This window comes from Glycine soja, chromosome 1 (genome assembly GCF_004193775.1).
Source record: "Glycine soja cultivar W05 chromosome 1, ASM419377v2, whole genome shotgun sequence".
NCBI lineage: Eukaryota > Viridiplantae > Streptophyta > Magnoliopsida > Fabales > Fabaceae > Glycine > Glycine soja.
The window spans coordinates 55,942,475-55,996,791 of record NC_041002.1 but is presented as its reverse complement, the minus strand read 5'-3'; the positions used below and the strand labels follow the sequence as shown (position 1 = coordinate 55,996,791).

The window sequence follows — 54,317 nt, the reverse complement described above, 5'->3', positions numbered from 1 at the left end:
ACCAACATGCATGAACTGTTTCATATTCCCCCTCTCTTCCAGCTTTAAAGAATTTTGGACTTCTCAGTTTATGAATGTGCGCTCAACGAGCATGGTCTCGCTGAGCGAGAGTTAGTGACTAGGCGCTGAGTGAGCTGGATGCATTGAGCGTAAGAAGTGACAAAAGTCGCGTTGGGCGAGCTGGCTGCACGCTGAGCGCAATGCTCTCTGATTTTGTGCTCTTCTAGGGTTTTTCTTCGCGCTGAGCGGATTTTCCTCGCTTAGCGAGCTTTGCGCGCTGAGCGTGACCCTTCAGAATGCACTTCCTAAACTTCCTTGCTTAAACTCTGAAAAATTCCCATGAAAATACTATCAATCATCATGATGAAATTTTCACTATGTAAAACTCATATTAAGTTAGTTATTTAACAATTCTCACAAAAAGAAATCATAAAAATGGAGACACAATACTAAATTTCATCTACTTTTTGATGCATTTTGTGCTCTTAAATACCAATTATTAGTAATAAGATCACAATATTGAATAGTCTTATGAAATTCCTTCATGCCATGAGTTGAGCCCAATGAATGCCTAAACCTCTTGAATATGATAAAAGAGATCCTTCAGGTCATCCAACAAAATATTACAAATGTGGGTGTGAAAACTATCATAAACAACAGTCAAAACTCAATGTTATTGGTTCTTCCAACACACTCCAAGGTGCACAAATTAATTGAGTGAGATAAAATATTATCCTTCCATAAATCAGGCTTCTAGAGGCATCAATTACTTATTAAAATCCAAGCAATTCACTAATTTATCACAGGAGAAAGATTTTGTTTGGGGATACTATAATGAGCACTCCTGAATCATTAATGGCGTAAATATTGACCCTAATTCATTAGTATTTACTGTGTTGCCAACTCCCATTTCAGTTTCATCATGCTCATCATTATCTTGACGAATGTCCATAACTTTTTGTAGATTTATTTTCGAAATAACTACCTTATTCTTCCTATGGTTATATTTTTTTCACAAGCATCCAAGATCAATCCATAATTAATGAGACCTAAATTGGTTACCTTTTGCGTCAAAGATTTTGTGACATACTCCCCTGATTTGCATGGTTGCAATTATTATTTTTTGTTGACGTTAGTCCTCATGTGTGATACATCATTCACTTGATTGTCACCATGCATCGACGTAGTAGTCATCTCCAAATTTTCCTTTATCACCATGAGATGGAATAACCTTTTAAAGTAATATTCCTTTACATGGCCATATCGACCACGTTCAAAGCATACTAGATGAAGCCATTCATACTCTAGGTGTAATACCAGACCTCTAATTTTGATGGTTGTCGCCAACTTCTCCAGCAAAGATTGAGTCTTAACCAATTAGCTGCTTTGAAATAGGTCATTTTGCACAACCCCTATTCTTCAAAGTGCGACCGATGACATGTATGGATTATGAGGAACTATCAATCTTTACATCAATGAGACACTGTTTTTAATTTGATGATAGGAAAAAAATCAAAATAAAACATATTTCTAAATCATGAAAATTTTAAAAAGACAAAAAGAACGAAAATACAAGAAATTTTCAAACCCCAAGTCACCTAGAACTTGAGAAGTACAAAAATGTAAAAGAAAAAGAGAAAGATGAATCACATTTTATACATGAAAATCGTATAGGCGAAAAACATGTTTAAATACACATTATTGATGTAGCTCTGCACATTTAGTTTGAAGCTAACAAAAGTGATTTTTTCATATTTCAGTAAACTGACGTAATTTCTCATGTTTGTTCCAAATACATTAAGAGTATGCCTTATGTTTTTTTCTTCCAGTATATCCTAATTACCTAACACTTTTCATACTGCTTATTGTGTGTTTGGATTTGCATTTTTTACATGTGTATTATCATTTTTTCACGTCATATTCACTATAGATGTAGAAGCAACTGAGAATTACTTCTGATTTGATGTTGATTTTCATGTTCGATAATTTAAACCAAGCACACACATAATAAGTTGAAATAAGTCATCTTAGAATAAAAATAAAATTTTCATTGGATATTGCTAGATGTTAGTTAAATCACTAGCTGGTACGGGATATGTTGAGAGGTTTAAGTAACCTATAGGCCTTCATATATTCAAACATAATTGAACAAAAAATGATTATATATATATATATATATATGGGGGGGGGACAAGAATAAGTACATTACTTAAAAATATACAAAGCTTTTGATATTTTTTCACGATTAAATTAATCTGTAAATTTCTGAATTATTTAAGAATTTTTAAATCTCAAAATCCTAACAGAAATGTAGTCAAATATTCAATTAAAAATGATTGATAAGTTCATTAACTTAATTATAAACTTTTAAAGTATAGGAATTTATTTTAAAATTCTTAAAGTAGTTCAGAATATTACATATTAATCTAACTTTTCGTAAAGTTCCCAATGTCTCATAAAATGACAAACATGAGCACTATCTTTCTCTTTTCCCAATCTTGTTCTCTTGGCAGTTCCAGTGAACCGTTGCCATCTGATCAGATAATGCAGGAATTGTCGAAAGTGATGCTCGTGGTTGGGGGCTATGGGATTTGCTACCTGGGGGAATGAGAATAACTCAATTCTGAAACCAAGCAAAATAGAAGAAAAAAAAAACTTAGAAACATTCATGAAGGGCTTTTAATACTGTTTTCTAATTATAGTTAAAGTTCCATATGCATAATTTATGCAATACTTAAAAACTTGCACTAAAAATCAACTTAGATTAGCTCTTACACAACAGATACAATGGAATGGTGAACACAACCAGAAATAAGTGTTTCACACTCACTCCCTCACAGCTTTCCATCTTCCCATTTCTCTCTTGACAGAATTTGACAGCGAAATAAGGAAATAGAAGTATCTCTTCATTACTAGTCATTACCACATTGGTAAAACTCTGTCATACAATTAGAAACAAAGAAAAGAAAAGAAAAACTTAAAAAAAGAGACTCTATCCATTACTACATGACTAATTTTCTTCTTTATCTTACTTCCTTGGTCTCCAAGCTGTTATGGAAAACAAGGATCGCTCCTGCCAGCATATCATCACCCGACCACATTCCTCCCTCATCTTGTACCCCTCACAACCATAGGTCTGCAAGAACCTCCTTCCCTGCAGCATCCCATAATAGCTTATAGGCACGTTTGCAAATCCAGATAAGTCAAGTCTCTGGATCCACCTATCCATCTTTTCGTGCCTTTCTTTTCTTTCACATCCTTCACAAGCTATGATGTTCTTTATCTCCTCGCCAAAAAGCATCTTCTCAAGTTTTAATCTGTCCATGGATGCTCTTGAGACCGTGGACTCCAAGCAATCAAAATATGCAGCATAAGAAAATAGAGCTTCTGCCAGTCTCTCCATCATGGTCAAACAGTTGTGGTTAAAGTCTTGTTCAGTTACAACCATGACTTTTGGGGATAACCCCCACAAGGCATTAAGAAAGCTCTCTGAATTCATCAAAGCAGATGAAGACGCTGCTGGTGAGGATGAGGCCGAATCAGGACTCGGGCTATAGCCGTCAAGCAAATCTCCCAGTGTGTTATGGTTCATGAGGAGGCCTTTCTGCAGGTGAATTGCATTTGAGTTTTTTGACAAAAAAGGCGATTTTCTCCGCGAGGCATCTTCATCCAAGGCCAAAAGGGAGTGCAACTGCAGAATAGAACTTATTGCCAGTGCCTCCCCAGTTTTAACGCGAAGTTTGTCGAAATCAAGATTTTCCAACTTGCTTAGCACAGGGTTGAATTGGAATGGGATATCCAACTTTTCCGCCTCTTCAGTGAGTTTATGAGCCATCTGATCCAGAACCTCTTTCTTGTGATGGACCCCGGTGATTCTCAAATGGGGAGGACCTTCAGGACGTGCACTCAAAACTTGGAGGAGAGAAATCCACTGTGCCGGTCCGGCCCCATAGAGATCAACTATATGCACCATTTTCTCCCCTTCCATGGCTTCAACAATAGCCTGATTAGTGAGGATATATGAGAACTTGAGGAAGGGTAAAAGCTCAAAGAAGAGCTTTTGAACAAGAATTTCATCAGAAACCATAGTTATTCTGCTGGAATTGAGGGCCCTGTGGATGCCAGGCCATGTTTTAAGTATCCGATCAGCGAGTGCTTCAGAAAAATAAGAAGCAATTCGCTGCATAGTATCCCCATCAAGAGAGGCATGCTGGGAAATCTGCTCAAGTGTGAGGTTTGCATTTTGTAAATCACCGGTGGCTACAAAATTAGCACCAGCGAGCAACAAATGGATTAATACCAAACCCCTTTGCTCGCATTTCATTTGGTAGGGAGATCCTAAGCTAGGTGAAACTGAAAGAGACATCATGGAAAAGAACTGAAGAGGTGAAGAAGTTACAGAAGATAACCCTTCTTCTTGAAACATAGATTCGATGTAACACCAGCACCAACAAACTTATAGATGTTGAGGTAAACCAAAACGGTGGCAAAAGGTAATAGACACGCAAGTTCGATGAAAGCTTTCAGGCTCTAAGATATCAACACTACACACTTGTACAATGCATAAGATAAGATTGATGATATCAGAAGCATAAGGGTAAGAGGCCTTTTTTCCACTAAATCCAGCACAAATTTACGGAGAAAAGTGGGGAAGCGGTGGAAAGGAAGGAGGGAACCCTACCATACGAAAACCACATTCAAGAATCCATGGAAAAAAGCAAAACCTGTGGTGGGTTTTGCAATTCAAGCAGAACTGAAATGAAGTCCCCTGAAAATTCCAAAGCTTGCGGTTGCGGGTGTGAACACTCTGAAAAAAGTAAAAGCGTTGAGAAAAAGTATTCGGTGTGGGAGTGGAATTCAATGCTTGGATTGAAGGAAGGAGTTGTTCATGGCAGCGTTGTAGACAATGCGTGAAGGGGTTCTCTTGTCTTTATTGTTTTGTTGTCCTTCACTGGTTAGTGGAGTGTGGAATTGGGGAGAGTGTGTTGTGAGAGAGAGTCTAGTCTGGGTTCGGTTGTTTCTGTCTTTATCTTTCTAAAACTAAAACTAAAACTAAAAAACTGTCATTTCTCTCTCTAGAAGTTGTGTTTGTTTGCTCCGTAAGAGGCTTGTGTGTTTAGACGCCTTCTTTTTGTCTTTACCCTGGGTGGATAGGGAATCGGGGCTGGCCAAAGGGCTTTTAATATTCCCTAAGGTTGCAAGAATCCAAACATGCCTTAGCAAAGACAAACATTGGCCTCAGATTTGTCTCCTAGCTAGCGGGGTGAGTGAGTGAGAAGGGCAAGAAAGCTAGCTCCCGAAATGCTTCCAAGAGATGGGTTTTTGTTTCTATCCAAGACAAACAGACAAGGATGTTGTGTTAAGGAAGACTCCAAAAGTAGATTGTACATTTATCTCTATTTGTGGATTCTTAGGTGGCACTTACCAACACTACCAGCTACGCTCCGTTTTTTCTTAGGAAATTACCAAACTCCAATAACACGCCAGCTTACTTGCTGCTTAGGTGCCGCGTTATCAAATCAGATACTCACTAATTGTGTTGCTTTCTAATTACCACAAACTTCTACTACTACACCTATGGTATCCACGCACTGGGAATGATTTTATTTTATTTTTTCCTTCATAAAAGTAATTTTTTATGTAAGGAAGTTTTTGTTGGAGAGTAACTTTTAAGAATAAAATTTCTAAAAAGAATTACTATAAGACGTGTTTAATTATTGTTATTTTTTTAAAATAATATATTTTTCACGAATTATCATGGAAAATTTTAATAATTAATATATATTTAATTGGAAAATCTTATTCTCATTTATTTATTAAAACCTTTTTATTTTTAGAAAATATTATTAATTTCTTTTATTTTAGAGTAATCGTAAAGTTAAACATGAAAGTTCCAATTACATATTTCATCCACAAAATACCTTTGCCACTACATGAATAATCATCAAATTTTGTTGCATTCATTATCATTGAGTCACATAATATTCGCTATCACATCAAATGATATGTGTGGTTGTAATACTTATAAGTGACATGACAAACATCATATCTCAAGATTCATAATTCCTAACATATGGATAACACCTTTATCTCCATGGTCATTGGACAAATATTCTTCTTTGTAATTTTAAAAAAGTTATGTTTTTCCTCACTTTGTCAAACAACATTATTATTAGGTCACGTCACATTCACTATTACATCAAATGACAGGTATAACTATAATACCTACAAGTAATATGACAAATTTCATACCTTGATATCCATATCCTTAAACAAAGGGGCAACACTTTCATGAACACATGATAAATACTCTTACTCAATCAATTGCATGTAAATACCCATTTTTGTAATTTCAAGAAAGTACATGTTTTTCACCACTTCACCATTTTGTTCGACAATATCATCACTAAATCATGTTACATTCATCGCCACATCAAATGGCTTGTGCAATTGTAAAAATTACGGGCAATATGACAAATGTTGTGTCTTGATACTCACACATCCTACACAAAAGGACAACATCATCATGAACATAAAACAAAGATTCTTTGGTCGAACATGTATAAATATTATCCTTGGCAATCTCAATACAATACTTATTTTTTTATCTCTTTATGTTATTACTTTGTTGACTTCAAACTTAAGAGTTAAAGTCCATTTAGATATGCATTCTCACCATGGACTCAAAACAAGAAGATATTTTCTAAATCACCATGTATGACATATCATTAAAGACTCATATGAAATACTCCCATCAACCTATTTTCCCTGTTCACTTTAAAATTTAAAAAAATGCATTGCAAAACTACAAATGTCTAATATATATATATATATATATATATATATATATATATATATATGATCATTATTAATGATTGAATTAATAAAATTTATTTTGTACAAAAGTTTATTGAAGAAAATAACCTTACCAATAGTTATTCCTAAAATAATTTAGAACTAGTTTGTTTAAGTTTAATTTTTAAAATAAATATTTTTTTAAAATAAAATAAGAAATTTCATGGTTTTCTGATGTGTTTATTTAAATTATTTTTACTTAAAATAAGTATGATTTGCTTCTTAAAAAAACATATATAAAAATTATATTTTTTTAAAAAAAAATTCCATTAATCTTTCTCTAAGAGATAAATTAAAAAGAAGTTGAAAGAAAAAAAAATGAATTTTTAGAATAAAACGTTACCCTTTCTTTAAAAGAAAAACTCAGCATTATACATGTTTAGTCAAAATTAGCCTTTTTTATATAAAAAATAGAGTTTAAATTGTGCTCACTTGAATCAAGACATTTAGTAAATAAGAAATAATTATAATTACATTTTTTAAAATTAATAATAATTATGGATTTAAATAAATTATATTGATACTATAAATGTTTACATTTCACCATTCAATTATAAAGTTGTTGTATATAATAAAATTATTGATTTTTATAATGATTATTGTAAAAACCACATTTTTAATAATTTATAATTAATCCATATTATAATTTTTATTAAAATTAAACTATAATCAATAATATTATAAAAAATTTCAAATGTCGTCACGCATAAGCTGGAGATGAATAATGTTTCAAAAGTTTTTTTTACTCACTTTTCACTTTTGTTATAAAAAAAAATATCGTGCAATACACGGTTGCACTGCTAGTATATAATAGTAATATTGTAGAACTTATTCGATTTGAAACTGACACCTAAATCTTGTATATGATTATCAAACATTACATCTTCATTCTGCCGTTAACGGTATGTAGGTGATTTTAACAGCACTTATTTTTAAAATATTTTAATGGTTAAATATTCATGAATGGTTTGTAGCATCCTCCATAAACTGAAAACCCAAAAAGCACACCCACGGAGGAATGAGGTTTGATCCTCTCCATTTATTTTTCTCTCCCTTTCTTCTGTTACTAAGCTTTGAGAAAATAAATATTACTTGTCGTACAGTGTGCATCATCTTCATATTTATTTTTCTAAACAGAGGAAATGAAAGAAACAGAGGGGAAAACAATGGAGAGTATCTATTTCGAGGAATGGGGCAAAGGTGGGTTGCAACCGTCACTTACTAACAGCTGCAAGTATTTTTACTTACATCACCACCTTTCTTTCTTTTCAGTCTCCTTTCTTTTTAGGAAGGCATAAAATAAACCACATTAACATTTATTACCTATTGTGTCAAATTAATTCTTATGGATTACGTGTACTTTAAATATGGATTTTCTTGACGCTGCAAACATGGGAGTAATTTTGCACATATTTAGTCAAATGAGTGGTATATATATGACTTCTATTTTCTTTCACCTTGAATGGAAAATTACAATTCTAGAATTTCAATAATGTATTTATGAAATGCTTAATACTAGGGTGGACCAAAACATATTTGGAGGGTCATTCGTTTGTATTTGTTGGATATTCATATATATATTTTTATCAACAAATGTTAATATATAACATTATTTTAGTTTTTATAATGAAAAAATTTAAATTTATAATCTTTTTTTTATCAATAGATGAATCTTATATGTGTAATGTAGTTTTATATGGTTAGTTGTTAGTATTGTTACTTTAGTATTGTTAGTTGGATATTGATGCTATTTATCTCCCTTGTCTGTTTTATTCTTTCTTTCTCTTTCGGTTACTATGGGGTTTGTGTGCTCCGTCTATGAAGTTGGATTGCTGCAAGAAACATTAATTCTTGATATAGGTTTGAATTGGTACAACACCAATACACCATCCATAATATTCCGTGTTATTTGCTTTCAAATTAATGTCAAAACTTTCCAAGTTGGGGGTACTTTGGTGAATATCCTGCAAGTAAAACAGTTTGAATGCTAAAGCAATACAGAATCTTATGCTAAAAGATTACTTTGAACCAAACAGAAATTTTCTTTCCAAGATTGCAAGTTGCGCGAATTAAGCTTCTACCTCATTTAATACTTACTACTATATAAATAAATATATACATTAGGTGTTTTAATTTTTTTTAATTTCAAAACAATTAATATTTTAGCATTTCAAAGTTTAATTAATATTATTTTTCCAAATATATTCTTATTTAATATCTCATCATTAATGATCCAGACATTAAGAATCACGGCATTAAATAAGGATATAATAGTTTAAATATAGTAGTAATATTTTACTTCCATTAAATATTTTTTAAACTATATGCATTAACCTTACGTTAATGGAGACTAACTTAATATTGACATGAGTCAAGAGTAATTTTTAAATCAAACGGGATAAGAGTGTTATTACCACTAACTTTAGGAGAGGAGATGACGTAAATAGTTGTCATTAATTGTTCTACTATAATTTCAAAGTAGGACAAATGTCAGGATACGTGGGATTCCTTTAACTTCTTAGAAGTTTTTGTCCAATAGAAAAAAGCTTTTGAAATAAGTCTGGCAATGTCAGCTAAGAAAAGGAAAATAAGGGAGGGAATAAATGAGGAAGGGAACGATCAACGGAAAAACCTTAAGCCAGGTCTTCTTTGTTCAATCTATGAGATAATCAAGTGCTAAATGAGGAAGGGAACTTACTTATTTTATGTTAAGAACTAATATATTCGTGTTAAATTTCTCAAAGACAATATAACCAAAAAAAATAATCTCAAAGAGGAGTCTAGGAATTTACTAATTTTTTATTTGGATAAAAATTTACTCATTTTTTAGTTGCACGTTATTTTGATTTTGCATAATAAATAATATACATTATCGTGTATAAGAAAAATGGGCACGGTACATATGTCAATGTAAATTAGATCTCTTCTTGAATCTGCACCACATTCCATTTTTGGTATGAATGAATAGTTGGCCCCGTAACTAGTTCCACCGATTCAGTTCCACGTCAAAATTCTGCAGCAGCAGAGTCAACGCTACAGTGGACTCCATCAGAGCAAATTGGTCCCCAACACATTTTCGTGGTCCGCCACCAAAAGGCAAGAATGCAAAATCCGATATAACCTGATAAGATAAACATTTCTTGTCAATGCCCAAGAATGAGTTAACACAAAAAGAAGAAAAAGGAGCAAGAAGCAACCTCGTTCGGATACAAGGCTCCAGGACTTCGAGATGGATCAAGACCACCCCATCCTTCAATTTCTTCATTCTTGTTTTGCACTAGAAATCTCTCTGGTTCAAAGTCATGAGGGCGGTCCCAAAAATATGGAGATCTATGGAGATTATATACCTGAATATAGGAACATTTAAGGGGCCATACAAATAAATGAAGCGAAATTGAGCAAAATAACCACAATCACAAGACAAAAATGTTGTTGTATTGAAGTTTTGATGGTAAACCAAGTTATGAGTACCCTCTTGATTTTTTTTATATAACAAAAATGGCTAGCAAGGATAGATTATTTGTTGGGAAAAAAAAAAGTAGGTTACTGCAATACTAACAAACAAAGTATTAATGGCAAGTCTTGGATCCCGAAGGTAATGGCCCACCTAAAGGATTGCCTATTTCCCCACGCAAAAGTTACAAACAAAAAACTGCCACAACTGTGTGGGGGTAAACTCCCACACGGTACCCCTCTCTTGGTTGTTAAGAAACTGTAAATTAAATGTGCCATTCTGATTTACAAAAGGGGACCCTATCATGTTCCTGTTTAACGTTGGAGGATTCTTGTCCATAAAATCCATGCATTTGTTCATAAAAGAAACAAGGAGCCACATATGTTTGTACTCACAGAAATGAAGACATCAGTCCCAGCAGGAATTGCATAACCATCTTTATCACCTTTGTGCCCACCTGGAGAAGTGACGTGACATAAGTCCACAGATACAACATCTCAAATGGAAGCAACATATAGAAATTAACTAGACAGAAAAGAAAATAGTCTCATTACTCAGTGAACACAGAAATTGTGGATCGTAAAATCTCAGCTACAAAAAACAGATTCCTAGTAAGTAAACTAATTTACAATACTGCTTGAAAATGATGCATGAGTGATAAGATGTCTAAACAAAAATAAATCTGTTTGACCTCGTTCACTAATTTACAATTTAAAGAATTTAGTTAGAATAGACTGACAGTGTAAATGTATTTAACACTATCATCCAATTATAAATTGCCATATGTATAGAAAGATTATTGATTTTTCTAATTATTACTTTAAAAGTCACATCTAAGGTAATCTCTATTTGGTTACAATGTGAAAATCTTTACACTGACAGCATGAAACCAACACTCTAATTTAAAACTATTTGACCTCAATCTAAGGAAACTCATTCTGTTTGGATTCCTTACCCATTTTAGCACCTTCTCTACCTAGCTTCTTTTTTAGGCTTTCTTGGTTCCTTTCAGTTCTCCAATCTCAGAAAGTAACCCCTTAGGTTCTTTCATTCGTGAATCCTTATTCCAGTTTCTGATTCATAATGCATCTCCTAAGAGATCAGCTTTGACAGACTTTTTCTTGGAAAGCAAAACCTTCCTCCAATGTTAATGCTAAGGTTTTGTGTGAGAAGCAATGAATAATAAGATAAACTAATGATTTCTTACAGGTGTATATGCTTCATAAAGTTCTTACTGTTGATGTTTGTTCATGCTCAACTCCACAGTAGCTCTAAAACAAATAGCAAGCCCCTTTTTGCATGGTAGTTTCTGTCAGGGGAACATTGTATCCGTCCACCTAGCTTTGAACTCTGTTTCTATCAAGCTAGATGTTTCGAGCGCAAAAGGGAAAAGGTGCTGTGCAATTGTGTTTTTGTGGCTAGCGTGCAGCACATTTGGCAAGAGTGCAATGCCAGAATCTATTATTCGGAGATCTATTCCACCTTATCATTTTTGTTGAATATGCTTGTTTTGTTCTGTCTCCTTGTCCCATAAGCACATGAAACTGATTTGATCTTTTGAACTGATGCATGTTCTTCATTGTGTTTTTCTTCCCTATTTCCATAGGATTTCTGATTGTTCTGCACTGTATTCTTTTTCACTCCGAAATTAATTCCTTTATCTCTATTTTGAGGTTGGAATTTTCTATATTATGTTCTATTGTGTAGGAGACTTCCAATCCACATTGCCCGTGTTAATTGGGCAAAGCATGACATCAATTAAGAAGTCCAAACAATATAAATGTTCAATCTTCATGATTGATCCATTCCCTATTCCCTAACGTTCCATTGTTCATTTACTTTCATATTGCGTATGGATGGTTGGGATTCTAAACACTTGAATAATTTTAGTACTCAATATTTGGATACCAAGTGATAACAACAATTATGTAATTTGTTTCCATTCCATCTTTTATTAAGTAATCAATAGAAACCAATACCTGGTAAAACATCAGATTTGAGTGAACGTCTAATCAGCAAAGGTGGTTGGGGGTATAAACGAAGAGCCTCCACAACAATCAATCTAATGTACCTGAAAGCATACAATGTATTTAACAAACTGTATTACTCTAGTAGCTGAGTTGGTACAGCACTACAGAAGAATGTGATATTCCCTGAAAATACCCTACAGTCAACTACTCAACTCCGACATTAAAACCTTGCTTTGCGAGAAAAGCTGACTGATTATAAAGTTCACATCAAGAAAAAAATAATTGAAAGTAACTACTTGTAATGTTTGTCTTTCATGTAGATGTGCCAATTTGTTATAAATTTAGTTAATCTTTCTGAATTAAAATAATGGCCATCAAATAGGTTCCAGTGAATAAAAATGGTACCCAGCACCAAATCTACCTCTGCTTGAGCCTTCTTCATTTTGTTAGAATTCTGTAATAAGGAAATTCGTAAGCATTAAGATGGTGTTGCACAAAGAGGAAAGTCAGAAAAAAGTCATGACAACCAACAACCTAAACTTATCTATCATGAACAGACACTTTCAGATATATTAGACTAACATACTTGAGCTAGGAGGAAAACTGCCCAAGTAAGAACTGCAGCTGTTGTTTCATGACCAGCAATAAGCATCGTCATTAAATCATCCCTCAACTGTAAAGAGAGAGAAAAAGTAAACAAAAGCCTACTTTGACAAGCTACCTGAAATGAAACATATTGTCTAAACAAGCAGTTTTACCACTTATCGAAAGGAACTAAATGTTAGCCAGGATAGTTATTTTGTAAGCATAATGGATTAGGTATAGATATACCTGATGATCATCAACATCAGCTCCCCGCACATCAACAAGGAAGCGCAGAAGACTTGCATCCTGTAAACTCCTATCTTAATAAACTTGGTGGCATTTACAGAACTCCTAGTTTTCAGGGAGTTCTTCTGATAGTTTAACATTAGCAATTGACATTAGATCCATTAAGATAAACACACCTTCAAATTTAAGTAATCCCTCTGCTGCAATTTCTCAACATCTGTTTCCTGCAAATAGAATGTAATCAAGACCATGTCATGTACCATCAATATAATGACAGTCTAACAATGATAATTATTCCTGCAGTCAATCATAATATTCAACCATGAAATCGAAGTAGTATCTAACCTGTCTGCTCTCTTTTGCATTTCTGATGAGTCCATCAAGACAAGTATTGATGACCTTTAGGTCATCCTGAAACTTTCTTTGCCTTGGGATTATCCACCTTGCCAATGGAATTTTCCAATATGGAATGTAGAAAGTGGATCTATGTTCAGCTTCAAAAAGAGTGCCATAGACTGCTTATAACAGACTTAAAAGCAGAGGATATATGAGCTCTCCTAACCAAAGGTAAACAGAACAAATAAAAAAGTAAGGTCTTGAAAATCATATTCCCAGCATGGCCTAAAATTTTGAGAATTAACTAAGGTGTATTATGTACTTATATTGATGATGATAAGTCCTTTTTTACCCACACAATTGTTTGTAGAAAACTAGAAATTATCTTCAACGTGTAAAATCAAGAGATTGAGCTTCTGGAGTACATATTAATAAAGAAGTACACTAAATAGGTAGCTAGACACTTTTAAGGAGGCCAAATATAAGAAAGAAAATTGCCACGTCTACTTTCATTTACAATCAATACATCAATATACACTTGAAATGCATAACCTTTAAGTCAAACCTTAATAACTGGAGATTCTTTTGTGACAGAACCAAAGTCATAGTTGAACACACCGATCCCAATAATATCAAGAGCCAAACTAGAAAACTCTGCCTCAAGATCCAATTCAATTGAGTTAGGTCCATCATAACCCTCTCCTTCAAGAAGCTTATTAAACTTCAATATTGTTCGTTCTGATTAAGTTGTGAATATTTTGACCATAGCTTCCAAGTATGAGTTATGGAAAGCCGGAGCAATGACTGCATATTTTATAAATATCAAGTAAAAGAAAAAATAATATTAGGTTACATTCATAAAACACTTGACATTATTAGCACAGGAAAGACAAGCTATTGAAACCACTGATTATTCTTTAAAAGTTATTTAGACTCATAAGTTGTAACAGAATGCTGGTATTAATTTAGTTAATTACTGCAGTCCAGAAGAATTGGAATGATGAGCTCCATACATTTAATTTGAGAATGATATTTGACAGATAGGGGAGAATGTTTAGGAATTGGAAGTTTGACTGTTTGAGGTTCTTTGTAAGCTCTAATAACACTTCAAGCTATTATCATAACAGATATTTTTCTAGGAAGCAGTAACTTAAAAATATAGGTTAGCAAATATCTTTTAACAGTTCCAAATCCGTAAGTAACTCGTCGATATACCAAATTTGGATGTGTAATCTAGTCTTGGATGTGCTTACCACGGACATACAAAATATTATCCCTAACGCATAATATAGTTTTGCTCAAGGAATCAAGGGAAGCAATTAACTTTAAACTTGAGCTTTGAAAACAAATTTTGGAAATAAAGGGTTTTCACTTAAATAGAAGTAAAACAAAGTATTTGCATTGCAATTTTAGTGAGAGACAATAGGAATAATACTTGGAAGATAAAATGAGAGAAGATGTCATACCACAGGTTTCTAAGTTTAAATATCTTGGATCAATATTACAAAATAATGGGAGAAGTTAGTGAGGATGTCACACACAAGATAACAGCAAGATGACTAAAATGGAGAAAAGACACCAGAAATTATTTGTAATCGCCAAGAACATCTCAAGCTCAAAGGAAAGTTTTACCATGTTATACTTCTGGCTATACTCTAAAGTGGTAAATGTTGTTGGGCTTTAAAGGAACAAGAGAAAAAGGCGGAAGAAGTATAAATGAGATTGTTAAGACGGATGTATGTCCACACAAGAAAAAATAGGAAATGAGTATATATTGAGAAGATATTGGTGTGAAATTGATTGAGGAAAAGATGACAAAAAATTCATTAAGGTGATTTTGACACATTCTAAGAAGGCCACTAGAAGCACCAGTGAGAAGAATAGACTGCATGGTTTTTAGGAAAGGGAGAAAGAGAGACCAAGGACATTGGAGAAATTTGTTAGAGGGATCTAATGGTGAATAATATCTCTGAAGATTTGGTCTTTACTCGAGCCAAATGGTGTCTAGTGATCCATGTAGCCAAATTCAACTAGTGGGATTAGGCTTTTGTTATTTTTATTGTCGTTTATGGTACTTTCTTTGTTATGTTATTTTTCCCTATAAAGAAAGCGTATATCAAGAGAGAGAGAAAAAATGGAGTATGAAGAATCTTCTTACTTCTATAAGCTACAATGATAATGAGAGAAAGAGAATACATCAGCTCAAATGAGCATCCCAATCTCTTCGCAAATATAACATTTGAAAAATCCAAGAGCAGAAACCCATAAAGAGGCTAGGAAAACAAGCCTATCTTGTAAAATGTGTGTCGCAATTGCTCTCAAAGGCTAATAAACCAAACTCCAGAAAAGAAGCTAGTGCTGCTGAAGCACCTTTTTAGTTTTAATACCTTCTACCTCCCAAAACTTTATGAATGGGGAAAAAGACTTGTAAATTGAACAAAGGATCAGATGCAGAGTCAAGGAGATAAAAGGGGGAGAAAGTGACAAAAATATTAAATACAGTTTCTGCACCTCTTCTCCTTTGCTTCCAAGTATCAAGGTCTGCTGGTATGAGTCCTTTGCCCATTATTGGTTCTAGGATATCAGCAAGTACTGCCTAGTTTTTTAATTAACAAGCAGATGCACAAATTAGAGAAATTTTGAAGATGATTTTAAAGTGAAATAAAATATATACACTATTCAATAAATAGGCACACAAATTTGCCAGAAAATCAACATATTCAAACTAATGAGGGATAAGCAGGGAAGGAGTTAATTTTATCATGAAGTTTCTTAGTTAGAAAGAGGGTAGACAGGAAGCTGGTTGAAGGATAGAGAGTTGTAGTTTTGTTGAAGGAAACTACAGTTGAGATTTGAGAAGCTGGACAGTGTTTTAATAGATAAAATGCAAGTTGGTAAGAGTAAAAGAATACTCATCACAAATCAAATCCAATTTCAATTAGCTATCAAGTATCACTGAAAACATTCTGGTATTTTCCAATTCATATTTTCTGGATCAAGTGAACATAAGATTAATTGAGGGTAAATTTACTAGGCACTGAACTCAACTACTCAGTTCATTTTAGTTATTGGAATAGCCAAAATAACATTTTGGTCCTTTCCAGGTTCAAACTTCATATGAATAAAGATCAACAGAGGATTAATTCGCTTAATATGGAGTTCATACTTTTCTATTCAAAAGGATGCCACAGATAAACAACCTCTCTGTCAATGGGCTGAACCAAGAGTAACAAAAATCAAGCGAAAGCTGAGATCATACCTTGTCATAAGAAAATGCATTTTCTCGCAGAATATGTCTAGCAACTATGGGATCTGATACAACGACAAATGCTTTTGGTCCAAAGGCAAGTTTATACACCGCGCCATGCTGCATCATGTTCAATAATATCCTCAGATGATAATTAAAATAGGAATGATCGAGTAAACTAAAAAATGATGGAAAGAGTAAACAAAACAATTTGTGTAATTTTATGAGGAAACTATATATTCTCATATATAACTATAAGTTAACATGCATTGAAGTAAAAGCACCAAAATACAAAAGTGATTTTTTTATAGGCAAATATTAGTTTTTGTTAGTGAGAGGGATTCGAATCCACAACCTCTCCCTCCCCTTCTCCATTCAACCACCAATCAAACCTTGAACTCCATTCAAAAATGAAAAATTAAAACAAACAAATATAAGAATGAAAACAAAAAGGATAAGTGAAAGTGGAAAAAAAATCATATATAAAACTTATGTAAAGTGGGGCACAACAAGTTCATGATTGAGAAAAATGTAAGTACCTCCAAGAACCAATCATATATAGTGAGAAAAAGAGAGGTCGGCCAAACAGATGTGAGACTGCACCTTCAGCTATGGGCATAGACCCTATACTTCCACCACTTAACAAGTCCGTAAGGAGGTTACTTGCGTTGTCCAGCAGATTTCTGTTTGATTTCCTCTTATCGGTATTAATTGATTGGCATCTACATTCAACACAAACATAGCTTAAACATAGATTAACAAATGGCATGCTCCTTCAAAGCTCTGAACATAAAATTAACATTAAACAGAAAAGCTCTTGTGTATCGAGATTTGAATAAAACAAAACATTAGGAATTTATTTAGTTGTTGGAACAGTTAAAATTTTCAAATATAACTACACTTATTAGTTTCTATCACGATTAAACAGTTGCGGTTGATTATTAGAAGTTATTTGAATAGTTACTACAGTTAGTTATTTCTTGTTTTTTATAAATAAACCAATTTTGTAATATTTTTATGAATGAAACCTCAAACTGCTTTTTATCTATCTTTCATTTCTGATACGACATCAGAAATTTTTGCTTCCATGCCTTTTGCTTCTTATTGAAGCTAATTTTGATTCTGCCTGATGGTGTGAATAGTATTGTTAGTCCTCGTTTTTTGGTGAAGAGGTCGAGGGGGGTGTGTTGCGAGTCTCACATCGGGTGATTAACGAACATTGTAAGTTTTTATATAATTGGGTAGATCACTTCCTTATGAACTGATTTTTAAAGAGACTTTTTGGATGCTTGATTGCAAACTTTGTAATACTTAATGAATCTTTGTCAAGTTCGAGGAAAAAAAGAAAACTAAATTTATAATTTTACCTTTTTTTGCTTTTGAGTATCGAATACAGTATTTGTTCAATAAAGTGTTCTTATTTTTTGTTTTTTTTTTAACTTCCGTAAAATTTTCTTTATTGGCTAATTAATAATTTACATGTACATGTACAGGTAGAGTTAGGGAATTGAGGCAAGATGAAAGGCCTTGACATAGTTATTCTCAAAATTCTTTCTCTCAACGATGGCCATTGGTGGAGTGAAGATTGATAGGACGTTTTTTTTTTACTTAAATTTTTCCCTTGGATATGAATGTATTACAGGTATTCATGTTTCTCTTCATTTTATATAATCCAAGAATACTTTCTCATTTTGCATTTTTACTATCAAATAATCATCTCTTATTAGTAATATAATTTCTTTAATTTTGTTTGATGGAACCACTGCGCATGAAGGGAGTTTGCTGCTGCTGATGAACATGATACCAGTAAGCCATCAACCATTTGCTTTGAAAATAATGCAGTGAATGAATCTTCATTAGATGCCATAAATTCTATTATTGATTGTAAATACATTGCCTCTCTAAATTTGGCATTTGAAATTGAATTTTTTTGTTGATTTCTATTTGATAAATTTTTTACTTTATGTAGTTCTACTGTTATTTTTAGGGGGCATTGCATAACTAATATGTGAGTATCATGTGTCTATTTGTTCTTTCTCTTAATGCATTCTTTTAAAATGTTAAAAGCTTCATCCATTGAACTACATTATCGGACTGATTATTTTTGCTTTGTTCTTTATGCTGTGCTGCCACCATTCATCGAAGCAATTGAACAAAGCATGAGTCTCTTTCTGGAATTTTAATGTTTCTCAAATGTACCTCACAATACATCTAATCTTCAATTTAAGAAATACAATAAAACAATATTATAATGATTGTTACGTAAATCACCCTAAAGCAAGCATGGGTCCCTTTCTGGTTTCTCTCCAACGGTTGTAGTTTCTTTGGTGCAATGCTTTTATGGTCCACGTAAGAAGAGCAACTGTTGTTGGAGGTGCTCTTAGTAGACAAAAATTATAGGTAAGTGTTTTATAAACAATATTTTTCATCATGTTAGTTGCCTCGTCATTGACAATATATCAATTAGAAAAAATACGAAATTTCGTAAGTTGGAGTTAAAATAAGTGAGAAAAAACTTTAGGGACATATTTAAAAGTTAGGGAGTAAAAAAGTATAATTAAGTTTTTTTTAAATCAATTTTACTATTACAACAAAATTAAATTATAATTTTGATTTTTTTATAATTTTAAATTTGTAATTTTGGTCTTTTTATTTTTAAATCAACACATATAGTTTTTTTATTTTTCAAAATAAAAAAATTTAATATTTTATTCAAAATCAAACATTGATTTTGATATGACATATTAGCATTAATATGATACTTATGTGATAAAGATTAAAATAAAGGGATAAATAAAATTAATCTTAATAGGAGTTAAAGTAATTATCTTTTATTCAAAGATAAGCTAATAGACCCACAAAACACTTATTTTACTTAATTAGTTTTATAAATACTATTTTATATGTATTATTAGTCAATAGTTATTATTTTTTTTCAATTATTAAAAATTATAAATTTCAAAATATATAATATATAGATATTTTTAATTTTATTTTATATCATTTTATAAATTTTAATTTTAATTTTACTAACTTATAATTAAATTTCATAGATTAATATGCATAAATTATTTTATAAATTGATTTAATATATAGATTCCTTTTATTCTAATTATATAAATCAATGTAATTACATCCATTAATATGTAAATTATACACATTAAATAAATTTATTTTAATATATAAATTATTTTATTCTAATTATATAAATGAATAAAATTTAAATATTTAATTTTTTAGAAAGCTTACATGATAATATTTTTGTTTTAATTATAAAAATTATTTAGTAAATAATTTTTTAATATCAATTATACAAGTTAAGAAAATTACATAAATCAATTTGTAAATTATTTATGTTATTTTATGTAATTTATAAAAATTATGTAAATCTATTTTTGTATATAAATTTTAATTTTAATTATAAAAAATAATAAATTTATGTAATTTTAATAAATTAGATGAAATATTTTTAAAAATAATCTATATATTAAACTTGGCGAAAACGAGGTTAATAAAGATTAAAATTTGCACGTGGTAGTAAAAATTATAGTTGAAGTGGATTTAATTAATCCAAAGGGAACCGAGAATAGAATAGATTAAAGCGGAAGTTTTGATGTTGCGGTTGAATTGGTGGGAGTGGCCGTTAAGTCCTATTTCTTCGCCTATTTCTATTTTTCCACTCGCCACGCAAATTTCTCTGTTCTGACTGTGCCGATGAAACTGAAACATGAAGAATCATCATCGTCTTCTTGTTCATCTCCCATCAAATTCCAAATGTTAAGGCATCAATGCAATACCAGCATTTTTGGCCTCTCCTTCTCCTTCATATTCTCCCTATGGTGCCTCCTCTTCTTCTACATCAAGCTTCGCCTCGTTCATGGCACTGGAGGTCTGGTCACTTTTTTTTATTTTCATACATTGCAATCATATATGCTCATGCACATGTTTTTTGAAACGATAAATAACTTATAATAATACTTATTATTCTTATCAATAACCATGTTTTCTATTGAAATATCTGGTCTTGTTTTTGTTGTTTTGCAATTATAGGAAATGATAACGACCATGCATGCCTATTATTTTGTTCCTATTAATGTCGCCGATCCTTGCTTGATGTTTTCTCAAATGCAGCTATGTTAGAGTTCAATGAATCAGGTAGCTCCAACAACAGTCTTGGTCAGAAACTTGCAAAACCCTCCTACTCAATTCCTGAAACAACTAGTTTAGAACAAATGTTTTGGCACGTTTTAGGCAATGGTAGTAATTTGGTGTGCAAACTGCAGCCTCCACAAGAGGTAAAGAAACTTAACCAGATTCCTGATGAGAAACTTCATCACAATTACGATGAATTTCGAGCGCAAGAAAAAACAAAGGGCATGAACTCTGCGCTTGTTAACATAACTCACAGGCTTGAATCTGATGGTTCTGTGTACAACTATGCCTCTGAGTCCAAAGGTGCAAAGGTGGTGGCCCATAATAAGGAGGCCAAAGGTGCAAAAAATATACTTGGGAAGGATCATGACAAGTACCTCAGAAACCCTTGTTCTGTTGAAGGAAAATTTGTTGTTATTGAGCTCTCAGAAGAGACCCTCGTTGATTCCGTGAAGATTGCAAACTTTGAGCATTATTCTTCCAACTTCAAGGAATTTGATTTGGCTGGAAGTTTGAACTATCCAACTGAAGAATGGAGCATGCTGGGAAACTTCATTGCTGCCAATGTCAAGCATGCACAGATCTTTAAGCTGCCTGAACCCAAATGGGCAAGGTATTTAAAGTTGAGCTTGATTAGTCATTATGGATCCGAGTTTTACTGCACACTGAGTGTTGTGGAAGTTTATGGGATCAATGCAATAGAGCGGATGCTTAAGGATCTAATTGTTGCTTCTGTGGCATCCATTCCTGATAAGTTGCCTGTTCATAATATCACTGACACCTCTTCATTGAAATCAGAAGATGGTCAAATTGACAGAAATGGAAAAAAAGTTGATACTAAGAATGATACTGTGGCTGCTGAGATAACAAGCAATGATACTGCTCGGGAGTTTGACGCAGAAGCGGTAAAAACAACAATGACTGCGAACTTGATTCCCGATCCTGTATTAGAACTTAGACAACAGCTAAAAGGTAGGGTAGCTGGTGACACTGTTCTGAAGATTTTGATGCAGAAAGTGAAGTCAGTGGAGGTAAACTTATCTTCCCTTGAGGATTACATCAAAGAATTGAACAGCAGACAACGGGTTAAAATACCAGATCTTGAGAAAGAGTTGTCCAGATTATCAGAAAGCCTAGGACAAAGCAAATCAGAGATCAAAGATCTCTGGCAGTGGAACACAAATATGGTAGGTTACCTTGTGCCTCAGTGCCTGTACTTTTCCTCTTTTTGTCTTTTCATCATGTGTCACTCTCAATTTCTCCTATGCATTTACAATTCTTGGTCTCTTTCATTTTCCAGGAAAAAGGAATATCTGAGGTTGAGTCTTGGAAAGATGCTGTCTCATCTCAACTTAATGAAATAGCCAGAGAAAATAGCATGCTAAGGTTAGTATAGATCATTTTGATAACATTGATTAAAAGCTATCTATCCCATTATTGGTTTTTCAAATTCATGTCTTAGAGAATCTCCAATGGGAGTTGCTCATGGGGTTCTTTATTAAGAACTAGTTCTTATATAGTTTCACTGTTGGAGTAATTGACATGGGATTTTTTTTTTTTTTTTGTTTATATAAGCAATGGTTCTTAAGTCTTAACTGTTCTTAAGAATTGCGAGACAATCTTAGAACCCATTTTAAGTTCTTATGGATTGGACCATACAAGTGAAAACTTGTTAAAATTCTTAAATCTCACGTGACATTGTAGGGCTCACCAAAAGTGAGTTAAGATGGGATTTTATATAGTTTCAAATTCATGTCTTAGAGAATCTCCAATGGGAGTTGCTCATGGGGTTCTTTATTAAGAACTAGTTCTTATATAGTTTCACTGTTGGAGTAATTGACATGGGATTTTTTTTTTTTTTTTGTTTATATAAGCAATGGTTCTTAAGTCTTAACTGTTCTTAAGAATTGCGAGACAATCTTAGAACCCATTTTAAGTTCTTATGGATTGGACCATACAAGTGAAAACTTGTTAAAATTCTTAAATCTCACGTGACATTGTAGGGCTCACCAAAAGTGAGTTAAGATGCTATTATAACAAATTTGAAATCAACTCGTGTAAGTTATTCCTATCCCTGCTTGCTCATATTGTTGACGCTAACTTGGCAAGGGTTAACAACCCGGGTTTTACAGCATTTTGTAATAGAAGATTGCTTTTTCCTTACCATTGCTTCAGTGATATTTCTCTCTTTCCTATATACCTTTTCTCCGGTCTGGTGATTGACATGCCATTCATACACTTTCATTTCAGATCAGATGTTCGAAAGGTTGCAAGTAATCAAGTAAATATGGAAACCAAAGAACTTGCTGTATTAGCAACGAGTCTTGTTTTTGTGTGCCTTGCAGTTCTCAAGATAGTTTCAGTACATATGTTGACGTTTTCTGCATCATACAATGCAGATAAGGTGCGCCAGACAATTAGAGGATGGGTTACATTATTTGTATGCTGTAGTGTAACAATATTCATTATATTGTTTTATAGATAGGCATTCTATAGTTAATATGTTTAAAGTTGTCACGTAGTAAGCCATTTTTGTTACTGTACTGCAACATACAAAAGAAGTGGTTCCAGATGCTTCACTTCCATAGGTTGCAACTATGCAGTGAGATGCTGAACTCTTTTTTCAGTGCCTATTAGGTCATTACTTGTTAGTAGTTGAAAAGATTTTATGCACAGAGAAGTTTTTGTTAGTATTAATATTTGACAACCATTATACGTTTACAACGTTATATGTATCTACACTAGTTCTCTTCAGCAGCAACATGTGCAAAAAATAAAAAATAAAAAAAGACTACCTACTTATTAGCAGAGCCATTGAGGTATCAAACACTAATGTGCAAAAAGGGGAGTAAACTAACATCAAAATATCATCTTGCCATCCTATTTACCATGTCCTCCAAGTTCATAGGATAGCACATTTTAGTGTGCCGGCCATTCCATATATTGTCGGCCAGAATGGCATTCACTGCATCAGTTGGATGAAACTGGTCCCACCAGATATGGTTGGAGGCATTACTGCATGCCATTTCTGGTGATAAGCACATGATCCAGCCCTTGTACTTTCCCAATCCACAGCAGGCATCGCTCGTGACGTTAAAGCCTAATTAGGAGACATTAAGCCGAATAAGATGTGATGTTAAATGCAACAGAAATTCCCTAATAGACAGAGAGGTATAAAAACAAAAAAATACTTGTACCATAACGTTCATGATTCTTTAAAATATCCATGGAACCTTCTAACACATCACAGAAGATGATATTGGCACCCGGGAGCTCCTCAGCAAGATTTTCAACCATGTACCTCGTGAGAAAGTTAAATTCAACGGCCATGTCATTTATCTGCTCAACACATTCTCCATTTCCACTGCCGTACTGCCACAAGTAGTGAGGGGCACAGCCAATAGGAGCAAGTCCCGTGATCACCACTTTCCTAACATTTAAATTGTACAAGTTCTGTTTCATCGAAGATAATGTATCAGTTAGGAATCAATTTCAGTTGCCGTGTGCTCTTCTGTCAAGAAAATTTCGAAAAATATGTATAAAATTACATGAAAATTTTGAATATGTCTCATGTAGAGAAAAATAAGTGTTAGGTTAATCGGGCTAAGTTAATCGTGTGCAAAAAAAACTGCAAGTTGCAATGCCATGGACACTAAAGGTGCAAAAGCCCCAAGACGATCCAATAATTTACTAGTTTAGACGCTCATCTAGAGAATGAATATAAAGCATTACTTTTTATTGACATTTTCTAAACAATTTCTTAACTGAACCTGCCCTAGTAGAAGTAGTTATGTACAATACAGGTACAAGCGACAATTGAACTAGATTTAGTATATAAAAATAATACAAACAGATGAAGAGGGCATGCTCTGATTCAGTTAAGGTGGGGTGAAAAATAAAATGAAAAAAGTTGGAGAAAATAAAATTGTTACGTAATAAACATGTCCCAACCTTTTTTTATTACTAAACATTACATTTTACATAAAAAGTTTAAATAAACTCAATTTCTAAGAGTTCCTTTTTTTTTTTTTTTTTATTTATATGGACTAGCTCCCATTGTGACCATGGACAAGTATGGACTTATGTTTATGTGTCAAAAAGGGTCTCAAGAAAAAGTGTCGTTTGACACTTGAACATGACACCAAAATAAGGCATTCGAGCTTTAATTATAAAATGGATTAATGGATGAATAACAAGATTTTTTTTATATAAAAAGAAAATATAATGAACGAGAAAATAAATCTTAGAGCATTTTACCTTTATCTCTTGCTTGAGTGAAGATGCTAAAAAGTGGTTGAAATGCCAGGGTAGGTACAAATTATCCACGTTAGAGACATTGAGCAGATAGTAATGAATGTAGTCGTTGATTCCAATAGAAATATAAAAGACAGAATTGGATATGTGATTGGTTGCAGCATCCTCGCCCATGTTCAATATAAACTGCTGAAGTGTGTCTGTAAATTGCTGAATTTGCTGAGTGAGGGAGATGTGCTGACCCTGCACCAATTTACATGAACTTACAACATGTTTTTAATCAGTGGGAAAGAAAAGGGACAAAAAGAAGTGAATGAAACAAACCAATTCAGAGCCACTAGAGAGAATAATGCCAGCGCCAGCAGAAGCGTAGTTTACCCCTTGAATCATATCCTCCACAGCCCCTGTCTGCCCAAGATAACTTGGCACAAAAGGGAGCCCAAGACGCAGAGCTTATCATAAATAACATTTACTTTAGTTCAAGAAAAACAATCAATTAAACTAACATGTACTACGAATTTGTTATAAAGATAGGATCTTTAATCACCAAGATAATCGACGGGGATCCTTCCATTGGAGAATCTTCCGGTGGGTTGGTGGGTGTCGAAATCTTTTCCGTAAGGAAGGTGATCGGCGCGTGCGAAGGTGCCAAGAAAATTGTTGGTTCCGCAATCAACGGAGGAGTCTCCGATGACGAACAACGCTGGCGCTAAAGGGACAGGAGAAGAAGAAGGTGCAGTTGAGGGAGGAGAAGGATCTTGGAATTGAAGCAATGCTCTTGATTCTACAAATGTGGAAGATACTACTAGTACAGTAGATAAAAGGTACACAATAACTCTCACACTCATCATCTTTCTCTTCTTGCCTTCACCCACAAATGTTTTGTACACTTCTTTTGGCGGGTAACAATATGTCATTCACCAAATGTCACAAATACCCTTTATGTCTCATCGGAGCCACAAGGAAGCCCGCTCCAATCTGGGCCAGAAAACTTCTTCGGCCCATGTCTAGTTGAATAAGGCGCCATGGGAAATTGGACCAAAATAAATAATAGATTTAAATATGTTTTTGTTACTTAAGTTATGGGTTTTGTTATTTTTGGTTTGGGTAAATTAATATTTTTTCATTTTTATCTCTGTAAATTTATATTTTTTTCAATTTTAATTCATATAAGATTTTTTTTTTTAGTTTCTATAAGCACAAACTTCTGGACTACAAATGAAAAATTAAAATATTAAAGAAACTAAAATTAAAAAAATATAAATTTACAAATACTAAAAGTTAACAAAAAAAACTTAGAGAAACCAAAATTAAAAAAACACCAACTTGCAAGAAATAAAATTAGAAAAATAAACTTACATTAGACCAAAAATAAAAAAATGTTAACTTACATAACAAAACATATTTAAGTCAAATCAATAAAAAGAAACCCCACATTAGTCAATTAATAACTAATAAATATTAAATAAATCTCCTGTTACATAGAAAAAGGTGAGGGTACGGTGGAAAAAATAGTATCTACTTGACACGTGAGCAACTGCCCACCGGCCGTAATGGTCATCAAAGATACCCTCTCCAAATTAGAACAAACACATTTAACACAAAGTCAGAAGTCGGAGAGGGCGGTGCTACCACCCCAAAAGAATTGTAATTATTCAGATGCCATTTTTTTTTTCTGGTGGGTACTGGCTGCATACATATAGTATAGGAAAATCCATATTTTTTTAATCATCCTTCATAATATAAATATGTTTAGGTAATGAGAGTGTGTCCATGAGGCTTCCCATAAACTTATCTTGAGAGGACATAGTGGTGGATGTGGATATATTTATAAATGAAAATAAATAAAGAATAATAAGACCATTTTATTGAGACTGTCGTTGGTTCATTTCAAAACATTGATGATTGACACATGGATCATCCGTGGTGGGACCATGGGCACATGAAGTGCAATAATACAGGAAAGTAAAATTTACCAATTTTTATTTCTGTTACTAGATTACATTATTAGTGTACCTTAAACTATATTATTACTCATAATGCATGGTACTGTATCTCATAGTCATGGGACTCCCAAGAAACATTATTCAGCTTATTTCAAATGCCAACCTTTTTACTTTACAAATTGGTAGTGTTATATTAAGTGAATGTGGTCAACTTTTTTTTTAGATAAACAATGAAATTCGTATTTAAAATTGTAATGTAATAAATTGATCCTTAAAAGATAAAAAATATAAATTTAATTTATGAAAATATAAAAAAATGTAATAAATTAATCATGCGTTAAATTTATAAGATGATTTTATCATTAAATTATAATATTCAAGAAATAATTTGATGATAAATTATATTTTTTGATAACTAATTTAATATTAAATTGTAAAATTTAGATACTAATTTATTATTAAATTATCTATAGTATAAATCTATCACGCTTTTTCCGTATTCAGAAATTAAATTATCAAAGTATTTTCACACAAATTTATTTATTTATCTTTTTTATGCACCCTCCACAAGCATACACTCAAACAATAATCAAAGGAAAATCAAAATGAATGCATTAGTAGTCTTTTTTTAATGATTTGGCCCAAAAAAGGTGCTAAGGACGCCCAGCCTCGATAGCATGACCCAACGGCATGAAAATAATTGTCACCACTTAATGATTGTTATCAGAGTAAAAGCATTTTAATAATGTAATTAAACGTTAAGGTACAACAATTTAGCTTTAGGTTTATTCTGTTAATGCACAACGTTACTCCGGACGCAAGGGGCAATTATGTAGGTGTGATGTCTTTGTCTACCGTTGTCCGTAGATTGTAACAGTCCAAACAAAACAAAACGCTCCTCGTACTCGTTTTCGTGATATTTAGCATTATTCTTGTTACTGGTGTTACAAATAGATTTGCACTATCTAAAAAATGTTCCCGTTATAGGGTCAAATTTTTTATAAAAAGCCAACGGCTACAATATCGTTCTTTCTCCGTCTCTGTTGGGAAGTAACAACAAGTTTATTGGAGCACAAAAAGATCGGCCCTCGCTGGAATTAGTTAAATTAATCCCTATCTATCTTTTGAATCTGCTTCCATTTAAGCTCTCCCCCTCCAACATTTTTCCTTGATTCTTTCCCTTGGTAAGAATCCACTCTCGATTGCTACCATTCCTAATTCAAGCTTCTTACGAGAGATTCGTTCATTGCTTTTTTCCTTTCATTTTATACGGCATACAGCACCAGAGTTTCCTTTCTGGGCATGACAATTTTTCCATAAAAATTCGTTTTTTTTTTCTCCTCTCTTTTTTTTTTTTATTTGGGTCTTTTCAATCACTTTGATTGAGAGACCTTCTTCTTCTTCTTCTTCTTCTTCTTCTTCTTCTTCTTCTTCTTCTTAGTTGTATATGGGTTCCTTCCGTTAATTATAACAACTTAAGTTAGAAGGACTTGAGTTTAGGAAAAAGAAAAAAAAAAATTGTTCAACCTTGAAAGATGTCGGTTTCTGAGGTTGCTGTGAGACCGATTTTGAAAAAATCGGTGCATTGGCAAGGGCGTTGCTCTGGCGAATCTATCCGGATATATCTAACCGTAGACGGTGCGTTGAGACCAATGCGTGTATTGGAGTCTGACTCCATAGCTTCGGTGAAAATGAGGATTCAAGCATGCAAAGGAATCGCAGGGAAGAAGCACAAGCTGGTCTATGGTGGCAGAGAGCTTGCCCGCAAGGATGCACTCATCAAGGATTACGGTGTCACTGCTGGCAATGTTCTTCACTTGGTTCTCCGTCTCTCTGACATGATCTTCATTGTTGTGAGGACTGCCTGTGGGAAGGAGTTTGAGTTTCAGATTGATAGACATAGAAATGTGGGGTATCTTAAGCAACGCATCAAGAAGAAGAAGGGAGAAGGTTTCATTGACCTTGAGGGTGATCAAGAGCTTTTCTGTGGTGGGGAAGAGCTCCATGACCAGAGGCTCTTCCGTGATATATGCAACACTGATGATGCTGATGGTGTCATTCATTTGGTGGTTCGAAATTCAGCAAAGGTTAATGCCAAACCAGTTCACAAGGATTTGGAGCTTTCGGTTGTTGCTGATGGCTCTGCTGAGGGAGAGAAAGAGAATCAGGTGACACCAAAGATACCACCACCTGGTTTAGATTTCTGGTTGGAACCAGTTTTTGTAAATCCTAAGGTCAGTTTTTTTCCTTTTCTTTGGGACTTGATTGGCTCCACATTCGATGGTTTGAAGAAAGGGAATAACCCTATCAGATCCTCCGAGGGCACAGGTGGGACTTACTTCATGCAAGATTCAGCAGGTATGGAGTATGTTTCAGTTTTCAAGCCCATGGATGAGGAGCCAAATGCGGTTAATAACCCTCAAGGCCTACCGGTTTCCTCTAATGGCGAAGGTTTAAAAATAGGGACAAAGGTTGGAGAAGGAGCTATGAGAGAAGTTGCAGCATATATATTAGATCATCCAAAAGCTGGGCCACGGTTGGTGACAGGTGAAGCACTAGGCTTTGCTGGGGTTCCCCCAACTGTTATGGTCCAGTGCTTACACCAAGCCTTTAACCACCCAGATGGGTTTGATTACTCCTCAAAGCATTCCAAGGTGGGGTCCCTGCAGATGTTTATGAGCAATGATGGTAACTGTGAGGACCTTGGACCAGGGGCTTTTTCTGCGGAGGAGGTGCATAAGATCACCGTGCTTGATCTAAGAATGGCTAATGCAGATAGGCATGCTGGAAATATATTGTTCAGGAAAGAGGCAGGTGGTCACACTTTGCTCATTCCCATTGATCATGGCTACTGTCTTCCAGAGAAAGTAAGCATTCCGTGTTCTTTTCTTTCTTTTCCTTGCAATTTCATTTCTCCTGCATTACAATGTGAGATTATTATGTTTGTAATAAGAAAACTGTGTCAAGTAATTTTTTTTATCAGCAAATGTTAATTTGCTAGTTTTTAAAAAAATATCAAATAGGGGATTTGATACTTCTCCCTCCTCCCTTCTCCAATTACTGGGCCAACTTTATATCTCCGGATGTCAAGTATTTGTTTTATATATTTTCAAAATTCTTATAAATCATTATCCAAAGAGATTATTTATTTACATATCTGATTAGCCCATAGAAAAAGTGGTCAAAGAGTATCAACATACGTTGTTGGGTATTGCATTGGTACAAGGTGTTGACACAATCGTTATTCTCTCTGCAGTTTGAGGATTGTACATTTGATTGGCTTTACTGGCCCCAAGCACGTCAGCCTTACTCCCCTGATACGGTTGATTATATCAAATCTCTGGATGCCGAGAAAGACATAGAGCTTCTGAAATATTTCGGGTGGGATGTCCCGGTTGAGTGTGCACGAACACTCCGAATCTCCACAATGTTATTGAAGAAAGGGGTTGAGAGAGGTCTCACTCCTTATGACATTGGAAGCATTATGTGTAGGGAAAATTTGAACAAAGAATCTGTCATCGAGGAGATTATTTGTGAAGCCCAAGAATCATTGCTACCTGGCATGGAGGAATCTGTGTTTCTTGAATCTGTCTCCCAGATCATGGATTCCCGCCTTGATAAGCTTTCAAAATAGACTCTCTTTGATTCATAGTTATATAATAACAATAATATATATTTGGATGTATTGAGTGAATACTATAGTCCATATTTGGATGGACTGCAGATTGTTTAAAATGGGGTAGCTAGGTGCGTTCTGGACATATATAGGGCTTGAAGCTCCTGCTCATCTCTCATTCATACACTTCCGTGAACTGTTATTCAGAATTGTATTGCCATGTTGAAGTTAAAAGGGTCTGAATAAGATGTATTCTACTAAGATTTTATGTATTTTAGGTTTGTGTGAAGGGTGGTTAACACAGGAGCTGGATGAATGCCTTGTGTGTATATAGTTGTAATATGTTTAGAAGCTTCACAAGAAGGGCATTTTACTCCTAAAAATATATTATTGATGCCTGCTATTTAGGCATTTTTACTCACGATCCAAGCATCCTGACTAATTCTTATTGTTTATCTGTTGTTGCTTCTTATATTTTCTAAATTAGAGAAACAAATAAAAAAATTGTGATTCAAAATTTGAAATCAAGGACAACACTTCTTGACGAATGGTCATTGAACATTTTGGACCATGGATGGCCTAAATAATAATAATTGTTAATTTAATCTTAACAATAATGGGCGGTTCAGATTTATAACGACAATGTGCTAAACAAGTTTGTTTGTGCGTATAATATATGAAAATTGCAGGTGTAATATTAGTTTTCAGTGTAGGCACCATCTCTCCTTAAGCAGGACCACTAACGGCTAGCCATGTGGTGTGGTGCAAGAATAACTGAACTTCAACAAGTTCAAGAGAAGGAAACCAATACACCAACGTTGGTGCAGAGAACCTACACATACACTACACTGCATTGAGAACCAAAATCAGACCACCAGTGTTGCATAGGGCGGAAGGCACGACAGGGAATTTTGTTTTTTTTTTGTTAGACACAACAAGGAAACTTTATGTAGTGGCCGATGGCAAACCGTTAAAATACCAAGTAAATATTTACCCAAAATACTACTAATAGATCATTAAGATAAAAAAAATAAAAAATAAAAAAAAATAACCTTCTCAACCTGTCAAATTCTAAATTGTGGGACCACTTGTAATAAAATCCCAAGATCAAATATATCAATCACCCTAAGACCTAAATTGGCCAGTACATATATAAATCAAATGAGCCGTCCAACAAACTAGATTGGAATCAAGTAATCAATAATAATAATCATTCACATTCATCCTCAGAAGAGGGCGAGAGTTTTTTTACCTCAATCAACAGAGACTCTCACAAAAAAAAACAAGTGATAGGATGGACCCAGACCCATAAATTATAAGGATTGAACCCAAAGGTCCGTAAAATTGAAAAATTCTCACTCTAGCTTATAAACTATAGTAATTTTTAGAGATTAATGTAAATTTTGTTAAGAAAATAAAGGGTTCAGTGTCCACTCCAAGACAAAAAATTACAGGTAAAGAGAATTGGATTGAAGGCAAAAAAACAAATAATCAAAGTTTTAGCTATGGTCCTACCCATCTCTTGAGACACTGCCAGTCCATGTGCCCGTGGGCGTGGGTTATGTTTCACTTTGCCACATCAATCCATCCATCCTCACACTCCAACACCGAGCGAGCCATGGCGAAGCCCGAGAACCGCACTAACTTAGCTTCGTGTTTCGTGGCCACCGTTTTCTTGATCTTCCTTCTCATTGTGGTCTTCATCGTTTACTTCACTGTGTTCAAGCCGCAGTACCCCAAAATCGCCGTGAGCGCCATCCAGATCCCTTCCTTCTCCGCCACTAACGGCACCGTCAACTTCACCTTCTCCCAGTACGCCTCCGTTAGGAACCCTAACCGAGGCACCTTCTCCCACTACGACAGCTCGCTCCAGCTTCTCTACTACGGCAGACAGGTCGGCTTCATGTTCGTTCCGGCCGGAAAGATCGCCGCCGGCAGGACTCAGTACATGGCCGCCACCTTCACCGTTCAGTCCTTTCCCTTGGGCCTGGGGCCCACCTCCGTGGATGGGCCTAGTAGTGTGGGGCCCACGATGGAGATGGAGTCGAGGATAGAGATGGCGGGGCGCGTGAGAGTGTTACACCTTTTCAGTCATCACGTGGAGGCCAAAGCTCAATGCAGGGTCGCCATCGCCATCAACGATGGATCGGTGTTAGGTTTTCGGTGCTAATTTAGCAGTAATTCTTTGTTTCTTTCACCTTTCCATTTTGTAACTGTAAACTACTACTACTACTGTAACAGTACTTTTCATCAAGGGTTACCAAATTAGCGTTAGGAGCTAAATTCAGCATCCAAAGTCCAATATATTGTAGCAGGAACTATCTATCTAAATGATAATAAATTGTCTTTCAAAATTATGAAAATAGTATAAGGGATTATCTTCCTTCAATATAAGTTGAAGGTCACTTAAAGGATGGTAAATGTCTTGTTTTTTTTTTGGAAAAAAAAGATAGAGATAACTGTATATATTATGGTGTCAATTATTTGATATTTAAATAACGAAATTACTACAAAGTTACAAGCCAACTAAGAAAGTGAATAGGAACTATTGGTTTAAAAGGAAAAGGAGGATGTTTTTTTGCCTTTTGTGAGCTTAAGCCAACACGGATGCAGATGCACGTTCGATAGTATACTTTTTTTAATAAATTAGTTTACCTTTTTATTTTGTATTTCTTATACAAAACCTTTTTCATTTGTAAAATCTATACAAAGTTCCATTTATTTTTTACACATTATAGAAATCTCATTCTATTTTATAAATGCATTATAATTAAATCTCTTGTAAATGATAAAACTTTTAAAATATTTCCCTAAAAATCTTTTAAAATATAATTAGAATCACACAAGTGACATGATTTTTTTTAAAGATCACATACATCTTTCATGCAAGATAATTTTGTTTAAATCAAGTAGAAATTTATTATGGATAATAAAGATATACATCTGAATATTTAATATAATTATATATTCAAATGTTAAACACAAGATCATTAAATTGGAACAATTCTTTACCAATTGATTTATATGTTTGGTGATAGAGATATGTACACTTGTACACAGAGCAATAGGGGTAATTGTGCCCACAAAATAATTTTTTATTTTAATATATTAAATAATTATTTTTTGCTTTCATAAAAAAATAGGTATTGTGTCCATAAAATAATCTTTTCAAGAAAATGAATGTAAGAAATTATAAAAGATTTAAATTATTACTGTATTAATGTAGTATAGACATAAATCTTGTGATTAAATATTTATAATTATCGTCAACAATAAAGCAGCATATTTTTTTAAGGACGACAAAGTTGCGAAGTATGATGACAAAGTTGCGAAGTATGATATGGCATTGGCAGGTAAACAAATGGAATACTGAGCTTCATGAGAATAATGTTAATTGCTAGCAACTGAAATCCTCTTTGTATAAACTTTTTTATAAGCACTCGCAGGGAAAAGAAGAAAATAAGAAAGTAAAATGAATTGAGTTTATTCCTTTAAGAATCAACTTATGAACGAAGTTCTTTCATTTAACTTGATCATCAAAGTTCAGAACTGATAGCTGTTGAGAATGGTCTCAATCCAGCTTTGGCGTTGGGCTTGAGTTATTATTTGTGAATAATATGCTCTCGAAGTGATGAATTTGTTACAGGAAAAAATGTCATGACTATGTTCTTGACATCACTTAGGTTTTGAACCTTGTGAGGAGTTTCACAAAGTTACCGTTACCTATGGTTCATCGGGAAGCAAATGATTCAGCTAATTTTCCGGCTAAGCTCGGTGTAGGTACGCAAAGTTCCTTTTGGAACATTGGATTGTTCCTCCTAATGGTCTGCTTTAGTTTCTGTTAACGAGGGATTGGACACTCTTTATTTGCATTCCTAGAGTTGATTGATCTCTTCTTTCCTCATGTACCAAAAAAAATTCTATTATCTCCATCAATATAAAAGTGACAACAGCATTTATAACATGAACTGTTCATTTACAAAATTAACTTCACATGGAAAACCAGATACAGCATAATTCAAGTCAATATACAATTATACATCCACCAACATAATATCAGCGTGCTTGGATTAACAGTGAGTACCCAAAAATCACGCAAAATACATGAAAATCTGAAAGCAACAATGAGTTGTTATGCTTTCAATGGGAAAAAGAAATAATCAATCCAACCTTATTGTGCTAGTATTCCAGACACACACTACAACAACTACAAGAATTATTAGTATCGGTAGAGCTTGGATTCTAGGCGTAAGTCAGGTTTCCACCATTGGTGAATCCCATGAGCTTCTTTGAAATCCTTTGAAGGAGTATGATTAACTGTCAGAGAAGCTGAAGGAATGAGGTGCAGGGGTTCATCAGATTCCTTCCCCAACACACCCATCAGTAGACAATTAAGGGAAGTTTGAGTGGCTAACTTTTCAATGTTTCCTGCACCAATCTCCTCCATTTTTCTTCTGTGCTCAAAGTATCCAACATACTCAGAGCAGATATGATCAGATGGATTCACAAATAAGGATGGAACCCAGGCAGACAAAGCAGCAAATGGGTCAAAGGACAAACTCTTCTTCTGCTTATCCTTCATAGCAATGGCAAGTCCAGCTGTTACTACACTGCCAGCAAATCTAAGCCCATGTTTCAATTTTTTGTCCTTAATTCTCTCAATAGGAGCAGATACATATGGAGGGTTGAAGAGAAAAGACTCAATAAATATGCCAGTCTTGGCCATGGTTTTCCCGGTTAGCATTGCCATTGCTGATCCTAGCGAGTGGCCAGCTAACCAGATATTGGAAGCACCCACAGTAGCCACCATGTTTCGAACAGCTTGGATGGCTATCTCAGCACGTGAAGTTTGATGAAGCCCATTTCGCACAAAATGGATACCCAACTTGATGTCACGGGAAACTGAGTCTGCCTTGGTTATAGTCCCTCGGAAGGCAATTACATAACGTGGACTTCTATGTAAGGTGTCATTGCACATAGATGATGGAGGCTTGAACTCATAAATAGCACCAAAGATGGAAGAATCAACATCATCGACAAGCGAACAAAACAACTTAAAGTGGAAGAACGCCCACCAAGGCAGTGCAAGAGCATCAGGACCTTCACGCCGTTCTTGCCTGTCCTTCTCTAGAACATAAACACCTTGGACCAAACTAGCAGCAACCGACTTTCGATGATATGCATTATCCCTGGATACAATCGAATCTTGTATCAACTATTAACAAAATTCCAACAGCCAAAAAAAAAAACACAGATGCAACTTTTAGGATTCGAAATCTACTTAATCAAGTCAACTAATATTTCAATATTGAAGCTTTATGGCCAAAAAGAAGAATAATCTAACTATACTAGGTCTTTGATAAACTGAGTACTGTATAAAATCTCCAGAGAAGATAAATAGTTCTCAGAAGACATTATATTTGCTGGTATCTTGATGTAAACATGCTATTATGAACAATACTGCACTGAATATCAAGGCACATTAGACATAATGAAGAATTGCTACAAATCCACAACATACAGTGAAGAAATGATATTATTTAAGTACAAAATGAAAAAAGAGGAAGATTTGTTTGATAGATCTTACCAGTCAACATAAGTTAAATGTAAGGGTCCAGAGAGGTCAAAACATTCCCTCTCAGAAGCCATTACACTTCTCACTTCCCCGCCTTCCTTCCTTCTTAGTATCTGCACAAATTGCCAGAGGTCAAAAAGGGAAAGAAGTTGGATCAGTAGTCAATGAAATCTCCGGTTATCTCCCAAACGTTCTGATGGTTTCAAACTTTCAATTATCAACAAATAACACAAGTCAACAACTGAAAAACCACTGTCATTCACAACGCAATCTATGGCATGTACCACATACATAAGCTGCAAAAGAAATGAAGATATAACAAGAAAAAACGGAGATCTGACCATAACAAGGTTTTGGCACTCAAACCACACTCTTGTGAAGCAAAATATCTACTCCTGCTCAATTAGAATTCAGCGCAAAAAAAAAACCCATCTTGTCTTGTAATCTTATAGCAATGCACATTCAGCATTCACTTTTCCACAATTAGATTAAAATTATATTCACGAAATTGAGATTCACCTTGCATGTGCAAAAGGGCAAAACAAATAAAAATTGAATGATAAAAAATAGAATGTAGGAATAAAAAGGAGAGAAAAAATGTGTGAACCTTGAAGATGTGAAAATCAGAGAAGAGATCCCAAAAAAGAGATTAATAAGAATGGAAATGAAATTGAAAGGGGCCCCTGACCTTAAAGTCGAAGTGGATGATTGATATTAGGTGGAAGTTGCAAAAAAAAACGTCACTGTTTCGATCACTGAGGTTGCTTTCTGATGCGAAACCATAATCCAATCAATACCACGGCATCTCTTATTGCACAACAACACTAAACAAGTACAGATACCTCTTTTCTTTTCTTTTTTAAGCGACCTCTTTTTAATGTATTTTTATCTTTATTATATTAATAAAAGTAAGGAAGTCATGAAGGAAATTCTTATACGCGTGAAAACTTTAGATAATTTATATTTAGATGATTTCTTATTTGAAAAATAAGAAATCAAGGAAAGGTGGAAGGTGTATTTCCACAACTTATTTAATGATGGATATGGATATGACTCTAGCAGTCTCGACACAAGAGAAGAGGACCGGAACTATAAATATTATCGTCGGATTCAGAAACAGGAAGTAAAGGAAGCGTTGAAAAGAATGAGTAACGGTAAGGCGGTGGGGCCAGACAACATATCTATTGAAGTGTGGAAAACTCTTGGAGATAGAGGTCTTGAGTGGCTCACCAAACTCTTTAATGAAATTATGAGGTCAAAACGCATGCCGGAGGAATGGAGGAGAAGCACGATAGTGCCAATCTATAAGAACAAGGGGGATATACAAAATTGTGCAAATTATAGGGGAATCAAGCTCATGAGTCATACCATGAAATTATGGGAAAGAGTGATCGAACGGAGATTAAGAAAAGAGACTCAAGTTACTGAGAATCAATTTGGTTTCATGCTGGGAAGGTCGACCATGGAAGCGATCTATTTATTACGGCGGGTGATGGAGCAATATCGCATGGACCAACAAGACTTGCACTTGATTTTTATTGACTTGGAGAAAGCGTATGATAGAGTGCCTAGAGAGATTTTGTGGAAAGCTCTAGAGAAGAAAGGGGTTAGGGTTGCATATATTCGAGTTATCCAAGATATGTATGATAGGGTATCGACTAGTGTTAGGACACAAGGTGGAGAGTCAGACGATTTTCCCATCACAATTGGTTTGCATCAAGGGTCAACCCTTAGCCCCTACCTTTTTACCTTAATTCTGGATGTCCTCACGGAACAAATCCAAGAGATAGCGCCGAGATGCATGCTTTTTGCAGATGACATAGTCCTCCTTGGAGAGTCGAGGGAGGAGTTGAATGAGAGGTTGGAAACTTGGAGACGAGCTCTAGAAACACATGGCTTTCGCCTAAGCAGAAGCAAATCGGAGTATATGGAATGTAAGTTCAACAAAAGTAGGAGGGTATCTAACTCAGAGGTGAAAATAGGAGACCATATTATCCCTTAAGTCACACGGTTTAAATATCTTGGGTCTGTAATACAGGATGATCGAGAAATTGAAGGGGATGTGAATCATCGCATTCAAGCAGGATGGATTAAATGGAGAAAAGCATCGGGGGTGTTATGTGATGCAAAGGTACCGATCAAGCTAAAGGGAAAGTTTTATCAGACTACGGTAAGACCGGCGATTTTGTACGGAACAGAATGTTGGGCGGTCAAGAGCCAACATGAGACTAAAGTAGGTGTAGCGGAGATGAGGATGTTGCAGTGGATGTGTGGTAAGACTCGACAGGATAAAATTAGAAACGGAGCTATTAGAGAGAGGGTTGGAGTAACGCCTATTGTAGAGAAGATGGTGGAAAATAGACTTAGGTGGTTTGTGCATGTAGAGAGAAGACCGGTAGACTCTGTAGTGAGGAGAGTAGACCAGATGGAGAGAAGGCAAACAATTCGAGGCAGAGGAAGACTCAAAAAGACTATAAGAGAGGTTATCAAGAAGGATCTCGAACTTAATGATTTGGATAGAAGTATGGTACTTGATAGAACATTATGACGGAAGTTGATCCATGTAGTCGACCCCACCCAATGGGATAAGGCGTTGTTGTTGTTGATTTCTTATTTGAAAAATAAATAAGTCTTGGAAGAAATCTAATACATTTGAGCGGAAATTTTTTGTTATATTAATAAAAGTAAGAAGTCTCGAAGGAAATTCTTTTACATTTAAGCCGGAATCTTTATCTTTATACTAATAAGTAAATAAGTCTGGAAGGAAATCCTTATACATTGATCGAATCGAATAAGGAAAGTTTGGGTGAATACTTGAAACACATTAATTTAATGCTTAAATTAAATTGTTCTATGCTGCTGTTTCGCGAGAAACATTTTTTGAAACGAGTGAAAAGTTGGGACAGAATTACAAAAATGAAATATCTACACAAAAGGCATGAAGACACTCAAATTATCTCACCAAAAACCCTCTCTCCCTTTTTTTCCCTTCAACAACCAGACAGACTTGTAAAGATGACAATGACAGTATGCGTTTTACAATACAAAAAAGCCCAACAAAAATAGGAGAGAGAGAGAGATTTCTCAATCAATATTAACAATAACGCAATGTAGCATACACATCTATATCATATCTACTTTAGACCATGCAACTGCATCGATCTCAGCTTGTGCACTCCGGTATAACTCAAGCCTCTTTGAGAGGGCACTTCGCCTTTCCATGATTGCAGGATCCTCATTCAGCAATGAGGACAGACGCTTGGGCTGCAAAGACGATTTATGCAGACTATCAGTGTTTAATTTATCAGGAAAATACATAAACTAAATGACAAAACAGCCAAAATATAAAAATAAACGTTAATAATAATAAATGAATAGCCAAAAGCATACATTATAAAACAAGGGAACACAGGTTATTTCGCACCTCAATTTTGCCTAGCTCAGTGAAAAAGTGATCTAGTAGGCCTCGTTTCGCTTCCCTCACTTGACAATAGACAATTGACTTGGGAATTGAATGCCGCAGACTTGCACAGACCATATTGACATAAGACAGAACATTGGTTCCTGTTTATACATACCAATACTGTTAGTAGTTATTACAGACTTAGGTTAAACTATAAGGGAGAGCATGATATCTCTCAGTCCAAGTAAGAAAATGAATTTTGTAAAACTTACCAATTCTCCTAAGATATGAATCATTATATCTATCAAAAATTGAATGTGTAGGATTGCCACCCTTATCAACATCTTGAGGAAGCTTCCGAAAGTAATCAACCGTCAAATAGCCACACTCCATATCAACTAGTTGTAGCGTTGCTCTTTTGCTTTCCTCCCTCATTTTTTCTAGCGAATCAATGGCAGCATTCCCAACCTCAACACGCAGACCAGGATATTGCTTCAAGTCCTGCGAGTTAACCAGACCAACAACATATATGTGTATCAGCTATGGAAGTGGGATGATAATGCCAAAAAACTTAGGATTAAAAAGGATTGAAGAAGGAGATTACTGCTCCAAGTGCGTGAAAACTAAAATTCAATAAATTCCAAATTGTCATAGTTTAATAAGAAAAGTTCAATAAATCATTTTTTTAGTCTCTACACAAGCATTCTTTTTGTTTTATCCTTATACCTCCATTTTGTAGGAGTTTTACACCACCAAGAATATAGGAACTAAAATGTAGAATTTGTAGGTATATAAAAATATATCAAAATAAAAAATTGCTCGTATAATGTAGAATTTGAGGTATAGAGACAAAGATGAGACAAAGTATAGGGACCCTGGCAGTCAGTCCACAAGACCCATATAAAATCTTTCTAACAAAAGAAAGCATGTTCTTTGTCCCAGGAAAACTTGGACTATACATCAAATTGGTTTTTATTCTTAAAAAAAATTATGGCAATGTATTTAGAAGTGTCTTTGATCAAAGAATTAAACCTTGGCATCTCTCTAATTTCAGCGCATTACAAAGTTCACAAATACAGAGGTTACAGATTTTATTTCCTAGACAGCATCTAGGCCCACAACCATGCATATTTTATTTCCTTGAGCAAACAAAACTGAATATTTTTCAACATTAAAATTAAAGACGCTGGCTGCAAGGAGGACCAAACCTATTAAACTTAAAACATAGCAGCACAACAGAAACACCAAATTTCAGTATGGAGAGGAACATACCAGAGTCTCGCTAATAGCTTTGTGAACTAGGTCCTTTAATAGGGAATGAACCTGGTAACACAATTCAAAATGACATTAATAAATAAGAAAAATGAGATCAGCAAAGATGAAAAGTTGCACAAGTAAATAAATAAACTACAACAGTATTAAATACATGATAAATAAAAATGCCAACTTTGAAAATTTGTAAATTTTTACTGTAAAGGCTGCTTCTGGGAATATTGAGGCTAAGGTTTTTTAATCAAGGAGGCCAATTTATCAAATTTTCCACATGTAATTTCTATCACACATGATCTCAAAAAATGTTTTTGGGAACAAATAAATTTACACAGAGATGAGTGATGATCAATGGCAAACTTCCAATTTGTATTTATTATTATTATTATATGGAAACCATTTCTTTACAGTGAATGATGATCCAATATACAAGTTTCAAAAATATTTCTGACTGGAGATCAAAACTGAAAGAGGTACACCGTACACATAATTGTGAATGTTAAATAACAATAATTAAATAGTACTTAAGAAAATTTTAGTGTGTCAATTGCAAAAGGGAAATGTGCATCAGGGCCATTAAAAAATGTGCTTGTTAACAATAATTTTCATTCACTGATCTCCAATTTACACATACCACATCAACAGCTGCCTCAGCTGGACCCCTGACAGTAGTTAGAGAAGATTCAATGAGGCGACGATATCCTTGTTCGGGAGCTATTAGATGAGGTTGATACCCATCAGCTTCCGTGATAAGTTTCCTTATATTTTCCATCGAAAGCTGCTTATCAAACTGCAGCCTTTTTAAAGCAGCAGGCAGCTGATTGTCAAAGACATTATAAATTTTATCACCTCCAGGTCGCCTATAGGGGATAAGCAAATTATTGTAGTTAGTTTTAGAAAATGAATGAAGCACGTGGATAATTAAGAAACAAGAACGATAAGGGCACTGAATTATTTTAAAATAAAAGCACAAAAAGATAATACATACACGCCATCAAGATGTTCTTTGAATATATGATCAAATGAGCGGCATATTTCCATGACTGCATACAGCTTTCCCTGCATGTGTTTGCAATCAATCATATGAAAATTCAAATATAGAATGCTATATTAAGATCCCTGAAATTGGAGTGCTATAGGATACCACTATCTTTCAATAACCCTAGCTTAATTCAGTTCACCAGAATCAATGGATGAATAGTTGGAAACTTGGAATGGACTTCATTCATCAAAGACACAAGGACGAAGGATGGAAATACAGGGCCTTTTTCAACAGTGGACCACATAAATAATCAAGAGTTTTTGGAAATTTATAATTCAAATCGGTTGAGCTATGAAGAGCAAAATTACCCCATCATCAGCTGCAACAGGCTTTCCCAGACGACTCAGTTCAGCTTCAAGTTCAGCAATTGTTTTACTGATAAGAGATTGGATACCAGGAATTTTGGACTTGATTACTGCCTCCAAATGCTGAGATATAAAGCATTATGATTTAGTCTTAGAAACAAGTAAAATCAAATGTTCCAAGCAGTAGTATTATTAATAATAATGTAAAATAAAAAAAATAATATATTTCATTCAATTAATGCTCTATAAGGATAAATTGTTATTTTTGTACCTTCGAAAGCATCTTTGCTAGATGCTCAGAACCCATTCTGTGAGCAAGGTGCTTATATTCAGGGGTATTAGAAAAATATTCATGTTCTCTACGCCTAGCAGCAATCATGTCAACATTCTTGTTAATATCTGCTTGTGATCTATTGACAACACCGATCCACGGATACTTTAATCTATAAGCTCTCCCCTCCAACATCTGAAGAAATTATATATGTAATAGGGATCAGTACTGAATCAAGTAGCTAGTTTTGCACTTGTGAAAATAAAAATGTGCCTGTTCTTCAGGTTTATGTCACAAATTAGAAATGAGGTAATGGTAATATTAACTCCAGCAGAAAGAATGTTTTAAAACACAAGAAATCTTTGGCAGTATAAACTTTATCCACCTTCCTTATCAATAATTTAATATGATACATTGTCGTTGTATAACTACAAAATGATCAACTTACTTCAACAGCATCAGTACCCTTGTCCATAAGATCAATCTTTGTCAAGACTCCAAATGTTCTTTCCCCTTAAAATTAAAATCAATAATGATAGAATTAGAACATCGATAGAGTATTTGCTTCAAGCTGTTCAAATCAATTGAATTGCTCATCCATTTGAATCTTGGTCAAATGTACATTTTCTAACTCATTGATTCTTGGGAACCCAAATGAACCATTAAAATTGCAGAACAACCAGTAATCAAGATTACAGAAAATAGAATATGAAATTACCAGTGGGATCCACTTCACGGGATATTTTAATTGCATCAGATGTTGCAAGATCTTGATTGGCAGGCGTAATAGCCAAAATTATACAGTTTGGCTGCAGATTAACATCAAATTTAGTAAACCACATAATATTTTACCAAACGTTGAAATCAATTTAAGAATGTCCCTTAGGTGTTGAGAAACCAATGAAGATCAAGAAAATTAAATATGGCTAGGTTTTTGCACAATCAGCCAACTTAGCAAGATCAATTTTCTAGGAATGTAAATTGTATTTAGAAAAGCTATATTAGATAAGTTGTAGCAGGGAGGCAAATGTAATATGGTGTCCTGCAAATTTTGTTCCATGAGTTTCCTATTACCTTCTCAATGTAGGAGCGAACCATATTCTCAATATCTTGGACAATACTATCTGGTTGCCCCTCTGTATTTTAAAAAACCATCTGTTAGCATGTCACTATCCAATCTCCATAATAAAAGTCTAACCATTCCCATAGGGTTGTTACAAAACCAAGGACCAAAAAGACACATCCAATTCGTTGCTTACCTACAGCTACCTTTGTAAGGCCAGGGAGATCAATGAGTGTCAAGTTAACAACTGCAAATGTCCAAGGAGTCATAGTAAGATGAAAATTAACAAATAATCCGTGCCACAACTTTACATATAATTCTTTCTAGGTGACATATTTATGTAACATACCATTCGGAGAATATATGCTAAGATGAATTGGAACACTTGAAATCTGTCTTGTTCGTCCAGTCTCTCTATCGGTTTCATCTTGAATCTCTTTTCTCACAGCAGCTGCGCAATGACATTATTATCAATATTAACAAAAATCAAAAAAAGTTTCACATTGTAAATGAAACAATCATTCAGAAAAAAAAAAAGGAACACCAAAAGTAACAAGTAATAATCAGCAATGACAAATAAATAAAAGTTAGAGCCTGGTTCAGTACCAAAATCGGTGAACCTTTTCCTGGGGAGGTGTAGAAATTCAGCATACTCTCTGCCACCCTCATCAATCTTGTGAAGCTGCAAAACAAGGGGTCTCCGAGTAACAATCCCTGCAAGTGTGTTGCATGCACCACATCACATGAGTAATGCAACTAATTAGAGTTTAAAAGGGCGAGTGTAGTTGTTAGTAGCATAATTACCTGATCCACGAGGTAAGAAATCCTTGCCAACAACACTTTCCAACACCGAGGACTTTCCAGAGCTCTAAAAAAAATAAGGAAGTGAAAAACGTTCTCAGAACAAAAGCCGTTAGCTGAGAAATAGAAAAAAAAAACGGTGAGAATTGAAGTGAAAGTTTGAAAACCTGGCCACCGACGACGGCGATAGCAGGGAGAGAGTCCCAGAGAGTTGGTAAGGCACTTGCTTCGCCGTGGTCACCCAAAGCGGTGCAAGCCCTCTGGATTTTGTTCACCAAAGAAATTAGGTTCTCCATTCACAGATTTAATTGTGAATTTGTTTTTTGTGTGGTTCTGTTTTTCTTTCGTTTAGTGCGCGGAATGAATTTGTGTTGGAAGGACGAGCTATTCAGTATATAGCTTGACTCAAGTCTTCAACTCGCGAGTTTTTCGTTTTCTTTCACCTTTTCTCACGAGTCATGGCAAGGTTTTGCATTATGACATCTATTGACCGTTACAACTTACAACTTACAACATTCTTAAGTTAATTGTTAGGGAACGCTAATTAATAAAACAAAAAATATATCTTTGGAATTTGGATTTTTGGTCGTGTTTATTATTTAGTAGACCTCATCTATTAAATTTATGCTACCACGCTTGGTTTAATTGTTTGTATTTTGTTAACATTTATGTTGAACTTGGATATAACATCTTATGAGTTAATAAATTATCAGCAAATTTCTGTAAAAAAAATAATAATAATATCAGCAAATTATGATACAAGTGTGACGAATTTTTATCTTAGCAACTAAAAATTACTATTTCATTTGGTTGTTTTTTATTATTTTGATCATTAGTACCTTCCCGTTTTCAAATTTAAATGCTCATGCGATGATTGCCTAATTTGAATTGTGCTGTTGTGTGGTGGGGCTCATTTGATTCTGCATGCGTATTGCTCCACCGCCTTACCGGTAATTGTACCGTTGGAGTTTAAGAAATGTGGTCTCAATTGCAACTTCATTTGCCTTGCATTAATTTTACACATTTTTAGAGAAAAAAAAAACCTTTTCATGAAAAAATTACAACAAACAACCTCTAAATTTAGATAGATAATAAATGTTTTTATTTTAGTTAAAAAAAAAAAAAGAACACTATGACTTCAATAGTATTTGTACATCCTAATAATAAATTGGCTTTTCCACCTCGCAAACCTTGAAAGTTTTGAAGAATTACTTCTAATTCTAAATCATCCAAAAATAGAATCACACATTAAAATACTTTAACTACACACAATTTTAGAGAATAAAATACCATACTAATAATAAATATGTAAGTGTTATTTAATTATAAATACACGATCAATATACTATAACTTTTATCAGAAAAAAATAAACTGCAACTTTGTTATAATCCACTATTTTATTTTCTAAATATCGAACTGATTTTACCTTTACTGACAAAGCTCCTAACTCCCAAGTCATAGTCCATTTGTCCTGGTTTTCAACTTCAAATAAAATATTGGTAATACCTAACTTGCAGAATACTAACCAAAATAAAATAGTCCCTTATAACAGGTTTCCGGAATATATGCTCACTGAATACCATATAATGTTTGTGTGATAGTATACTTAAACCAAGAAGTTGTTTTAACAAGAGCAAGTTACTTCAGATTAAGCGCATGTTGTATAGCCGTTAAAATTGTTGTGGCGTTTATTCTGAAGTATCTCTAACATATATTATCGTCAAAAATGGGGTGGTCGGAGTCTATCGACTACTACACAAAATTGCATTAGTTGTGACCAACAGTCGAGCAAATTCGAATGGGAGATAATTAATTCAATTTTTCATGAAAAATGCTATTTATTACTAAAGGTAACATTCAAAATAAATTAATCTCAATAATGAGGTAAGGATACCTGTTAGTCACACTTTAAACAAACATGTGATTTAGATTTACAAAACAGGATGCTGCTCATGTGGAACATGAGAGAATCCGAATCTAATAATCAATAACCTGTAAGAAGGAACCTAGAGAACCTTTAAATTACAGTATAGTAAACCACTACTTATTTACTATGTAACTATAAATAGTAATAATACAAGTACTTTGTCACCTTAAGATCACTAAAGAAAGAAAAGCTTTTGGGAAAACTAAATTCACAAGACCTACGGACTACGGTGTGGGTGAGTTCAGAAAAGAACCCAAAGAGAAAACTAAGTGGTTAATCGGTGGAGCCCTGATCTCCATAGCCATAAGGGTTTTTGCTAGCCCAATTCCATTGATCACGGCACATCTCATCAATGCCATATTTTGCCCTGCCACGTAAGATGAATTTTTAGAAGAAAAAAAAAACAAAATTGGAAAAGAAGTGAATAAAAGTTTTTTTAAAGTAAAATGCATGAAAGTACTACACAAAACCAGAATTTATCAAGAAAGTCTTGTTTCATACTATTAAGCTTTTATTATCTATCTAGGATATTCAGGAGGAGGAGCCAATTAACACTTACTTCCATTTAAGCTCTCTTTCCGCTTTCTTTGTTGATGCATAAACAATTTCAGCATCACCAGGTCTACGGCCAGCCATCACAAGTGGAATTTTCTGAACACATGAATAGTCAGGAGAATTAATTATACATGCACTGCATAATAGCTAAATACAAATGAAAATGACTCGGTTCAAGATGTTCTACGTTTTAGGAAAATAAACAAACTAAATATGAAATATAAGAGGGAAATTATTTGTTATAAGATTTGTTGCCGACTTCTCATGTCTCTATAGCAATCCATAGAGATACAGCAATTAGCAAAGGTGATAACTGAAACAAGCCAATTTAAATTCGAGAAGCTCCATATCCAAAACCACAACACAACTAAAGTTAGAGCAACCAATTTAGATAGCAGTTTCAAGTCCTAAGTTTATCTTAGGCCCCAAGCGGGCTAACACCAAACCAAACTATAAAATGACTAGATTACAGAGAACACAGCACATAACTTCATTTAGAATGCAAATGAAGCACTAAATTGACCACATTCTCAGCAAAAATTAAAACATCCCGCCCCCAAGAAAGGAGAAAAACAGAATGTGAACAACAAAATGCTTTAAAAAATGGCATTAAAGTTGACAGCCAGGATTATGTTGACAATTGACATATATAAGACCAGAAAAAGATACATTATTCTATTACCTTTCCAGATGCCATTTCAAAAGCTCTAACCATCTCCAAAACTGATGTTCCCTTTCCTGTTCCCAGGTTATAAACCTCACAACCTGTAAATACACCATGAAAATTAAAATAAATTTTACCAATACAAATTTACCACATTGTCACTGTTTCAGAAATCACCAGAGCTGACAGAGTTAAATATAGAAGATAAAGAAAACTTTAGAATAATACCTATATTAGGTTCATCTAGTTTAAGCAATGCAGCAATGTGCCCATCTGCTAAATCAACAACATGAATGTAATCCCGAACCTGACAAAAATGATGAGAACCATCCAGTAAGATCCTTTTGGTGAAGACATTAAAAGTAGATCTTCAAGAAATGGGTAATAAATGACCAAACTGTAATTAAGGCAACTCAAGATGTGTACATCATATATGAAGTTTAACTGGTAAAAAACAAAAATATTCCAAATCCAAGGAAACAGTGGACATGATAAGATTGGATAAAACTTCATGCAATTTTCTTTTCCATGGAAAAATTTCAGTGCATAAATTTAAGTCAGTTAGAGCGTACCCCAGTGCCATCACTTGTATTATAATCATTTCCAAAAACTGTCAGTGCAGGCCGTCGGCCAACTGCTACTTGCTGAACAAATGGCATGAGATTGTTTGGAATTCCACGAGGATCCTCCCCAATATAACCACTGGGGTGTGCACCAACTGGGTTGAAGTATCTTAACAAAATTATTTTACAATCTGGCTCTGCACAGTGGACATCACGGCAAATTTCTTCAATGATAAGCTGAAAAACAAACATCGTATCAGATGGCGAACACACAGAATTCAAATCAAAACCAAGTTTCACCTTCCAACAAACACTCCTAGTCATACCTTAGTTCGTCCATATGGGTTCATTGCTGACAGAGGGAACTCTTCTGTGCATGGAACCTCCTTTGGCCAACCATATACAGTTGCTGAAGATGAAAACACGAGCTGAAATCATTCAATTAAATACAAAATCAGTGAGGTGAGCAGAATGGAGCGTCAAAGCTGTAGAAGGTATAATCAACCTCACAAGACACTTCAAGGTGTTGGTATGTAAACAAACAACGGTATCCTACAGGCTTAATACTTTTCCACCAACACAACTAATGACTATGATAGTAACCCATTAAAGACGAGGATGAACAAGGTGGCTCCCCTTCCTGTCTTGAAAATAAATTTTCATGCATATAATGAGAAGCTTAAACATCCTAGAAAAACCAACAGAAATTGCAGCAGCAAAAGCAATTACAACTAGAGCCACATGAATATTTGACAATGTTAGTAAAACATATTCCTTCATGGTTGTCGCTGTCATAGATCATATGACTACAAAGTCAAAAATCTTTTGATTCACCCTAGACTACTTAACCTTCCTAACCTTCTCAGACATCTCATCCCAAGTGAGGTGAGAAATAACTTGAATCAATTTAAATAATACGTCCTGTAAGTAATATTGAGTCAATTTAACTGGATATATAGACATGTTGTATCTGATTAATAAGAAGGAACTCTAAAAAAAAAGTAAAAGACATTACGGGTGGTTGCCATAGCAGTTTGAGAATTAATAATATTCTTTCAGTACAGTTAAGGTCTATCATGCAGGACTGAGAAACAAGAAGGATTTTACCTTCTTGCATCCATGGGCAGCCATGACTTCCAATAGAGTGATTGTCCCAGTCAAGTTGTTGTTATAGTATAGTAAAGGTTTTTGCACACTTTCTCCTACTGCTTTCAGTCCAGCAAAATGTATGACAGCATCGAATCTGCAAGAAAAGAAAAAGGAGGTGAGAAAAAGTTGCAAGGCTAATGATGTACAAAGAGAACATATTCACCGACATATAAATCTCTTTTAATAATATTGAAATAACTTCTGTCATACTCAAATCAGAATCATAAAAAGAAAGAAGCTTCTCTCATAATCCTTACTGTGTGGAAGAAAATATTTGGTCTAGAGCAGCTCTGTCCCGTAGGTCCACCTACAGAGGCAAAAGTATAACAAAAAGCGTCGTCCATCACCATAATAAAATAATTAAACAACAAGCTGTAAAATTAAGCAATTAAAGTGCTTGTCATCTATGGTTTCCATTGCCAGAATATTTGTAAAACAAAAATTAGCAAAACAAATTAAGCATCACCGAAACCACTGGAACAGTCTAGAGCAATATTATCAGATTGGACCTAACAACAAAATAGACCAGCCGTTCCCCAAAATTACATCACATCAAACAAGAACATCATGAACTTTTCAGCTGAATTCGAAACCGACAGAGCACCAAATCCAATGACGCCAAAACACATGTAAATTATAATTAACCCGTTGCCGTCTATAAGCACAAAACTGACCCACCGTAATCCCAAATTTTCACAAATCTAAACCTAAATCGACGAAATTATGAATCCCGAAAAAAACTTTGCTTACGAGAAAAGGCACCGAAAAAATCGAAATTGAATGAAACAGGCAATAGAAGGAGAAGGAGGAGCACCTTGTGAAAGGAGAGGTTGTTCCCAAATTCGCCGGCGAGCTCCCTGACTCTGTGGATGGCAACCTCGGAGGAATTTTCGAGGTTGTCGAGGACGACGGCTCTGAAACCTCCGAGCAAGAGCTGAAGAACGGTGTGGCTGCCGATGTAACCGGCTCCGCCGGTTACCAGTACAGTCTTATCGCGCATAAGTACCTTATGCGAAGCGTTTTGCAGAGAGGGGTTGTTGGAAATCTTAAGTGGTGAGCGAAAGTGAGGGGAATTAATATACGGCGCGGAGGAGGTAAGGTTGCCAATGCTGACGCGCGATGCCATATTCGGAGAAGGCGAGAATTTTGTGACACGTTCGTTTGGAAGAAAGTTTGCGTTGTGTGTCCCTACTTTAATTGGAAGGCTTTGTGCGAATATTTATGGAGGGAACACCAGATCAGCCACGTGGATTTCCAGTATGTCTTCATCACTCCCAAACACTTTCTTAACCTGTCATTTTGCTTTTAGGATGTTCTTAAACATTATTATTAAGACCAATTAAAATAAACAAATATTTATTATATAAATTATAGTTATATTTTTAAGAAAATTATTCCTATATGTTTGGTTCACATTTCCTAATTGATTGTGATTTAACTATTGTTTTACTCGCCTACGCGACAAATGTCTCTTTAGGTGTCTTAATATTCAGCTATTTTAAAGAATTGATTAATGGTAACTTGGCAATTGTGAATTGTACTTTGTTTATGATAGTAGAAGCTGTGAATGTGTTATTGGATTTGGTGGAAATCGCTCATTCATACATGATATACCAACTCACTCATGTGAAAATACTGACAGAAAATTTAGCTATTTAGTATCTTTCAATAAATTATACAATTTGTGATGTAGAAAATTAGAATAGACAGAATAAAATAAATCTTCATGATGCAATAAAAATAATAATTGCGTTGAGTGGGTAATTTATCTAATTTTTTTCTCGGATTTTTTAGTCACTTGTTAGAATTTAGGTTTTAGATTTGTATTTGGAATTAACGTCGGATTATAGTCAACTTTTAAATGTTTTAAATTAAGAGATGTTTTACTTGGGAAAAAACATAAAAACCAAGTTTACATAACAAATTAACAATATCAAACATTACCAAAAATAAATTATCGATGATTTAGAATATAATTATATAAAAAATGCATTCTATTCATGTCAAAATATTCAAGAAATTAAAAAAAAACCATTTGAATTATTATACTCGCAATTTAGTTTTTATCAATATAAACCTTTGATATTAATATTAATAAATTATTTTTATTAAATAAAATTCTACTGATGAAAAATAATGTTAGCATCTATATTTTTTGGTTAAAATAAGACATTTTTTTGTGAGTTAGCTCAACGACATTAGAACACTCTGTATATTTTATATTTATTAATTATATGCGTTCGCCTTGAGGGGACACGAGCCCAATTAATTATCAATTCAACTTAACACGGTACAAAATGTTTTTACGTGTCTACTTACCTAATATGTCAATTATTATATTATAAAATTTGATTCTACATTTTCAAAATGAAAGATTTTTTTCCCCTCTCTTTATAATACGTAATCTCACTGCTATTCAACATTTTGTTTTGTATTTCTTTAAAAGCTTCAATAAAATGTGTAAAAATCAACTAATGTTTCAAAAAAAAAAAAAAGAATAGAACTCTGAGAAGGAATCACGCGAACATTTAATAAAATTGGAAATACGTCACTAAAATATGATGTGTCTGGTATGAATAATTTGACATTTAGTTATTCATATATGATGAATGAGGTACACATGATTTATCTTTGACAATATGCTTTTAATTTCATTTTTTAAGCAGAAACTGCAGATAATTTTTTATAGGAGACAATTTTGGTTGAGCTAAGTAACACTGTGATACGCAACCAAATTTTTTCTTTAGTTGTATATATCTAAAAGTTAAATTCAAAAATAATATATTTTTATAGTAGTATAAATAAAATTTTGAAAGTTGTAACTAAGTCTAAATCGAAGTTAATAGGACTTTGTGGGTTTACAGAACTAATTTCTACGGGTAAAAAATTGACTTATTTTTTATTTTCAAAATAATCCTTAGAAAGTAAGGTAAATTATTCAAGTACACAAGTTATACAATAAAAAAAAAGGGTTTAAATTGTTTAATTTTATGTTTTATATTCTTCTGAAGATCAGATAAGATCATAAGAGTCAAAGTGGAGAAGACACCAGAGTGTCATCATAGGCCAAAGTGTGTGGAAGTATTTATTAATTTCATATCTGCTCCACTATCTCGTTGGCGGTTCCTGGATTCTTGAAAAAAGACTATAGTCCGATTACCTAAATTGATATTTGTGTCAAACACATTGACGATCTTATCGGAATCTCTCTTTTTTTTTGTGCATTTTGTTTTATTTAATAAAAGATTAGTTTAGTGAGCAGAAATGTGTACGCGTGGTGTTTCACACACCTTCTGGAATTCAAGTGAAGTTCTATCAAAAAATAATTAGCAAAAAGGCAGATTGGGCCGGTGATGATTCGTACGTGCATTAAAAATTCTGATGATTTCATTGCCACGATGAATTTGATAATATTTTTCTTTGTTCAAATCTTAGAAATAATAGGTGAAAGAAGAAAAGTTGCTCAAGTAACAATGAAAGGACATTTGATTGTTTGCAAATTCATTTAGAAATTATTAAATCTGTGCATAGGATACTACCGGGATACCGCTCTCCAGAATGATGGACCCTCGAAATTTAAAGGAAAGAAGGATGATGTTGCTTGCGTGAGTAAAGTAAACAATATCCTCTCGCCGCCCAAATCCATTACTAGTTAATTACGTTTTCATTCGCATAGCTTCAAGGTAAGTAACTTCCAGAATTATTGTCTCATCTCTTCTTATACCCACTTCAAGGTATGTTACATGTCTTAAGAAGTTTATAATAAGGCTTCAAAACAAACAAGTTTATAATAAGAAAGAAAAAAACAATCTTTCTTAAGATACACAATAAGAAATCAGTCAATTATTTTATTTAATTTTAATTTATAATGTCTTTTTTAGAGACTATATAATCTATAATTTATAAATGTATTTTCTATTATAGACAATTTTATTATAGTCAAATAATATCATCATGATAACAAGATTCAAACTCAAAATCATTTGTTAAACTTTAATAACTTCAAGACATTTAATTCAAACGTCAGTGATGGCTTTATTTAATATTGGAGAACATAAAAGAGAACAAAGTGCCCTAACCCAAGCCTTCGTGAGTGTCACCCTCTAGTTTTATCTAGCCATGAATCTGAGGTAAGTCAGGTGACTTATCTTTGTTTATATATAGTGTTCACAAACAAATTTGTCCATGTGTCTTTGTAATATTAGGCCTCATGCCATGCCACTATGCAAGCACAATTTTGTTGGTTTACATGATACAAGTGTGTTGTCATGCGTCCTTGACATGTCAGGAACACGATGTTCTTCCGATGTTGTTGCCAAGTCCCAACGATTTTCAGGTCATACATGATAGTATACAACCCTTTTAGGTTCCATAATGATTAAGTGGGTTAAGAACGAGGTGTGCTTGATCGATGTTGGTCCTTAGACATTCATGTGGCTAAAGTCCAATAGCATGCTTAACTATAAGTCAACCTCCTGGAGAAAGTCGATCAAACAATCCACAACCCACTAAACACTAATCCTCCTATGTAAATATTTAAGTATGTGAGTCAATAACTTTAGAAAATGGTCGGTTGGATGATCCATTACATAATGTCATTTTTTTTATAAAAAATATTGCTTAATTTTAATGCATATTTATTTGCGTAGCAATTTGTTTCTAAATCACAATTTGAAAGATGATTTTTCATGGTCAATATCTATTTTTAACCATTATGTACTTTTTATGTAAGGCATATATTTTTTAATTTTTTTTATACCCTATCTATATAAAAAATGACATTAACAATTAATTAAAAAATATTTAAAATATAACTTTTAAGGTAGTTATTACATAAAATAATAATTTCTTTATGCGTGTCAATAGTAATTTGTGCTTACATAACAATATTTTGTATATTATTAACACATTTTAAGTTAAATTCATATTTTTAAGATTGAAAATTGAAATATTATTTTATTATTTTAGTACGAGGTCATAAGTGATAATTATTTAATGCAAATACATGTCTAATATTCATACAGGAGATATTTAAAAGATTGTGATAAATATGATCGATTTTAAGGAA

The 54,317-nt window shown here is 34.0% G+C and overlaps 8 protein-coding genes and 1 pseudogene across 11 annotated transcripts; 3 read left to right on the top strand and 6 right to left on the bottom strand.

Annotated features, from left to right (window-relative positions):
• Positions 1 to 2,742: 2,742 nt before the first annotated feature.
• LOC114398535 (scarecrow-like protein 3) lies at positions 2,743 to 6,342 on the bottom strand. Its single transcript, XM_028360749.1, has 2 exons — positions 6,339 to 6,342; positions 2,743 to 4,455 (listed from the first exon to the last, which is right to left on the bottom strand). Exons 1-2 carry the CDS (start codon positions 6,340 to 6,342, stop codon positions 3,029 to 3,031), a joined length of 1,431 nt encoding a protein of 476 aa, XP_028216550.1. The 3' UTR covers positions 2,743 to 3,028.
• Positions 6,343 to 9,645: 3,303 nt separating this feature from the next.
• LOC114425557 lies at positions 9,646 to 17,477 on the bottom strand (annotated as a pseudogene).
• A 3,349-nt stretch (positions 17,478 to 20,826) lies between these two features.
• LOC114398454 (SUN domain-containing protein 5-like) lies at positions 20,827 to 23,341 on the top strand. The gene is made up of 4 exons (XM_028360691.1): positions 20,827 to 22,032; positions 22,146 to 22,231; positions 23,096 to 23,249; positions 23,327 to 23,341. The coding sequence occupies exons 1-4, from the start codon at positions 20,827 to 20,829 to the stop codon at positions 23,339 to 23,341; spliced, it is 1,461 nt and encodes a 486-aa protein (XP_028216492.1).
• Positions 23,342 to 23,530: 189 nt separating this feature from the next.
• Positions 23,531 to 25,947, bottom strand: LOC114398365 (GDSL esterase/lipase At5g08460-like). The gene is made up of 5 exons (XM_028360585.1): positions 25,647 to 25,947; positions 25,424 to 25,551; positions 25,103 to 25,342; positions 24,043 to 24,298; positions 23,531 to 23,945 (listed from the first exon to the last, which is right to left on the bottom strand). Exons 1-5 carry the CDS (start codon positions 25,945 to 25,947, stop codon positions 23,713 to 23,715), a joined length of 1,158 nt encoding a protein of 385 aa, XP_028216386.1. The 3' UTR covers positions 23,531 to 23,712.
• Positions 25,948 to 27,943: 1,996 nt separating this feature from the next.
• On the top strand, positions 27,944 to 31,082 carry LOC114425547 (phosphatidylinositol 4-kinase gamma 2-like). Its single transcript, XM_028392493.1, has 2 exons — positions 27,944 to 29,912; positions 30,302 to 31,082. Exons 1-2 carry the CDS (start codon positions 28,581 to 28,583, stop codon positions 30,677 to 30,679), a joined length of 1,710 nt encoding a protein of 569 aa, XP_028248294.1. The 5' UTR covers positions 27,944 to 28,580; the 3' UTR covers positions 30,680 to 31,082.
• Positions 31,083 to 32,082: 1,000 nt separating this feature from the next.
• On the top strand, positions 32,083 to 33,018 carry LOC114425540. Its single transcript, XM_028392486.1, has one exon. It carries the CDS (start codon positions 32,202 to 32,204, stop codon positions 32,829 to 32,831), a length of 630 nt encoding a protein of 209 aa, XP_028248287.1. The 5' UTR covers positions 32,083 to 32,201; the 3' UTR covers positions 32,832 to 33,018.
• A 1,581-nt stretch (positions 33,019 to 34,599) lies between these two features.
• On the bottom strand, positions 34,600 to 37,080 carry LOC114425511 (GDSL esterase/lipase At4g10955-like). Of its 4 annotated transcripts, none has more exons than XM_028392465.1 (3): positions 36,925 to 37,080; positions 36,249 to 36,349; positions 34,600 to 35,850 (listed from the first exon to the last, which is right to left on the bottom strand). In XM_028392465.1, the coding sequence occupies exons 2-3, from the start codon at positions 36,308 to 36,310 to the stop codon at positions 34,881 to 34,883; spliced, it is 1,032 nt and encodes a 343-aa protein (XP_028248266.1). In that variant the 5' UTR covers positions 36,311 to 36,349; positions 36,925 to 37,080; the 3' UTR covers positions 34,600 to 34,880. The 4 variants fall into 4 exon arrangements, with proteins under 4 accessions (XP_028248266.1, XP_028248272.1, XP_028248279.1 ...); XM_028392471.1 differs by lacking the exon at positions 36,925 to 37,080 and adding an exon at positions 36,844 to 36,921; XM_028392478.1 differs by lacking the exon at positions 36,925 to 37,080 and adding an exon at positions 36,756 to 36,778.
• A 1,957-nt stretch (positions 37,081 to 39,037) lies between these two features.
• LOC114425501 (dynamin-related protein 5A-like) lies at positions 39,038 to 44,776 on the bottom strand. Its single transcript, XM_028392447.1, has 16 exons — positions 44,558 to 44,776; positions 44,394 to 44,457; positions 44,196 to 44,303; positions 43,939 to 44,040; positions 43,786 to 43,836; positions 43,601 to 43,662; positions 43,245 to 43,335; positions 42,975 to 43,039; positions 42,527 to 42,721; positions 42,259 to 42,378; positions 41,897 to 41,967; positions 41,543 to 41,768; positions 40,912 to 40,962; positions 39,912 to 40,140; positions 39,661 to 39,800; positions 39,038 to 39,500 (listed from the first exon to the last, which is right to left on the bottom strand). The coding sequence occupies exons 1-16, from the start codon at positions 44,684 to 44,686 to the stop codon at positions 39,360 to 39,362; spliced, it is 1,845 nt and encodes a 614-aa protein (XP_028248248.1). The 5' UTR covers positions 44,687 to 44,776; the 3' UTR covers positions 39,038 to 39,359.
• A 1,482-nt stretch (positions 44,777 to 46,258) lies between these two features.
• On the bottom strand, positions 46,259 to 50,458 carry LOC114425492 (UDP-glucose 4-epimerase GEPI48-like). The gene is made up of 9 exons (XM_028392435.1): positions 50,064 to 50,458; positions 49,507 to 49,556; positions 49,208 to 49,343; positions 48,427 to 48,528; positions 48,110 to 48,337; positions 47,766 to 47,844; positions 47,556 to 47,638; positions 46,878 to 46,969; positions 46,259 to 46,685 (listed from the first exon to the last, which is right to left on the bottom strand). Exons 1-9 carry the CDS (start codon positions 50,373 to 50,375, stop codon positions 46,592 to 46,594), a joined length of 1,176 nt encoding a protein of 391 aa, XP_028248236.1. The 5' UTR covers positions 50,376 to 50,458; the 3' UTR covers positions 46,259 to 46,591.
• Positions 50,459 to 54,317: the final 3,859 nt, after the last annotated feature.

Excerpts from the sequence above, each read along its gene's own strand:
- LOC114398454 (XM_028360691.1), top strand. The coding sequence starts at position 20,827 with ATGTTAGAGTTCAATGAATCAGGTAGCTCCAACAACAGTCTTGGTCAG. Across the intron at positions 22,033-22,145 it reads GGCAGTGGAACACAAATATG|GAAAAAGGAATATCTGAGGT; the intron begins GTAGGTTACCTT and ends TTCATTTTCCAG. Across the intron at positions 22,232-23,095 it reads AGAGAAAATAGCATGCTAAG|ATCAGATGTTCGAAAGGTTG; the intron begins GTTAGTATAGAT and ends CTTTCATTTCAG.
- LOC114398365 (XM_028360585.1), bottom strand. The coding sequence starts at position 25,947 with ATGAGTGTGAGAGTTATTGTGTACCTTTTATCTACTGTACTAGTAGTA. Across the intron at positions 24,299-25,102 it reads CACTCAAGCAAGAGATAAAG|AACTTGTACAATTTAAATGT; the intron begins GTAAAATGCTCT and ends TCGATGAAACAG. Across the intron at positions 23,946-24,042 it reads AAAGAATCATGAACGTTATG|GCTTTAACGTCACGAGCGAT; the intron begins GTACAAGTATTT and ends TCTCCTAATTAG.
- LOC114425547 (XM_028392493.1), top strand. The coding sequence starts at position 28,581 with ATGTCGGTTTCTGAGGTTGCTGTGAGACCGATTTTGAAAAAATCGGTG. Across the intron at positions 29,913-30,301 it reads GCTACTGTCTTCCAGAGAAA|TTTGAGGATTGTACATTTGA; the intron begins GTAAGCATTCCG and ends TTCTCTCTGCAG.
- LOC114425540 (XM_028392486.1), top strand. The coding sequence starts at position 32,202 with ATGTGCCCGTGGGCGTGGGTTATGTTTCACTTTGCCACATCAATCCAT.
- LOC114425511 (XM_028392459.1), bottom strand. Across the intron at positions 35,851-36,248 it reads CATTTAACTTATGTTGACTG|GGATAATGCATATCATCGAA; the intron begins GTAAGATCTATC and ends GATTGTATCCAG.
- LOC114425501 (XM_028392447.1), bottom strand. The coding sequence starts at position 44,686 with ATGGAGAACCTAATTTCTTTGGTGAACAAAATCCAGAGGGCTTGCACC. Across the intron at positions 43,663-43,785 it reads CCTTACAAAGGTAGCTGTAG|AGGGGCAACCAGATAGTATT; the intron begins GTAAGCAACGAA and ends TTTAAAATACAG. Across the intron at positions 43,336-43,600 it reads TTCGCTCCTACATTGAGAAG|CCAAACTGTATAATTTTGGC; the intron begins GTAATAGGAAAC and ends GTTAATCTGCAG.
- LOC114425492 (XM_028392435.1), bottom strand. The coding sequence starts at position 50,375 with ATGGCATCGCGCGTCAGCATTGGCAACCTTACCTCCTCCGCGCCGTAT. Across the intron at positions 48,338-48,426 it reads ACCCATATGGACGAACTAAG|CTTATCATTGAAGAAATTTG; the intron begins GTATGACTAGGA and ends TTTGTTTTTCAG. Across the intron at positions 47,639-47,765 it reads ACTAGATGAACCTAATATAG|GTTGTGAGGTTTATAACCTG; the intron begins GTATTATTCTAA and ends GTGTATTTACAG.